The sequence below is a fragment of the Ruditapes philippinarum genome, unplaced genomic scaffold (genome assembly GCF_026571515.1).
Source record: "Ruditapes philippinarum isolate M1 unplaced genomic scaffold, ASM2657151v2 ctg3539_1_1_1_1, whole genome shotgun sequence".
Lineage (NCBI taxonomy): Eukaryota > Metazoa > Mollusca > Bivalvia > Venerida > Veneridae > Ruditapes > Ruditapes philippinarum.
Window position 1 is genome coordinate 1 of NW_026856521.1, and position 53,035 is coordinate 53,035.

Below are 53,035 nucleotides of genomic sequence, written 5' to 3' on the forward strand. Positions count from 1 at the left end.
CCCAAAAATATACTTTGCGTCTACGGCAGCCCATTTCCGGTAAGGCGGCATTGAGTTTGCATTTGTTACAAAGGAAGCAGTTGCCGACCTATACATCTCGTATCTCATCGCAAGTGGTGTGATCAGAGACTCTGTGTGTAGGAATGTTACACAGGTACAAACGTGTTCCATTATTTTCCATTTCCTAGACATACGGGGAGAATGATGACTGACGCCACTGGAATGCAAAAGTATACATGGACATACCGATTGCGAGTTCATCCTTTCAGATATTTCAATCTCTAACATCGTCTTCCTAGCACTTGTCAAGTGGTTCAATGCAATTAAAGGTGTTACGAATTTCATTCTACTTGACAATGCAGCAGACTCGATCCTCTGTGGAAGTAAATAGTCTCAGCACATAAATACAAGTCTCTCACACCCGTGTTTGCAGAAAGGGTCGATGAATGGTCAATATGAAATACGAAAAGTGCATAAAATACGAAAATTAATAGAAAATTTGACCTGATATAAAATATCAAAATTGCTTAATACTGATTATGATAAGGTAAATACAAAATGGAAGGCAATAACATTTACAAACAAGAAAATACACAATAAAACGTACAAACTTCTTAAATTCTCCCAGCAATTGTTATCATAGCAAAATTGAATTTCAAGTACACAATAATTTCAACAATTTATGCCTTTTAAAAATCAAATGTTTAAAGACATTCATTATTTAATGCGAATTTGTGTTTTAATGTTTGTCTTATCTTGCTTACATTTAATACTAGCTACAAAAGTACTTCTTTTAAATTCGGAAAATCAAATGAAGCTGTCATTAACATTTTGGAGCCGACATATTCGGATAATACCTTGGCAATTTAATTGAGTTGGTATTGTGGTCCTTCACCTTGAAACAGGTTCCAAATGTTGACAAGTTCCTGTAAGTCTTTCACCTACTTACGACGGGCGTTTTGACTTATTATTCAATGTTTCTGTTTCTATAATCATTAACAGTAAGAGAAAGCGTGCACTAGTCCGAGTACGCAACAACGTACAATTTTGTTTACACGCGTATTAGCTTTATAAACGAGTATCTATACTCTTTTTGCGGTTTTTGTGCAGACGCTCAGTGTAGATGTCATATGAATCGGTTCATTCGCTTATCTATGAGAAGATATGATTTTTTTATCATTGAAAGAAGACATTGTTCTTAATACTTCATTTTAAGTATACTGTAGTATACTGTAGCCAAAATATTATACTTAAATTTCATGTGATTTGAACTGAAACCAAATGGTTTAGAGTTGCAACGTTTATTTACATAAAGAGACCAAAAAACAGCGCTGTCATGAATATCTATAAACAGTTCGGAAAGTATCCTAAAGAAACATTGAAAAAAGAAACCCCATACACGAATCTAGTGAGTCAAGCAAAGTTGTTTTTTATGAGTGGCAAAGACGATTTCAAACAAGGTGGGTCAATCTTGAAAATGATAAAGGTCGTAAGCGGGAAAAATAATGCTCGTCGGCACTGAGCGGATTAAAAATACATTTATGTTACCGTGTGCAGCCTGACGGAAATTTTCAAAGGAATTTTTTCTTTTAATTTTAAGAGAAGAATGGCAGGCATCTTAAATAAGTTTCAACTTTATATTATATTCATGAACATTTGAACAAGCAAAGTTTTAAGAAATTCTATAATGTATCTTTCATTTTGTTTTAAATGTATGTTTACATGTACCCATGTAATCCTACTTATAATGAAATTCACATGTACTATATAATACATAATTTCATTTGAGACATGATGGAAAGTAAATCAGAAATCTAGATTATATATACTAACTATTATGAACAATACTCTTTGGATATCATTTGTTATGTAGCACTCACTTGATATCATTTCACAAATATTGCTAATTAAGGGTTGAATACCTCTTCAAAGTATTTCTTAAATATAACATACACCGTAATTCACTAGATTCATGTTTTAATATTTCAATTATTTTCAATCGAATAACATTTTGAACTTGTGTTCTTAATCTTTAAGTTTCTATTAGATTAGGTATATAATTAACATAACATTTGATATCATTTCACAAATATTGCTAATTAAGGGTTGAATCCCTCTTCAAAGTATTTCTTAAATATAACATACACCGTAATTCACTATATTCATGTTTTAATATTTCAATTACTTTCAATCGAATAACATTTTGAACTTGTGTCCTTAATCTTTTAGTTTCTATTAGATTAGATATATAATTAACATAACTTAGGTCATGCAGCAAATTATATAATTATGTTGTTTACATTTATTTTTCTGTCCACCATAGTTCTTCTCTAAAACACATTTTCCTGCAATAAAGTAGCCGTGGATTTGTGTTTCAAATCATATTGAATACTGAACACAAAAACGCTTCAAGAGAGGCGGTAAATTGCTTAAATAACCTCTCAGTTTTCCTAAATGCAATATTTATTCTGACACATCTATTCAGCAGAATATCATTTATGACACTTTTTTTTTTGTAAATGTCATACATAATTTAAATGATGTTCCAGTCCTCTGGAGCACCTTCTACATAAGGAAGAACATCGTTAACTTGTCCTTCATATTCTGACAAAAAATTGTTAGATTTGAGCACTTAATTACAAATTCATTAATAATTTTACTTTGGTAAACATAACAATGACGCATTACATATTGTCCGGCAATATTGCCCTTAGACTGATTCATTTTCGGAAGGTTGTTGGTTAGTTTTTGTAATGAGTAACGAATTACTTATTGACTTTAAATGATAGATTTTTTAAATCCATAAAAGTTTACGGTCCGATGGTCTAGTGGTTAGTACAAAGGAATTGTATTCGCGTAGTTCGAATCTTCCACAAACCATTAATAAAATTTCTTAAACAAATTGTTTTATTTTTTCTTTTTTAATTATTTGCAGCATGAGTGAATACATCTTTGTTTAATTTATGGCATCTAAACTTTAAACGTGCGTAGCCATGATAAATATATATAAATATACTTTAATATGTAAAGTCGTATAATGAGTGATTCGTGTGCACGAAGTGTAATGGTCACGTTTCACAAAATATGATAAAAAAATAATAACAAGAAAATATGTAAAATCTTTCATGAAGATGAACATAACACTTTGTCGTTGAGTATTACGCCTTAGTTTTAAGCTACACATATACCGTTGCGCAATCCTTTGGTTGGTTGTTTTTTTGTACTTTCGGTTTCTACATTCATAATAATAAATATAGAAATAATGTAATTTTTTTTCTTTTGTATCTATGAATTCACTTATTTTAGGTATACTTTTACCACATATATTGGAAATAAACTTGTCAACAACTCCCAGCATTAATTATTACTATTTGTTTACATGTTTAGTTTCTTAGCGTAGGTTAGACCGAAATACCGCATCCGTTCTGAGTATTCATACTATTGTGTTCGAGGTTCTGATCCGAAGACTGACGGAAAGGGCCGAAAAGTTGCGATTGTGTAATTGGGCGTAACGTTAAACATGGTCGCTACATTTTGGTATTTAAAACTTCCTGTTTCGATTTTGTAACACGATTTTTATAAGCAGTAGTCACGTGAGTCGGCGATCAGTTGGGTGTATCGTTATTCTGTACAAAGTCGCCATTTACAGCGGTAAGAAGGATTAGAATTTGTTTATTGGACTATTATATGCATAGTTAGTGAGTAAGATTTACTATTATTATGATAGTAATTAGCGAAGGTTTTTGTCGCTTGGCAAGGTCAAAAATTAAAATATCAACCCCTTCTATAGCTAAAACAAAATATATAATTATGGTAAATCATGATAAAAATATCAACGACCGAATTAAAAACATTAGTATGATTCATAATAATCTCATATACAATGTATATACATCAGTTGGATTTTTAGGTTTATTATTACTACAGGTTTTAGGTCCCGCTTTCGTTTTTTATTAGCTCACCTGAGCTAGCTCAGGGTGAGCTTTTTGGATCGTTGAATGTCCGTCGTCCGTCGTCTGTCGTCCGTCGTCCGTACAAACTTCTTCGTTAACACTCTAGCGGTCACATTTTTGCCTCAATCATCATCAAACTTTGTCATGATGCTTATCTAGGTAATAGCTCGGATGAATTCGAACACGGGTCAATTCGAATGAAAAAAAAGGTCACAGGAGCTAAAAATAGAAAAACCTTGTTAACAGTCTAGTGGTCACATTTTTTAATTCAATCATCATCAAACTTGGTCAGGATGTTTGTCTATGTAATTGCTCGGATGAGCTCGAACATAGGTCATCTCAATTATCTTCAGATTCGAACTTGCCATAGAAATCATCAAAACAAACTTTCAGACCAATTTACAGGATATTTGGATCAAAACGGTTGCCACTAGTGATTTTTCTATTTTTAGCTCCTGTGACCTAGTTTTTCATTCGAGATGAACCATGTTCAAATTCATTCGAGCAATTACTTAGACAAGCATCCTGACCAAGTTTGATGACAATTGAGTCAAAAATGTGACCACAAGACTGTTAAGAAGGTTTTTCTATTTTTAGCTCTTGTGACCTAGTTGTTCATCCGAGATTACTCATGTTCGAACTTATTCGAGCAATTACAAAGACAAGCATCCTGATTAAGTTTGATGACAATTGAGTCAAAAATGTGACCACTAGAGTGTTAACAAGGTTTTTCTATTTTAAGCATCCTGACAAAGTTTGATGATGATTAAGGCAAAAATGTGACCGCTAGAGTGTTAACAAGGCTTTTCTTTTTTTAACTCCTGTGACCTAGTTTTTCATTCGAGATGACCCATATTCGAACTCATTCGAGCAATTACTTAGACAAGCATCCTGACCAAGTTTGATGACAATCGAGTCAAAATGTGACCACAAAGGTGTTAAGAAGGTTTTTCTATTTTTAGCTCCTGTGACCTAGTTTTTCATCCGAGATTACCCATGTTCGAAATTAACCGTGCAATTATATAGACAAGCATCCTGATTAAGTTGATAACAATTGAGTCAAAAATGTGACCACTAAAGTGTTAACAAGGTTTTTCTATTTTTAGCTCCCTCCTGTGACCTTGTTTTTCATTCGAGATGATCCATGTTCGAACTCATCTGAGCTATCAACGAGATAACCGTCCTGACCACGTTTGATGATGATTGACTCCAAAATGTGCTCGCTAGAGTGTTAACAAGGTTTTTCTATTTTTTAGCTCCTGTGACCTAGTTTTTCATTCGAGATGACCAATGTTCGAACGCATTCGAGCTATCAACTAGATAAGAATCCTGACAAAGTTTAATGATGATTAAGGCAAACATGTGACCGCAAGAGTGTTAACAAGGCTTTTCTTTACTTAGCTCCTGTGACCTAGTTTTTCATCCGAGATGACCCATGTTCAAACTCGTCCAAGCTATCAACTAGATAAGCATTCTGACAATGTTTGATGGTGATTGAGGCAAAAATGCGACCGCTATAGTGTTAACGAACAAGTGTGGACGGACAACGGAATACAGACGACGGACGACGGACATTCAACAATCCTAAAAACTCACCCTGTGCTAGCTCAGGTGAGCTAAAAAACTATAAAATAAATAAACGATTCAATTAACATGTGATTAAAGTGTTTGATAATTTACTTTAAAACCTTTGCCCCCTACAGCTTTAAGTTCGACATTATCAAAATCATCCGAGTTCAGGTTCCAAACCTTAAACTGAAAACTTGAAGGAAGTAATTGCAAAACTGTCAGCATAATGATATGGTTTTACCTGTTCATTATTTTGTTACAACGAGTTAATGTTTTCCTTACAGCGATACACGAGTTGTAGTGTAAATATCATGTTTCAATTTACAGTTATTTTTAAATGTGTTGCTACCCAAAATTTCTAAACCTGTATTAAAATGTGTACTCGTAAAGTTCAAATAGTTAAGGTTACAAATATTTTATGATCACGCCTGTTTATAGAGACAAAATTTGGGGGCTCGTCAAGTATATTTGTTTAACCTTGAAATGTTTTCTGGCAAAATATTGTTTGCAAAACTTTGATAGATTATTTTCGAATAGTTGGAAGAATATTGTAAAATTGCTGTTGGACGTAACGTTGTGTATTTGATACACTTATGTTGTAGTATTGTTTGATTTTATTAACCTGTCAATTCCATACTGATTATACGGTCAATGCACAGAATATATTAATATTCGCTAAATGTTCGGTAAATTCCGTGAGATTTTAGCAGTAAGATATGATTAAATTCATCTGGTTTCTATGCATAAGTTACACTGACCGTTATAGCGCAATAGGATAAACTACGGGTATATAATTTCTCAATGCCCTACGTGTTGTAAGATCGAGACAGCGTATGTCCAGGCATTTTTTTCTTAATCATAACTATTTTCAAAATTTTTGAAGTTAATGTTTTTTTTTCTGTTTTAATAGGTGTTTGCACTTTTTTGTTAACACTATAATTTATTATATAACATTGTTAAAGAATTAATAATATTCAAAATTCATTTGGGTTAAGATCAATAAATGTCATTTCAGTGCCGTAAAATACAATACAAAACGTGACAATTCAGTGTTTCTTAGTTGTTTCATATCTGTGTAGAAAATTCTGAAAGCGCTTGATCATTTTCATTATAATATACTTAAAAATAAAGTAAAAATAACTCTAAAATTAAGTGACGTCTAAAAAAATTGTCAAGAAGAAGGGATCGAACCTCGGACTTCTCATACATTAGGCAATCACTTAACCGACTTTGCTATTGCGGATGTTACGAGAACCTACATTAAGCTAGTGGGAGTTTTCCAAACATTAGTTATATACTCCATATTAATTCTCGTAAAATAAACGGACAAAACCGAAGTGGGATCGAATATTTAAATGAGTGCTATAATGTATTCATAATTGACAGGTCAATAAAATCAGACTATAATAACAGTTAAACTTTCTACAGAAAGTTAAGTTTAGTGTAGCGAAACGGTGACGTGCAGCGTGTAAACTTTGTTAACAGAAGAATCAATCAAATGTAGCGGCAGGGCATCGGAAGGTAGTTTAAAAGGAGAGATTTACGACTAGGTTATCAATACCTGTTATGTGTATCACGTGATACACATTATCAGAAAAGTCGTACAAACATAATAGAATGTACATTATAAACTCTTACAAAATGATACTCCTAATGCTAAGTTTTGATCTAACAAATATCACAGAGCTTTCTCATTTTGACCATAAGATGTGTCTAAAATATAGATGTTAGAATTTATTTTTAATTAAAAAGGAACTTTTGGAAAAGTGAGCTTTTTATACATTTGTAGCCGTTTACCAAAATAAAAAAAATATCTTTTGGTGTCATTTATCAGTTATGTTTAGAAAATGTTTTTTATTAAAGTTGAATTAATTTTAAGATATGCGTCAGTTAAAAAGAAAGAAAATGAACTTTAATTAAAAAAATCATTTGAGTAAATAATTGCAATTCTAATATGCCATTTGAAATTAATAAATCTTCTGTATCAAAAAATTCAAATCCAGAAATTGTCTATAAGGACTAACTTCTGAATCAAAACCTTAATTAATTTAAATCCAAGTATAACAATAAAAAATTAAATCGAAGAAGATAATTAATCCTCTGAATAAAAAATAAAGTAGAGTTAGGTTATCAACTCTCTAAATAAAAAATAAAAGAATGAATTATTAAACTTTCTAAACAAACGATTTAATACTAAAGTATTTTGGACATATACATGTGATTCAATTTCATCAAAATTTAAAGTTAATTTAAAAGTTAAAATTTTCTTCTGGGTCCAATTATTGATTATCAAGTCATAATATCTTTTTAAAATTTGAATTAAAGCATGATAATCTTCTGGATCAAAATTTCTTAATCAAAGTATAAATAATTCTTTCTCATCAAACATGTGATTTTAAATCCAAGAAATCTAAAATATCCTTTGTAAAAAAGTAAATTTTAACAAACGTTTTAACAAATATCCTCTGAATCAGAATGTTTCATATTGGTACAAAAGGGAATAATTATAAAAGTCAACTCAATTAGAATTGAATTTCTGACTTAATGATTTTATAAATAAGTATTAATGATCAAAATCAAATGCTTTGAAATAATTAAAGGTGAAACAGGTTTCAAAGTTATATTCAATAATCAATGACATATGACGGACATTCGTCTACAAAAAAGGATATTTTTGCTGGGAAAAAATCCTGTACAAGAATAATAAGGCAATTATTATTAGGTATTGTGAGTTTAAGTACTATCTTTTATGGCCAAAATAATTCTTAATGATAACCAAATCGAAATGTATATGAGTTCTTTTATTGACAGTTTGAAATACTCTTTTAAGTCACAAATAATGATATCTTAATAATGGGCATACCCTTCCTAAAGCATTTATGTTTTAACTTTGTATCTGGAATTAAAATTTCATGCATTAACACTGTAAAATTAATTTAAACTGATAAATTTTCATTGACTCCACACTCAAAGTAATTTAAACTATGACTGGTAACAGGTCAGACAAAAAGTTTGTACGACCAGCAACTGTTGCTATGTGTATTTCTTATCAGTGAATCTACTTTTTAGAAAAATCCTTGTCTGTAGATCCCTCCTATATTGCTTATACAGTTAAAGTTTAAGCAGTTTTTGTGGAGACATAGTTGATATAATAGGTTGAGTCAATGTGATAAAAGGTTTATATCAATAGTACAGTTAAAGCTAGTAATCTATTGAAATAGACATCAGAAATTGATAAAATATAACCTGTCCACAATTGATGGTTTTTCATTAAGGTTTTTACCTTGTGGTTGAACAGTAGGAAATCGAGGCTGAAGATCGCCTTGATACCCAAGCTAGCACCGGATTAAAGACAAAATTGCCATAACCCGAAGATTCAAAAGATGACATAGATGCTTCATCAGGGCGTGTTAGAGGACTCTCCATTAGTCCAGGATGAATAGAAGATACATGGGTTATAAGCGTCCTGGGGTTCACTAGTATCACCCCATGAGCAGGCAATAGACTATCAGGAATTTAAAACCGTTTAAACAGATACCAAATAAAAGAAGAAGGTATCAGAACTAAATTTAGAGAGAGAGAAAAAAAAGCCGGAGCAAGGTGAAACTATGAACCAGTTAATGGCTCGCTTAGATAGGTGCTTTAGTAGATGTACGGTGCGGAAACACTATATAAATTTTAATATAATTTAATCTAAGAGCAATTTGTCAAAGTTTGTTAAACAGATCTATCTTTTTCTCAAGTAACGGAAGCCGAATGATCTCTTTGGCTGAACAATACTTAGAGGCTAATGGTGGTACAATTTCAAATAGTAAAAACTCAAATGTTGCCAAATTTTAAATTAATAACCATTAAGTCTAAAGTAATTCATCGAAACCAGTACAAAACAATCACAGATAAAACAGAAGAGTCACTTGCTTCATATGTTATAGAGAGCGATATGTGGCCAGAGATTTTCGGGATCAGACTTAGAAAAGATATGATGCTGCTGCACAGGCATATGGTGAACAATAAACGTATCACTAAAATACTGGATCCCTTGCCACAAACTAGCGTTGTAGATCTGGAGGAAATAGACGTGATTGTAGATCAGATAATAAGAAAGTATCGGGATTATGTATGTCAATTTCTCCAACAAAGTCTTGTGATGGTTGCATGGTGGAAACTCAAATAAACGAATCGTAACTTTGTGCCTGTCATATCTAATAGATGTACCGTTGAATAATGAACGTCTATTAGATCTCAAACGAGAATATGTTGGAAATCAGTTGCGAATTGGCGTTAGTTAGAAAATAATTTGTTAAAGAAGATCAAATGCTTAACAACTGTTTTATGATACCAATAGATGGTCGAGCCAGGCTGGCAAAAAAAGATACTGATACACCTTAATATAAAGGTGAAATGGCTATGATTTTAGAGTCAGCAATTTGTGACTTACTTTTTGGCGATATTCATGGCGTTCGTGATAAACCATATGAGAAATTGTAAGCCGAGAAGAAACACACATAGCTCCTGTTGTAACTAGAGCACAGGCGGGAAAAGCAAAGAAAAAATGGAACCTTAAAATTCAAAAGGTTGAAGATGACGAAATTACGGTAGATGTTCTGGAAGACATTTCGTCAGATTATCATGAAACTTGACTGTTTTTTTGTTGTTTTTTTTGATTTGTAATCTAGGTTAAGTTTGATAATGGTTGTTTTGTGTCATAAATTTAAAGCAATATACCAAATCATACAAAAAAACTTTTACAGACTGCTGTAATATAATACGTTCGAACATTGAGAATACTTGTACCATTACATAAAAAAGGTCATAAATAGCATTTTAAATAACCATTTTATGCCCCAACTTACAGAGTAGGGAGCAAACTGTGAAGAGGTGGCTGTCTATACGTTTTACCCTTTACTCTAAGCCATTATCAATCATACTTAGCATGGATACTGTCCATGGCTAATGTAGGTCCCATCAAGCTCACAGTGCCACTATGTAAAGTTTATTACAAAATATCATCTTAGAAGAAATAAGTCTGTTTGTGAAACTTGAAATAGACATTGACGACGGCCAGCAGATAACCAGTATTGATTCATTAGGTAGAAGGTCACAATGGCACTTTTTGTACAATAATTATTCTCGTTTGATCTATACCTTGAGAAGAGTTAAACTTTTTATGGACATTGCCAATGGCCAGCCCTATTTATTTAACATTGTCAATGGCCATCCCTATAGATTGATTTGACATTTGCAATTGCCCGCCCTTTCGATTTTGAAGTTATATTGACATTGAGTAATATCCTTGTCCAATAAATATAATGAGAAGTAAAATGCACATGTTTGTGAAAAATTGTCGGAACATAACCCAAGCTATCAGGTTATTCATCCTGGTTAAAAAATCTGGAAACAAAGTGATCGCTCAGAAGCATTAATCATGACAAAATTACTTGTGAACATTGCAGACTCAGTTTGATTGAGTCTGTACACGAGGAATATTGAGTAAGTGCAACATCCCTCACGTCCCCTAGCACCGGCTTGAGCGGTACTCAATTCTTAACACTTAATAGTGCTGGCATCAATGATCCTGAATGACCAGAAAAATATATAACAACACTGAAGTGAAGTAAGGGGCAACTTTTTACAGCTGCCACACAGCACTTGACACCTGCTGTTGTGAAGCATAAAAATCTGGAAACAAAGTGATCCCTCGGGTCACAGTGAAAACTCCTACATTTAAACAATAACATTAGGGGCTTAAAACCTATGTTTGTTAAATTTGGCAGTCTTTGGCAAAAAAAATGACCTGAATAGAGAGAAAAGGAAATTAGGCCAATGCGACCGAATCACTTTATTTGGTTGGAAGATAACTTGCATGGTATTCTTCCTTTGGATGGAGTTAGGGGTCAGTTTGGTCAATGTCATCAATACTCAAAATAGATTTTAACATTTTTGCCCATACAGCCTTTATTTATTGACAGGAGTATTTCATATTTGGTAGGAAGATAACTTGCATAATATTCTATAGGTGTCAGTGGGTCAATGTCAAGGGTGCCAAGTATAGATTTCTTACATTTATATATATTTGATAAAGTTGAATATTTATCACTTCACAAGTCATAGCAATGACTTGGCAACTTATATATTTCACAATTACAAAATGCCATGACTCTGTCAAGCTATATAACTTGTGTTTACAATTTTTTGGCAATGTTTCTGTCCATAACTGAGTGAATGGGTAAACATTTTTTGAAATATTGCTACTGACAAGAATCGGAGCCGGGGGCATTTGTGTTTAACAAACACGTTCTTGTTTTTTACATTAAAACCTACGTTTTGTATTTTAGCTAAGCCTAGAGAATATTTTATCCAGCTAGCTATGGAACAGAGAATACTCAAGTTATAAAAGTCAGGTGGTGCTGCTCTGCCTCCAGTTCTTGGGATCTGGTTTAGTGCTATTACCAAACCATTTATAATATAAAATAACATCAAAGCAGGTATTTCTCTTGACAGCAATTTAAAATTATAATGAAAATAAATTTATTTATTTCATAATTATTCGTATTATTATTATTATAAGCTCACCAGAATTGAATGTTCAGGGTGAGCTATTACCCCAAATTTTGTCTGTAGTATCCTTGTTACAGTCAACACTTAAAATTGCTCATGTCATTTCAATTTGTCCCTTTTAGGGGTCAACAGAGCTAAAAATAGAAACACCTTAAAACAGCTTTAACTACTAAATTAAATGATAGATGATCACGGAAATTTGTCTGTAGCATTCTTAGGTAGTCTTTTATCAGATTTTCTCATTTTAATTTTATTGGCGCCTTTTAGGGGTTGCTACTGTAGAGCTAAAAATAGAAAAACAAACTTTAGACATCTTCTACAGAACTAATTGATGGATGATCACCAAACTTTATCAGTAGCATTCTTAGGTAATCTTCCATCCAGTTTGCTCATATTAATTTGATTGGCCCCTTTTTGGGGTCACTAAAGCTAAAAATAGAAATATCTTTAAACGTATCCTTCTACAGAATTAACTGATGGATATCACCAAATTTTGTCTGTAGCATTCTTAGGTAGTCTTTTATCAAGTTTGTTCATATCAATTTGATTGGTCCCTTTTAGGGGCCGCTAAAACAAAAAAAATAGAAAAACCTTTGAAAATCATCTTCTACTGACATAATTGATAGATAATCACCAAACTTTGTCGGTAACATTCTTAGGTAGTCTTTTATCAAGTTTGATCGATATATCAATTTGAATGCCCCCGTTCAGGGGCCGCTAAAGCTAAAAATAGAAATACTTTAAAATGTCTGCTTCTACAGAACTTATTGATGGAAGATTACCAAACTTTGTCTGTAGCATTGTTAGGTAGTCTTTTTCCAAGTTTTCTCAGATTAATTTGATTAGACCCTTTAAGGGGCTGCTGAAGCTAAAAAATAGGAATACCACTACAGAATTAATTGATGGATGATCACCAAATTTTGTCTGTAGCATTCTTAGGAAGTCTTTTTATCAAGTTTGCTCAAATTAATTTGATCGGCCCCCTTTAGGAGCCTATAGAGTTAAAAATAGAAAAAAAAATATTGAATATCATCTTGTACTGAAATAATTGGTTGATGATCATCAAATTTTGTCTGTATCATTCTTATGTAGTTTTATCAAATATGCTCATATTAATTTGATTGGTCCCTTTAATGGGCCTCTAGAGCTAAAAATAGGAAAACGTTTAAACATAATATTGTACTGAAGAAAATGATAGATCATTACCAAATTTTGTCTGTAGCATTGTTATGAAGTCTTTTAAAAAATTTACTTATATTAATTTGATTTGTCCCCTATAGTGGCCGCTAAAAACTAAAATGCCCCAGGCCATGGCATTTCTTCAAATTATAGTTTAAAGATATACTTTGCTCATCCTTGCGTAAATTTTTTTTATGACAGAAATTTATTGAAATCTGTGTTATTTTATCGAATATGTCCAATTTGAATAAAAGAATCAATAAAGTATCTATTAAAAGCTGTGTACCCTATTACAGATCAAGTAAAATTCGCCTTTTCTTAAAAAAGCTGCCAGTTTTTTAATATTCATATTATAACCACCTATAGTGTGCAGCATTTAAAACATACCCTTTCTACTTTGTGTGAAGTTAAAACATTTTTATTTTATATTTACAAAGAGACTGTGTAGCAATTATAAATATATTCAAGCATACGAGTAGTACGATCGTATAACTTTAATGAAAGGGAAGGAAAACAATTTATAATGGAATGTCTTTCATACATGTGAGCATCCAAAAGCTGGGAGTAATGACCTGTTTGCTGAAATTATTCGAGATCATTACCTCTGGCAAGATATATGATATTTATGAAATAACTTAAACACATTATAAGGATATAATGATTAACAACATCTTGTAACGTTAAAAACTTAATGATGATGATTTAAAATTGTAAATGTTTTCAGAAATAAGTAGAACTTCATTGAAAAGATAGTATACAGCTATGTAATACAGTAAATATATATTTTTAACATCTTATTTTTTGTCAGTAAGAATACTTTTACATTGCATAAATCATTACACTATGTGCTTTGTATCTGAACAGTAAACATATCTGCACATTGTTTTTCATTCGACATGCTAAAATAAGACACTGACCCCGAAAATCACTAGCCATACCCTATGGCAAAGTTCAATTGTATGATATAAATATATTTCTGATACTATAATTTAGTGTTATGTCATAAACACAATCTTGTTAAGCAATAAAATAATAAAAAATATTTCAGCTCTTGAATTGCATCATGCAGGGTCATTTGTAGGTGAATGTAGGGCATTTTCCCCAGGAAATTAGGCCTAAAGAAATATTATATTTCTTTCCTGTACCTGACTAACACAAATTAGTTTGTATGCTAAATTTTATATTGAATTTGTTAAAAATTGTTGTAGCTTTTTCAATCTTTGATGAATTGGATTCATACTTGGAGAAAGAACATTTCAATAAATTTTGTTCACTGTTGAACCTGATGTTTCATGTGCATAATTGACTTCTGTATCATTTGAGCTGTTATTGAATTTTGATATCAACTGGCCTATTTTTGACATTTTAGATATCGCTTGACATGTAACTTGACTTATAATTTGGACCAGGGTGTGTAATTTTTTACGTTGAATTGAATTTTGATATCAGCTGACCTACTTTTGATATTGTCGACACCATTTGACCTATTTTCATGTTTTTTGATAGACATACTTTAAATTTGGACTAGGGTGTAATTTATGATGCCAAATTGAATTTTAATATCAGCTGACATATTTTTGATATCGCTTGACCTCCTTTTTCATTTTTGACATACAGACATTGAATTTGTTCCAAGCATGATTTTCTGATGTCGAATGATATTTTGATATGATGTGATCTACTTTTGATATCACAAACCTACGTTTTTGTTTTTTGACATACATACATTGAATTTGGACCAAGGATGTTATTTCTGATGTCGAAACAAATTTTGATATAATCTGATCTACTTTTGAAATGTTTTATATCATTTGACCAACTTTCTTGTGTTTTTTACATACAAACTTGCAATTTGAATTAGGGGTGTAATTGTTGATGCCAAATTGATTTTTGATATCAGATGACCTACCTCTGATACTTTTGATACCACATGACCTGCTTTCTTGTTTTGTGGCGTACAGACTTGAAATATAGAACAGGGGTGTAATTTTTGATTCTGAAATGAATTTTGATGGAAGCTGACCTACTTATGATATTTTTGATATCATTTGACCTACTTTATTGCGTTTTTACGTACATACATGAAATTTGGGTGTAATTTCTGATGCTGAATTGAATGTTAATATCAGTTGGCCTTCTTTTGATATATTTTACAATGTTTGACCTATTGTCATTTTTAGGTACAGTCATGTTACCATATAGAATGTATAAAAAATTTGTAAAATGTAAATTTCAAACATCTATACCTTACATATTTTGCATGTGACATTTTATGTATTCATTCACAAAAGTAATAAAAAGTATGTCCCACCAAAATTAACCATGCTGTAGTGGTCATTTATTCTGCATTATTTTATTCTACATAGTCTCATAGGAACACATTTGCAACATAGATATTTTTAACAAAGCCTTTCCAAAATATTAGGACAAAATATTTCAATTTATATGGTCAACGAAATGTTTGGTCAGATGAGTTCATTTGAAAAATAATTTCTAACACTGAAAAACAGTTGTTTCTGATGAGCGACTTAGGGCCATCGTGGCCCTCTTGTTGTTGTTGTTTATATTATTATTGATGTTGTTGTTGTTGTTATTATTGTTGTTGTTATTATTATTATTATTATTATTATTTACATCTATTAAAGGTGATGAATGTACAAACAGAATACTTCGCGCGGCTTCTGTTTGTCCTTTTACAGTGTGGAATGTTAATCTGTAGAGGCGTCACAGATAGAGAAATGGCTGGTTCTAGGCTAGATGTGATTTTGAAATCGCATGAACAAAAACTAAAGAAGAAACTTTTAAGGTGTCAATATGTTTTATTGTTTCCTAAAAGTGGAACACCAGACATCAAAGATCTTGACCTGTCCCTGTTAACTGTTGTATTATTGGATGTACTGAGTCTTACAAAAATGGACAAACAGTACGTAAGGGTTATAAAGGATACCAGAAACAAACTTTCGCATAATTCTACTGCAACCCTTACGGAAACAGATTATAAAACCATTAAAATCAATCTGGAACATGCTTTGACAAAGTTGGCATTAGGTCTTGATGTAACAAAACAGACTGAATGCTCACAACTGATACAAAAGCTCACAAAGGAACCACTTGATGAAGCAGCAGCTTTGGTGTATGTTAAACAGTTGAGAAATGACGACGAATTGATACAAAATTTTGAAGGCATGTTAGGAAAACAGTCAGAGGACATTGAGCAAGTAATAAAAGCATCTGAGAGTAGAATCCAAGTTTCACTGTCAGGTAAATAAAATCATAATAATGAAGTATTGTAACAGTTTATAATCATTATCAAATGCTTATTTTAAGATACACATAAAAATAACATTTAATTGTAAAGAAGAGTAAAGAACTTCTACTATTATTTCATATTCATTGGCAACTTTTGTAGGAAACATTATAAAAAACAGTAGTACATTTGAAAGGATCCCAAGGAAGATGAATTCTAACAAAACCGTTCAAACGAACAGTATTTTAATCAGTTTTAAACATTATTTGAATTTGATGTCAATAGACATTAAAACTTGTTTCTTATGTTAATCACTATTATACAAGTACATTTATCAAATTAAATGTTCCAAACTGACCTTTTATTTTTTTTAAATATTATTAATTTGTATTATAGATATGGAAGAACGTTTTTCAACAGAGTTGAAGAACATACACACTGGTGAGATATCGTACTTCATTCTTTTGATGTTTAATATTTCCTTTCAATCAAAATAAACTCCACAAAAGGCTTATAGTTTTGTTTAGGATATGTCCTGGAAAAAGAAGTTTACCTTTTCGAACCAGAACACAACTTCAGGAATATTCATGTATTTTTGCTGTTTTTAATGCGTCCGAGGATCACTTTTTCCACATATTTTAACTTCTTAACCCCATCCAAAATATACGTAAAAAAACGAAAACTCTGTAATTACCAAATCTTGTGCCTAGTAACCTTGCCTGGCTCAAAAGGCATATATTAGTTAAATGCGAATCTTTCATTGCTGAATATTTGACCATAATTATTTACCTCACCAGTTATTTAATGAGTTGTTTTCAGGCTCTTCTCTCTTATTAGTATTATCAATTTAATACATATTGAACTAAATTATTCTAGAAAAAAATATTGCTTTTAAAATTTAAGGATGACAGTTGCGTATTGTGTATATTTAAAAAAACATTACTCTGCATTTAATTGATTGAAAATTAAAAAGAAATATTAGAAAATTCCTAATAATTGTAAAAATGTTTACAGGATACATTTCAGAGGATTTTACATCCTGCAAATCTTCTGAGAGCTTTTCTCCTTGCGACAAATGTTTTCAAGATGATATAAGTAAACCCTCTACATTTTATTGTGAAGATTGCTCCATGTTTCTATGTTTAAAATGCAACACAAATATTCACAAAGTCGAACCAGGTCATAGATCTCAAAGAATTGTCAGAGGTAAAACAACACAAATAGATACAAAGGGTAGTGATGTATGTCATGAACATAAAAGAAATCTAGCATATATTTGTGAGTCAGACAATGAACTTTGCTGTGAAAAATGCCTTAAAGATAATCATCAACAATGTGAAACAGTCACTACCATTTCTGATAGTATTTTTGAGCTGAATTTTAATCCGGTTATGGAAATATCTCGGCTTCAAAATGAATCACTTCTCATTACGGAATGGTTGTCGTCTGTTGAGTCAGAAGTGAATAAAGATGTGGATAGTATTGCTTCAAGGTTAGAAGATCTTAAAAATGATTTATTAAAAGCGTTCGATGATGAAAAACGTAAAGTGACAGAGAAGGCTGAATTGGCGAAAAGAAATACAATGAAACAAATATCGACAAAAAGAAAGTCATGTGAAGAGTTTTATGATAAAACAAAAAAAGCAAGGTTACAACTAATCAATATGACAAAATGTGGGACAACACGCCAGAAAGTGATTGCACAATATCAAATGGAGAAATTCAGAAACACATTTAAATCCTTAAAAGATATATCCGTTGTTTCTTTAAAGTTTGGATCTTTTAACATTCCAGATCAAATTCTTCAACAGCCCGCATCCGTACCATCATATCATGTAGATGCTCCAGAAACTAGGCCAGTACGAATGCAACAGATCAGCCAAGCCATAAACAAAGAAAGTGAAAGAACAATTCTATTTACAGGTCTTGATTATTTGCCTGATGGAAGGCTGGTTGCTGTGGATAATAAACACAAGACATTTCTTGTATTGAGTGATGGACTTGTTACGTTAGGAACGTATGCTTTTGAACAGTATCCAATGTGCATTGTTGTAATATCTGAGGATGAAGTGGCTGTAACAATGGGAAATGTGAGAAGGATAATTTTTCTACATGTTAGTCAATCAAACAAGATATCTTTACGTAAAACCTTGGGAGTAAAGTTACCATGTTTCTCAATATGTTTAAAGGATGACAGACATTTTGTTGTTGGAAATTTTAGAACTCTCAAGTCTGCCTGTATTGTTTCTCTGACAGGAGAAGAAAAAGATTTAAAGTTAAAGTTCCCACGCAGGAAATTTGAAGCGGGTTTTACGTTTTGTACATACCTAGCATATAGAAATAAACTTGTTCTTAGTCAAAGTAAAGAGGACTCTGTCACCATATATGATATTGGAACTAATACAAGTGTTATTGTAAAGAATGACAAGATAAAATATCCAAAAGGCGTGGCGGCAGGCCCATTTGATTGTATCTTTGTGTGTTGCATGTATTTAGGAAGCATTGTACAGATTTCTCCTAATGGATTAGTCATAGCGTCTCATACAGTTGGTGTGATAAGGCCTTACAACTTATGTTTTTCAAAAGACAAAGCTACACTTGCAGTTTTTAATTCTGACAAGGGAAATTATAGTATACACGTGTTTAAGGTCGATGTCTTCAGTAATTAAAGTTATATTGCAATAGACAAGTACGAACAAATTTACAAACTTGAAATAAAATTGGAACATTGGAACTTTTGGACCAATTTTGCAGCAGAATATTCATATTGAACTTAGGAATGAAAGTGTGAAAATTGAGTTTGAAAAGGAAGTAGAATATTTTTATTTGCGTTAGAGGTTAGGGAATGTTACTTTAGTGTTTTGAATGCATTATAATGTTAGTTGTATGAAAGGTATTAAACATGCGTTCTCAAATCACTGAGGTAAAAAAAAAAGGGAATATGAAAATGTACGAACAAAAAACATTTGTATTTTCACTGTTGTCTTGAAACTATATGCATATACATGTATAAAATAGTTTTTGCTGTATAGTATTATAATAATGCTTTTATGCTTTTGCTTCTATGCACAGTTTGTACTAAATAAAGAGTTTAATATCATTGCCAACCCATAGTGCGGGTGCATTTAGATTTAACCTTGCCGTCTGTCCGTTCTCTTGTTGAGTCGCACGTAGCTAAAACGTACTTGACCTAAAGTCATGAAACTTTACAGGAATGTTTCTCAGCATGTGAAGTTGTGTAGCTTGGGTTTCGCTTGTGGATTTCTTCTGTTTTGTCAGAGTTATTGCCCTTGACTAAGCCAAAAGTTGCACTTTTGCGTGTCAATTTTTTCTTCTTTTTTTGTGTTTTTGTTTTCTTTCCGTTTTTTGTTTAAGACACACCTTATCTTTTGTCTTTGACATAACTTTTCCTTTTGTATGTTTTGTGGGGGGATGGTTTCGAACATTTTATCCATAAAAGACACATCTTCATCTTATAGATTATGTAAAACTAAGGATTAATTAAGTGTTGTTTCTTTATGTACTAATTCATAAATAAACAATATAAATAACAAAGATAAAAAGTTTATGTACGCTTTCAAAGTATAAGAACAATATCTGGATTTTTTTGTTTGTTATTTTATTTTGGATTCATCATTAAAAATTAAAATCAAACAAACAAAGATACAATGAAATGAAAATATATGTTACTCTTTTCAACTACAATAAAAGAGGTTTAAGCCAAATACCTTAGTATATTTCTATATAACTTGTAAAAAATATTTGTGTGCGTGTGCGTGCGCGTGCGTGCGTGTGTGCGCGCGTGCATTTATATGTGAAATTTTCTAAAATTATAGATAAGGTAAAGAGTGAGAGTGTAAAAGTCATCAATAACTCTATAACAATACATAACTTAAAAAACTTATTAAGTCTACAGTAAACGCGAATCACACTGAAATAGATAAATGCATGGATCAATTTGCATTTTTCCTTTTTAAATGAAAAACAGTTTCCCTTTTCTTTTGTTTTTGGTTTATGTGAATGTTATAAGTGTCTCACTTTCAATTTCAAGATTTTATGTGGCTGTGTACTCACACATGTAATGTTTTTGATATGGAAAACTTAATAGCTGCATTAAATGTTAGAGAGTTAGGAAATAATTGAAAACGGAAACAACTCTTTGATTGGCTTGAATTACAACCTTGTTATGTTTATATGTTACAACAAACCCACTCAACAAATCAATTACGGTCATGGAAAAATAAATGGAAAGATATGGAAAGATATGTCTTTTAAGTGGGAATAAATTAAGTAAAGAAGGTGATGCATTACGTATAATAACAATTGTAATATAAACATTCTGAATAAAATAGAACTAATAATAGGAATATAGAAAGCACTTGAAATAACAATAAATGAAAAAGCTTTTACCATGTTGAATATTTATGCTTGAAGAGTTTATTCTTGAACACGATGGCAAGAACTTTATAACCAATGGCGACATTAATACAGTGATTGATACAAATATTAATCAAAAAATAGAAAACCTCAAACAAGTAGAAAATGTCGAGATAAAATGAAAAACATGATAAAATGATGTAGCTTAAGTGATATTTGCCACATAAAACACCTTGAAAAGAGATATTTTAAATTGCACTCAAATGTGGAACCAGTTAAACCATTAAGTGTCTGACTGTCTGAATCCTTCTCTCAAAAGTCGTGTCTCTTTTTTATTACTGCAAGAATGACTTAAACAAAAACCAATGAAAAATACGGCCCTTAAACAAGAAAGTATTAAGCAATGAAAATGCATTCTATCAATTAAAAAATTATCGATTTGACCTATTAAAATGGTTGATTTAGACTGAGAAACAAACTAGATGTCAAAAACTAGCCGCTTGCTATTTTTTTTCTTTTAAACAAACAAATTAAATCAGATAAAGAAATCTTAAAAATAAATGTTTTGGGAAAAAATTTAAATGATAATAATTTATTTTGCCCATATTTTTGACGTAAACTTCAAAAAATGTTCACACCCCGAAAAATTGCATAAACAGTAGGGCGGGCCCAATTTTTAAATTTTAGATTTTCTAAATTTAAATTTAATTTTAAAAAAACTTTTCCTAACAAAATCAAAAAATAATAATAAGTTTGTGAAAAGTATTTCGAAAGAATCAAATGAGAAAAATACAACATAACATTACTTATATAAAATATTGTAAAAAAAGAAAATTTAAGTGGACATCTGATTCAGCAAAACAATTGGTATTTTAATTTTGTCAGATTACAAAAAAAAATTGAAACATAAATTAAGAACTTAAACTTAAAGAATTTTTAAATTGCTTAAAACAAGGGCAACACAGAAAACTTACTGTGACGGGAAAAGTACAGGTGATAAAATCTTTTGCATTGCCAAAGTTAAAATAACCTTTTCAGTATTAGCAAATCCATCCAATAATTATATGAAGAAATATCTAGGACAGTGTTTCATTTTCTATGGGCAGGAAAGCAAACTAGAAAAAAATGAAACACAAACTTTCAAAAATGAACATAAAAATGGTGGGCTAAAATGATAGACATTACTTGTTATCTTAATGCAGCGAAAGCAAGTCTGGGTAAAAGGTAAATGCAAAGAAAATGAGGTTTCATGGAAACTTTTGTGTAAAACACAAATTATAATAAAGCAATATGGTAATGATTTCACCTTCCAATGTAATCTTTCAAAAAAGAAATCGATAATTAATATCCTCATTATTCGTTCATGAATGATGTTCAGTCGTCTTGCATGAGCATAATAAAAACTAAGATAATGTTAAAGACATGTTATGAAATAATTCTAGCATTAAACTTGACAATAAATGGTTCACTATAAAACATGATATGATATTGGCATACTTTATATAGAACATCTCTATGATTATAGGAAAAAAAGACTTTTTTAAATATGATAATTTTGCAAACATTTATAGAATATAAATTTTTAATAATTTAAAGTAATTTATGCTTATAAAAATATACCAACACTGTCTTGAGAAACTAAAAACAAAACACAACTTGAAGAACAATATACCTTCTCAATAAAATTCAAAAATCCACCAAAACGATAAATACACTTTTATACAATATTCAACTTGAAAATAATGAGAAGGTAAAACATACAAAGGAAGGAAAATGGGAAAATAAAGACACTACAAAGTACTATACAATTACATTAAATAATTGTCAGTATAAGGTATAAATTTCTCTATAGACTTATTGCAACTAACACTTATTTTCAAATACAATATTTGCAATTCGAATTTGTGTCATTTTGGATGCAGTAATTTAGAAACACCATCATCATCTATTTTTGGAGTATAATATTGTACAAAATTTATGGTCAAACTTGCATTCTTAGTGTGTCGTTGAAGTGCTCCTTAGCGTTTGTAATGAGATATTGTAACCTTATCTTAACGTGAATGCATTAAGCTTAGGTAATTATTGACAATGATTATGTTGAAACCCGTATATGCACTTTAGGTTACCGTGCTATTCTATAATTAACAGATATTAACTGATTGTGTGTTAATTTGCAAATAAATCAATCACTACAGATTAATATTCTAGTAAGCCTGAGTGATTAATTACAAACATCTGCATACAATGCTGTAAATACATGTATGCAGAACACATATCATTCAAAATCAAGATCTACTTCATTTCTAACACGTCAAGAAAATAAATAGTTGGACTTAATTAGTTGTGGTGAAATTTGTTTTGCCTCCTAGTTACTACAAGAATTTAAAGACTGTTCCAGTCGGTCGAACAGTCTAGCGTAAAATCTATCGTATGCTCAAATATTTTAAGAATAACAAATTTTGAAAAAGTTGATAAGGTTTTTATTGTTTATTTTAATTTATTACATGATTTATTAAGCGACTTACAGATATTTTAAAGTGAAACATTTATAGTTAACTGTTGTGCAAAATTAAAATAGCATTCTGTTTTGACGGGTTTGTACCTGCTGTTTTGCGCTGCATTGTGATGTACCGTAAACAATACTTCAAATGTCTGTACAGCGTAAATCACTGAACTAAAGATATTGGTGTTCGCATTTATTTTTTAGACCATTCTCTGTCATTCTAGACAGTCTTTATAGCAGAATCAACACAAGATTTTGGTTTTATTTATCAGATTATTCAAACTATATGGCGCCGTTCGCAAATACAAGGGGCAATAAGAAGGGCGATTGTAAATGCTGTGAAATATATAACGCTTCCGTCCTTCTTTGTTTATATAAGGGAAATCTCCGATAGTGTTAGAATATCAATTAAAGCTTGGTCATAAGACATCGCTTTATTACTAGATTAAGAACTTCTGCACATTACCTAAGAATGCAAACTGGAAGATATGCTAGAAATAAAATATTAAGAAATGAACGTAGTTGTCAATGTTGTCCTGTAAGAGACCTGGAAGATGAATTTCATTTTGTTCTCATATGTCCAAGTTATTCAAGTATTTGTAGCATTTATATTAAAAGATACTATTTTGTTATCCAAGTATGAAAACAAAGTTAAAATAGGAATGAGCTATGAAAATTAGCAGTGTCATATAAATAGCTATGACTATTAGAAGTTCAATAAAAAATTATATTCAATGATGATACAAAAATTGGACCTTATCATATTTATTGATATTTTCATCCTCGTTTAACTGAGGCTTAACAACATAATATGACTGAATAGTAACATTATTTTTTTTCTTTTAAATTATTGCTTTGATTGCTTGCACTGAAATGTATTTGTATATAATTATATGATGTATATGATGATGCACTAAGTACAAATCAAAGAAATAAAAGTTTGTTCTCTGTTCTGTTCATCTTGCGGCGTTTTTGTTTGACCAAGATTTGTAAAAATTAGTGTCTCAAAAGTTAACTTTATTACTTAGAATTGCAATGGATAGTTAAACATGTCATCTTTATTAATAAATGCACATATTGTTAACTTCGTACATGTGTAATTTTATAATTTTACAAACAAAGCTACAGCAAGATCAAAACATAAATCCAATTATTATATACTTCTCAAAAAAAGATGACCCAATTTGCCAAATAAAATCACCCTTATATTTCAAAAAATTGGAAAGATTAGGGAAGGGTTTTAATTACTGGTGATTATTTAATTAAAAAATTTAAAGATCTAATATTATATCATCTTTGTGTAGCTCAACATTGTTTTATTATAAATTCCTGTTTGGGAAATTTTAAAAACAACAGAAAATTCTTATTTCATTCCCGCTCCCAGCATTTTTAGGTTTTAAAGATGTTTTTTTTCCCCTTTCAATTTAAGGGTTAAAAATTTACGCTTTGTTAGATAAAACATTGGAAAATTTTAAAAAATTTTACCCTTTATCATTGTGTAAAAAATTGAAAAAGAACGAGAAAACTTTTTATTCCGCTTTCCGGGTTTTTTTTTATTGTTTTTGTCTTTTTGAAACGAGAAAATTCTTTAGATAGTAACATTTTCGTTTATATTTTAACCTTGGTCTGATATTCAAACCTTGTCAATGATTTTAAAGTTGAACTCACTCCTATGAAATGTTTTATTATGCAGAGTTAAAAATTACGAGGGTGTAGTGACTAAAATGTAAGAAGAAATGCAACTTCTATCCAGTAAATGCAAGAGCCATAATACTCGTATATCTAGTAATCAACTTAAGAAAATTTTGGTTTTTTAAAATCTATTTAATGGTTTTAAACGTGATCACAGTTTTAAAATAATCGTATAATTCAGAATATTTATAGAAATTCCCAATCGGATAATTATTCGGTTTGTTTTTCTCACATGAGATTAAATTGCTCTAAAAGAAAGTTTTAATATTTGACCGATATCGATTGTCTGTCTCCTAAATCACATGGTACATTTTAGCAAAAATATTCACTGGAACCACATTCGCAACTTCTCGGCCCTTTCCTGCAAAATAAGGCCAATGAATTATGAATAATAGCCGAGATGTTGTCCTCTATATAAATATATAGGTCACTGAAGCTGAAAACCTAAATTAAAGAAACATTTTTAAAAGATTTTTAAAATTCAGACGCTACAAGTTAAGGTCCAAGATAAGACATTTGGTAAAACGCATTCCCAAATTGTGCTCTTCAAACGTTTATAAATTATGCCCCTTCGAGTACTTATTCAAAAACAAAAGTCAACAAAAACGTTTGACTCTTATTGACAGAAAATACATGACACATATACATTGTACTATAATAAAAATAATAATAATAATAATAATGATAATAGTAAATAGATATTTGGCATAGCTCTATGTGCTCAACAAAAGTTATCTTTATCATGTCGCATTTGATATATAATCATTCAAAGAATTAATACTGAAGTCAAAAAGCCTAAAAGCATACAATTTGAAAATTCTTGCATAGGCCAAGTGAAGCCGTTAAATGGAAAAATGTGCAAAGGATATTGAAGCTATTCTTGGAAAGCGTTGGAACGCTTTTCATTTTGGGGTCATTTTGCGCCATAAAAATGATTATTCTGGAAACTTGGAATGAAGTAATCATTTGACACACATGTTATTTGTCCAGACCTTCATCAAATGGTATACAAATCTCGGAAAATTAATTCTAGTCCCGTCATGTCAAAAAAAAAACATAGTGGACCTCCGTTGACATAGTAGTTTGCATTGTCAAATAGGTACATGTACAAGTTTTATCACCAAATGCTATAAAGATAATGATTGTTTGGTTTTAAACTACATTGTAGTCGAATTATTCTTTCTTAGACTTCCTGGTTTTGGGTGAATTATAAAATCGAACATATTGTATCTTCCTTTCTCAAGTTTGTGAAATTATGAACAAAAATTTTAAGGATAACTGATCCTTTTGGGAATTTATAGGAATCAGATAGGAATCAGATTTTCATCATTTTTGTCCATCCCGCTTGCGGGGAGCTCGACTTAGTCGCCACTTTTGGCGTAAAGTTCGGTGTATGTGCGTCCGTCCGTGCATCCGGATTTGTCCGGTCTATATCTTGTTAATTCTTTGAAGGATTACAAAATGTTCACCATGAAAGGGTGGTGTGTCGCACACAAAACGCAGGTCCGCTGCTCAAAGGTCAAAGTCACACTTAGATGTCAGCGCAAAATCGGCGTCCGGAGCGTAACTTCCACATGCATGGATTTTAATATAACTCGGGACAAATTTTCACCAACGTCAGGTCAAATAACAAAATAAAACTTTATTTGCGAGTCTATATACAATGATGGATTTTCATATAAGTTAAAACAAATGTTCTGCAAGGTGAGGCATGGTGAGTTGAGTTGTAATGCGCAAAATGAAAGTCAAGGTCACATGAGGTCACAGTTCAAATAAAATATCGAAATTTGGTTGTTAGCACTGTATCTTGCTTATGCTTTGAAGCATAATACTTAGAGGTCAGAGGATTTTTGTCAAGCCTGATTGCGCTGAGATCGACATAAATGTCAAAATGGTTGTGCAGTGTACATGCCATAAATTCTTTGTGCATGGAGGAATTTTCAAATAACATAAATTGAGTGTTTAAGGCATAAATGTTCATCATGAGATTCGTGTCATGCGGATGAACCAGGTCACCTAAGATGATGCAATGTCAAGTTTTTGCCTTTGGTATAAAGAGGATGTGTTGCGCACTTCTCACTTATGTATACATCTTTCTCCTTGATCTGGAGCTTTTAGGTTCAGGTATGAATTAAGACAAGCGGGCTCGACAATCTGCCCGTGGGCATGTCTTGTTATTCTTTTCTAGAAAGTATAAAATATTCTTTTATAAACCATGCCCATAAAACAAAATGTAGATTTATGTTTTGTCGTAGTTTCTTATTTGCATTGAAATATCAATCATTTACATTCTTTCTATTTTTTAAACATGCATGCTCTTTGCATATCTATATTACTTGAGAAAAATGTCTAATGAATACCAGTAGGTAGAAGAAAGATGCTGAGTTTCGAACACTAGACCTCTCAATTCGGAAGCGAACGTCTTATCCTTGGATAACGGTCTGTACAGCCGATAAATAAATAGGAAAGCAAGGCTACTTGTACATACTAGAATAACGTAGTGTAGTGTAAGGGGATGTAATCAATAATACATTGGAGCAAAATATGCAGCATTTTATCCTTTTTGTCTTTATATATATCTAACGTGTGTAATACATTTTAGTTTTTATTATTAATGTTTTAATATAAATTGATTTATGAAAAAAAGCACAAAACAAAACAACAATCACGAAAAATAAAATATTGATTAACCAATCATGCTAAAGATCACGTGCCTTTACGTACAAAAAACAAGCATCCATGCTTTAAAAACTAATTGCATTCCAATATCCAGCGAATTATGAAAAATCTTCTTTTCTTCAACCCATTTCTTAATCCTGTTCAATTTTGCGTATAACATCATCGAATAGCATTCGGCCAAACATTCTATAAAGCATTCTTAGAAGGTCAATGAAAACCCATTTAAGAACTTGCACAGGATAAAAATAAACATTTAAACTACGTTCCGATGTACATAATTATAATTTTGGATCTTGAAATAAAGCTTTATCAATAATTTTGCTGTACATTGGCTTGATCCGTCTCGTGCAGATATCGGTATATTAGATGTATATGCAAAAATTACCTCTTGACTGAATATCAAACGATGTTTAAAATGTGTAGCATTATATTTTATAACGATATATTATGATCCGGGTTTTTGAAAAAAAAAATCATACTCATTTAAATAACGTAATTTGGCACTAAATGAAGTAAGTTTGCCATAAATTGTTAAAATGAAATACATGGACGTGCATTTATTTAAGATATTTCTCTGTGTGTAGACACTTGTAGGATTAACAAGACAGTGTCGCGTGCAATAACTACGCTGTCCCATTAGGGCAACCGCGTCAAACACACAACACCAAAGAACAAAACCACGATGGTGAAAGGTCGAAAGTGCAATGGTGATATATATTTTACTATCGTACTTTCGACATTTCATCATCTCACTTTCGACTTTTCACCATCGTAGTTTCGTTATTTCGACTTTTCACCATCTTATATTTATGATTTTTTTGGTTCGAGTTATATGTGTTTTGTGCTAGCCACAACGTGACACCGTAAATAACCTTACCTTTAAAAAGGAAATAAAAATTAAGGATTTTTTATAATTACATGTTAGCTCACCAGATCACAGTGTACTTATGGTAAGCTATATTGTGATTACCCTGTGTCCGTCGTTTACTTAAACAATATCTCCTCCATAGAGTAATAAAAATATACAGGAATGATTCTAAGAGGGTCTTCTAGAAAATGTTTAAATGGTCTGCTGAGCAAGAGAAACGCAATAAGTAATCAACTTAAGATGACAACTCTTCGTGACTTTTATGAAGCTTAAAAATGAAATTTTTTTAGGAAGCCCTTTAAATAAATTTGATTTGTTGAACAAGACGGCCACCAGAGTGAACAAGAGCTGTCGATAGCGTGATTGACTATTACTATTGCTTGGATAATGAACAATTTTCCTAGTTTAAAAAGGACCACCATTCTGTGAAAATCTATGTTAAGAGTAAGGCCCATGGGCCTTGGAAGGTGACTTATTATGCTCTCCAATAAGTTTGTGCAGTTGCAACCCATTCCCTTCAGTAGATTCGGGGTTACAAACCTGCACGCAAAAACTTAACGAATATGATGCCGACGCCTAGGTAAGTACAAAATTTATAGTTCTCCATATTCCTCGAAATGTCGACCTGAAAATGGACATAAACTTTAAAGAAATTTCTATAGATTGTATAAGGAATTATCAATACGTTGTTCTTTTATAAAAATAGTTTCTGTTATTGTTCTGGTCTGCTGTATAAAATGGCCGTCACAGCTGAAATAGAACAAAATCTTTTATAAATGCCATCTCATCCTCAATCCTTGCTAAACGATTTTGATGAAACTTTACAATAATGATAATTAGGAGGTCCTTCACAAAAGTTGCTAAAATCGTGCCTGACTTCTGAACAAGATGGCCGCAAAAGCTCTTATATAAATAGGATTAAGAGACATTTCCTATTCAACCATGCGACAGGTTTTGATGAAACTTTACATGAATGAGAAATGGTCACCAGAGCTAAAAATAGAAATAAGCTTTAAATGCATTCTCTCAGTTGATTGGTAGATGTAGCTGAACGTCTACAGGAATGAATAATTATAAATGAAATAAAATAATGGTCTACATCTCTAATATTTCACATAAAGTGTTCCGTATTTGATATCTACATATGTTTATGAAATATTTTTTCTTGCTTTAAAATCGCCCAGTCGCAGGTTTATCAAAATTATATTAGAAAAATATCGAAAGGGAAAGAGCTCTGATTTTGTTAGGGGAATGTCTTGTCAATGTCAACCATATATTCTACATGCAGTGAGCGATTATAGGTCATCGTAACCCTCTTGTTTCAATGTAATTCTGATTGATTTGTTGACTTGCTTATGACATTCCTAACCAGTTAGATAAGCCTATTCTATTAATAAAGACAATCAATTGTGCAAAGAATTCCTTTACACATTCCACTTATGTAAATTTTGTCAATGTTTATATTATTAAATCGATCACCTGTATTGTAACGAGTGTTCTATACCTGAAAGTTAACATTTCATTTTTGTTTATCTAAACCGGAAAGTAACTCAACAGATGAGGCAATCAGATAAGACAAATTGAATTACAAGAATTTCAACTTGATCACCAATGGTATCATTTTATAACATTACTTTTTGTTTAACTGAAACAAAATTTAATAATTTCATTTGAAGTTCATGTATAACCAGTTTGCGTAAGATTTAGTGAACCTAGCGCACTCATGTCTTTTGATTTTTAGGTTCTTTTTCTCTATATACACAATTAACATTTTTACTGGATCTTTGAGCATGAGCGCAAACGATTTTTTTAAACTGTACAACCACAAAAGTAAGTACCATTTTACGTTTTAGAAGAGACTCTCTAAAAGAAACTTATTACAAAGACATCGTTGGACCTCATTTGTAAAAGAAACATGAACCAATCAAGAAACAAGTTAAAAGTTGTGAAGTTAAATAACATTCTTCACACCTTCGGTGTGAAGGTTTTAATAAGTAATGGTGTTAATATAATATGAAGGTTTTATTGTGTAATTGTGGTATTTTAGTGTGAAAGTTTTTAACAGAATGAAAGTTTAATAGTGTTGTGAAGTGTGAAGGTTTTATAGTGTGAAGGTTATTTGATTTAACGGTATAATGGTTAAACAAAAGCTTTTTTATGGTGAGACGGTTTCATGGTGTAGAGGTTAAAGGATGTGAAGGTTTTAAAGATGTGAAGGTTTTAAGGTGTAAAGATTTTATGGTGTGACGGTTTTATGGGGTTAAGGATACTTATATATCAATTTCTGTTTATAGTCATGAATCTACATTTTTTTAATGTCTTCAATTCATTCAAAAAGTTATTCGATTACATACAATGAGAAGATATCGACATAAAACAGTGCATGTCAGTTATGTAAATAATAATACCCTTAATTAAACGATTATCATGTACAACTTAAATTGTATCTATTTGTCTAAAACAAACAATGATAGGTGACAGTACATTTATGTCGATGATGTCACCAGTACAATGTACTACGAACAAAATACCTTAATCATTTCTGTTTAAAATAAACAATAAACATTCACCATGCACTTATCAAGGAACACTAATCTTTCAACAATTAAGGATGAGTATTGTTAACTGATAATGTTGATAAACTTAAGTCGTAATTTTTATTTGGTGTTGGTTATATTATTAGAAAGCAGGAGGTAGAGCATATCAGAACCAGTGGACAATGTATGATAATAGCTGAAAATCAAATGGTAACATAAGAAATGAAGCCAAAATTCTTGAAGCAAACCAACAGAAGAACTGTTGACAGACAAATAAAACGTCCTAAAGAATGTGACAGACAAACGGTGACTCAAACTGGAAGTGTAGGCTCTCTAATAGAGAAGAAAGAAAATGAAGAATTCGATGAAGATTTTCTCCAAGAACTCGACGCATGTGAAAACAGTCAAAGTGGAACCTTATTGAATCAGGAAAAATGTGGAGGCACATTACAAACCGATTCCAAAAGAACCCATTTGATGACAGCATTTGGAACTGCAACAAACTTGGATCCATTGAATGATAAAAAGTGTAATGAATCACTCGTTGAACATTATTCTGGGCCAGGTAAGGAACTTGAAAGTTCGCACGTCGGAACTGCTCTTCACAACAAGAAGAAAAACAGGAATCGTCGACAACGAAGAGGCAGGCGCAATAAGTCACCCTTTGAAAATAAAGTATCTGAAGAAGATAATGAATGCGATCCGGTTCTAGAGATGACAGGGAGAGGAAAAGTTTGTAACAAGATCGAGAACATCAATCATGCTAAAAAGGCGGCGTTGCCAAAAACAACACAACCAAGGCATGGCATTTTTAATGATTGTACAACACTTAAAGATAATGTTCCAAGAAGACAAGGTGAAACTCTTGATATCGGCAGCGAAACAGAAAATAAAAATTATGAGAGCAAAACCGAATATGTTGATGCTTCATCTAGTGATAGATATGCGAAACAAACTGACCCGGAACCAGTTCGTATTAATCTGTCAAGAATCCCTTCGGCGGAAATCCGAAACCAAATTTTAATGGAAATCTATAAAACGATGGTGCGTTCAAGAAAAGAGGTTCATTCTCTTGACGAGCTCTCTGGTATGTTTCAATCTATCAAAAGTTTTCATATTATATATGATAATATGACAGATATAACGTCTCTGCTGGAAAGAAATGAAGACAAATTTGTCATTACCTACAGTGAAATGGACGAACCTTTGTTTTCTGTCAAAACAGACATGGCAATATGCGCTATTTTCACAAATGACACGTGCCAAAGTCACATGTGTCACGATTTGCATATTTGTAAATACTTTTTACTCAGTAAGTGCTCTATAAAGAACTGCAAGTTCGGCCATAATCTTTCAACAGATCATAACAGAAAGGTGTACAGGCATTATGCTCTTGACGGCGTAGATAAGGAATCCAAATTGCGTTTGCTAAGGTACATTGAAAGTAGAAATATTTCCACGATGCCTTTGATGTGTAAATTTTTCAACAACGAAGGTGGTTGTAAAAAAAACAATAATTGCACACATCTTCACTTATGCAAGAACTATATAAATAATGATTGTAAATTCAATAAAAGGTGTAAAAGATGTCATAACATACTGGCTAAACAACCACTATCTGTGCTAAAAAGGTATGGTTTAAATCCAAATAGTTTCAACATTGACAAACTACTTAGTATATTAAAAGATACTTTGGAAAATGGAGATGTTGTTCTGAAAAGAGACATTCAGCATAACAGAGGTGTAAGAGCAGATCGACACAATAGCTTGAGTAGTATAAATGATGTACACGAATCAAGTACAAGTGATACATCATCAAGCGAGATGTCAGACTCAGATGAAGATGATGAAACTGACAACGATTGGAAGGAACAGACGTTAGAATCGTATGGATTTGTAGAGCAGGACTCATCCTTTGAACAAACTGATGGTGAACGCCAAGGAACTCCTGAGAATGACCTTTCGTTGCTGCACAAAAATGAACACATTGCAGATTGTGGTGAAAGAAGACCTTTTTGTGGGCATTCGACTTCACTTACGGGACAGAAAAAGGATTTACCCACTGGCAATGGTCATCAGGGTGACACAGAACCAATAATGACATTTGAATGTAAGTTATTTAGTAACATATCTCGGAGGTAATCAACTATTTGGTTATATGTGAACATAAAGTGATGTTTGTTATTTTTTATTTGATGTCTTATTTTGGTAATAAATGCATTTATCTATTCAAATCTAATTATAGGCACTACTAGTACGGACCCAAAATGAATTTTGCAATATAAGTAATCAGTTAAACATATTTTCAGCACAAATAGAGAAAAAGCAATTCGTGGTCCGAAAAGTGAATGGACGCTTAGTTATATGGAACAAATTAGGAAACTGGTATAATATGAATGAAGAAGATTCAGCGAGATTATTGCAGCTACATCAAAATTTCATTTCTTTCGCAGAGAAACTTGATGACCATGATGTTTAACAAAAGTTAAGTAGGTCTGCAAATTTGTAACGTATTTTCTTGGGACAACCACATGTTTATATTCTATTATACACGCCGTTTCATATAATTTAAATAATTTAAAAAGTATTCAAAACAGAGAAGAATCCTCATTGGTAAACTTATAAGACGTTTGAATTTAATATGCCTGTGTATGATCGGCTGTTTGCCTTATTGTTTAATAATAATAAATATTAAACAATCGCTACCATTAGCTAGACATCAACGTCTTTTTCATATTCCTGTGCGTTCTGGAGAATATGTTTGAAAAGATTAGTGTATGTCATTAATCAGTATGAGAGTGTATTATTGATTTATTATATTAACTGTCTGTTTTGTAGGTGGTGCAAACGATCACGAATGACGGGACCTGACTTCTTTCAGCCATTACATGATCTAAAATCAGAGAGCAAGTAACTAGCTTCTAAACTATCTTCAAAGCACTTCAAAGTGGCTTCACATAGCAAACTCATTGCAAATGTTTGAACTTATCGTAGTATAAATACAGACGGGAAAGACTTTTTTTAAATCCCATACCGAAGCATACTATATATAATAAGTATTTTGTTTAGATTAGAGATATTATTCCAGTAATATGTGATTCATCTCAGATCATGTGTTTCATAAATAAACTTATAAGTTGTAATTTTAAATCAATGTGGTTATTTGTAGTATGTATGTAGGTGAAGGGAGATAAGATTAAAACTTCCGCATTATTACATAGATACAATAAACACAACCGAAATGCACTTTATCAAATTTACATGTATGTTTAATAACAGTTTCAATATTAAGTTACCTCACGTGATAATAAGAGCTTAGATACGGCATAGAAGAACAAGAAGATGATAATCGGTTTTGCTGAACAAATTATGACCCCCGAGTGCTTCTGTCCAAAGACATTATTCATTCAGAACCGATTGTCACTTTCCAGCCGTTGAACTGTATTTATGTTTTTAAAAACAGGTTTGGGAAATACTTTTTTATACAATTTCAATCATTTGTTATATTTTTTGGAATAAGAAAGGGTTTAAATTGATTGTTTTGCCTCTATGTTGGGGTTTGTTACAGGGTTTTGTACAACTAAAAAGTGGCTAATAATTTTTTTATATTTCCCGGGAAAACATTTGTTTTTTTATTTTCTACATACACCCTTGTTATTTTATGATATTTGTATAAACAAATAAAAACAATTTAGCAGCAAATTTTGTTCCATCTTTATTACTTGATGATTTGATGACGATGATGGTGGTGGTGGTGGTGTTGGTAGCTACACGTATAACTGTAATGATTATTATGATAATAATGGAAATAAAAAAAAAATTATGATATTGTCCAGCAATATTGACCTGGCACTTCATTAACTTTCGTAAGGTCATTTGAATAAACACTGGCCAGTATCTATCGAATATATCGATATATTTGCTAACTTCACTCGTCGGTCAGGTGTGGTGTATTGGTATAGATGTCGGACTACCGATCTGAACGTCTGTGGTTCGAATCTTTTCCAACATCACGTGATTCTTTTTAAATTTACTTGCCAGAATTAATTTGAAATCGTGTTACTACAACTGGTTTTAGAATACCCTTTAAAGGATGTTTTTATACACAACTATATTTTGTTATTTCATTACAGAATCGTTCAACAGAATTCTTTGTGACATTATGCAATCTTATAATTATGCTTTACCTCACACACGCTATAATCATTACTATTTCCTTATACTACGTTTTACTTACTGAAGTAAAACGACAATATTCTTTCACTTTCGATACAATAGAAGCTTCATTTATGAGAAACGAAGCGAATTATACATATATATTGAATCTTTATAAAATGTATATAATCGCTTTTTTATTTCTTCAATTGCTTATTCTTCTCATTTAAATATTAAAACCGAAATGAAATTGATATATTATATCATTTTATATCATTCGATATCAAATCTTATCAGCATTTATCTAAATCACAGTAGTCCTTACGGTATCACTCTAACATTCGTTTGGGTAGTTTATAAACGGACCAGAGACATTTGAATATTTTTTACTAATTAAACACGCAATATTTTTAAGGTTTTCAAACATTTGGTAGTGGGAATGTTGTGTGTGTGTGAGGAAGGGAAGGGGACAGGGACTAAGGGTGGTTTTAGACTATACGGTGGCTAATCTGCATTAGAGATCCTGTATGTTGTAATTGAGGTTGTTACCACATTTAAGTGAAATCTTATATATGTGTATAATTATGCTTCTAAGACAATTTTCAAACATCGAAGAATATATAAAATATGTACTGCAAATGTTTGTTCACATGTTATTTAATCATTAAAATATACATTTTGTATTCATTATATTTAATCATTAAAAATATGCATTCATTCCTTATTGAAAAACTTAGACTTTATAGAAAATAAATTTCTAATTACCTCCCTTTATTTTCATGAAATGTTAAATTCGGTAATATCTTTATAAATAATGCTTTTTGGAACTTACAATTTTGATAAATCTTAATTTGAGCATCATATTTATAATATAAAACCATACAAAATTGTGTTACAGGATCTTTAACTATTGCATCAGACTTACGTTATGCATTTATGATCGTTGCATACGCCCACACCAGAATATGACAAGACTATAGTAATACATAAGTAAAGATTTTTATATTATCATGCCAAACATTCAAAATGAATTATAATCTCTGAAAGAAAGATCAACTGTTAACCAGGCCAAGTTCGAAATACCAAGGATTGGTTTAACAAATATACAATGTCATGTACTCTATATCTGTTTTCAAATATAAATTACTGTTTTCCGAAAATCAAAGAGACATGTATACGTTTTATCAAATATAATGAATAACCTTCAGTTAAGTAGACTTCGAATAATCGATAGACGTTACCTCGGCTGAGATATTGTTCCCATTTTTTGAAAAAAAATCTTTAGCCTTTAGTATTAGCTTACCTTATCTGATATTCGATATCTTAATATCTGAAACGGAATTCCCGATGTAATTTCCCGGGAAACAAGCTAAAAATAATTCCTACTTCATGCAAAGGAGAAAGAATTTACTTTCCGCCATATTTCCCGAATTACTGGTATGTCATATTTTTATTTACTATTACATCTTTTTATTAAAAACAATATTAAATTTCTTCGTTTTCATTAATTTCTAATTTACTCACTGAATTTTAAATACATGCATTTATTTGGTACAAGTGCACTGTATTAGGATGATAATCTTTTCTTACAATAGATTGTTGTAACAAGTCGATTGAAAGGAAAATAATTTATTTAAATCTACTTAAAAATTGTTGTTGTTGTTTTTTATTTATATTCTCCAATATTTATATTTGAATGAATCATATCAATAATTTTAATTTATTAATTGTATGTGATACATATAATGTATATAAAGGGATTTCATGCAAAACGAATACTCATTAAGAAACAATACGAAACCGAAAGTAAATTTAAGTCTGAAATATAAAAAATAATACCAACGTTGTTAGCATCAATACATTTTTTAAATATTTTACAGATGTATTTTGAAAAATAACTAGAAATTAGAAAAGCACAAACGAAATCGACTATATAAAGTGTAATAAAACATTCGCAGAAATTTTGAAAGACAGAAAGGAACTTCAAGGATTATTATAATATAGACAAATACTTACTTCAGGGATTGAAATGGGTTTTAAACGACGTCCGAGTAGTAGACGTGTTGGCACTGAAACGGAAAACGATTACTCGAGAGATCAACGGCGAGGAATCGTAATACCACATAGAAGGGAACGCATGAGGAAGTCATCTTCACCAGACCTTACCCCTGAAATGACCTCTTACACACGTCGTCGAAATCGAAATGATGATCATGATATGTGGGAGGCGTGGTTTATGAGTTCTCGGGATCGTTCCTCTATTGCTGATACATTTGATGAAGTATATTCAGGAGAGATCATCGATTGTATCTAGAGTTCTTCTTTTCCCCGGTCGTATCGCATCCTTTATCCGCAAAGGAACTATAGGACAGTTTTAGAAGATATGGTATTCCGAGGAGAAGCCCGATTCGCATAGCTTTATCCTTGAGACCATGATGTAGACCGTAAGACCAATTATGTAAGGATTGTGAAAGGATTTGATCAAAGAGAGCTTTTACGTAAGAGGAAGAGGTTACTTCAATAAAAAAAAAAAAGAGCTTGGATTTGCTGAGCAAAGAAGAAAACACAAGACAACAGATAAAAGAAACCTGTCATGGACGTCCGGGAAATTTTCTAACAGTGCGAAGACTTCGCGCGTTCCACTTTCGATTTGTAAGTTTTACAACAACGAAGGAACTTGCAAACGAGGCCAATCATGTGACTACTTACACGTATGTAAATACTTTATAAATAATGATTGTAAGTTTGGAAATGGCTGTATGCGGTCACATAATGTCCTAGACGTGCAACCAAGGTCAATCCTCACAAAATACGGAATAGTTCCTGATTATTACGATAGCAGAGACCATTTTGATAGAGGGGAAGCAACACGATTGGTAAAGGAAAAGCTTGACAGTCAGGATGCAAAACCGCAAATCGATATATCAAGGAAAATGTATTCGGAAGAAACTCAAAATGCAAAGGTACGACCATTTTTAACGCATGGAAAATCTATTTTTAACATCGTTTCTGACATTGGGAATACGTCCGACATGGATAGTGGGGACAGTATGGATAACAATAACAAATCTATAATTTCCTCAATATCGAAATCTTTTAACGGAACATCAAAGCATGACACAGATGAACCCCATCAGACATTTACTGAAGAAGATTATATTCCTCTCGAACGTAAACCAGTTGTTGAGTCTAAGACTGCACCTGTCATAAAAAAGAAAAGACTTAAACAGAAAAGGAAATCTAAATTGCAAACACATATTGACATTAAACAAGACTCGACATTGGCTAAGATACAAGACAATGTTAAAGTTCTTGGCCAATTCCAGGCTAAAATCACGGTTGAAAGTAAGTAAATTATTATTAGGTGTACATTCCTATAGTACTATTCTGATTTATAATGAAGAAATTCACACATGCTTTATTTTACAAAGCATAATTATAAACTCTGTTGAATGCTCGAATAACAATTATGCATGATCAAACAGTTTCTCCTAGCTCAGCTATGAAGGATATCAGTATTATTTTATAGCGTGTTGTAAGTGCAGTTTCAAACAAATGTTTATACCCGGTTATCTGTCAAAATTATATATTGAATATCTAATACATACTTTTTGTATCTGATTATATGTATTCATTTATATGCAGCAACCTGTTATGCATGCAAATATTTTATAAACCGTACAATTGCCAATGAAAATTGACTTTACAAAAGTGCAGTACTTTAAAGTTAACTTAAATTACATACAGAGCTGTAATTCAGTTTCAGGCCAGTCCGGGAAGTTTCAAGTACGAAAAGATAATGATCACTGGGAGATTTCTACCATAAGTGGTGAATGGTCAAATTTACCTGAAGATAGTAACAGAGAGATGGAAGATGTGTATTGCAAAGTTATTGAGATCAAGGATAAAGTTGATGGACAGATGAAAGAACAAAAGCTATGTAATATTTCATTTTAATTTTTGATTTAACGAATTTACATGTAAAGTCACAGCTGAAGAGATGAACGATATCCGTCAAAGCCTCTTTCAACTCCAACATTCCTCATCATTAACATACAAGATTATGAGGTTATTGCACATTGTTGTACAATACTGAATTCTATTGAACTCGTACACAGCTGTTAAACCTCGGCGCTAGCCGAGTTTGATATAGGTTTTGAAGCTGTGTACGTATCCAATAGAACCAGTTGTTTTCTCAAACATGTTTAATGACCTCTTTATTTCACACCACTATCTTTGACATGTTGACAGAACTTTGTTATTTCAATTACATTAAGGATTTGAAATAGATTGTTGGTTCTCATAAAATGAAAGCGAGACTATTTGGGGTGTGATATGGAATTGATATGAACCTTTTGGTCTCTGGAAATGTAAACGAGGCTAAATTGATAAGATTTGATCCAATGATGATTTCTATTGGTGCATCACGTGCTGAACACGTGCATTAATTATATCTTATAAGATGTGAAATAAATCATTTTTTATCGTCTTCTTTTTTAGATATAAAAATTTATATATGATAATAACAATGTTTAATTATTTTGAAGGCAAAGACCATTTAAAGATATATGAAAAAATATTAAATATTGCATGTAAACAAACAAGCATATTTTATATCTTTCAGAGATATTGAAGGTAACTGTCTAGATAGAAGAGTTTAACAAAGAAGGAGACACCTACCGGGGTATAATAACTACTTGTACATAAAATGAACTACGAAAAAAAATGACAGTATGATAGCGCATTTTTGTGTGTGATTTTTTAGGGGTGGTGACAGAATTTTGAATCATTTCTACGTTTTATTTTGTAATTGTTAGTTCTGCACATCTTCATTTCGTTTATCATTGGCATAAATATTTTATTCTTTATCTAATAAGAAAAAATGAACATGAAAAGTTTTATCCGACCAAACAACAAGAATATCAAGTATAATAAAGAAATTCAATGGATTGGGTAACTCTAACAATGGTGAATACCTCTTAATTTGCATTGTACAGTGGATATTTGGCACACTTTGCGTTTTAAACCGATTACAGAACAGAAATATTCGTACATACAATTGCAATTAACAAACTAACGGTATATTCTTTTGTTGATACTATATGCTGCAGTGAGATAAATTTATATAGAAAACTAAACGGTATTATATAATACAACAAAAATAATTTATGAACACAAAATAGTTGCATAAATTCGCAAACAATATATATTAAACACATCTTCGCGTTTGTTACTCCGGTTTCATTGAGGAATCATGACGTTTATATTGTTTCTATTATTTGTCAAGTCTTTCTATTAACTATTAATATATGTTTTTATTTAAACAAAGTGACGAGTTGCTAACGATTTAACATTCATCTCAATTCAAGCCACACTTATATGGGAATCTCTTAGAATTCAATATATACTCGTGAAATGTTTAGACTTTGAGGATATGAAGCAGAACATTTTCAAAACAGCTCATACACAATAGTGAATGTTGAATCAAATTCTAAAGAAAAGTGCTTTTGAAAAAGACCGGTTATTGAAGAAAAAAAGAGGACTACAACGGAGATAATAGGACTGGAGAATTTATGTAACATATACCAGAATCCTGGAATAAAGAATGATCTGAGCAAATCGTGTTTGTTTGTTTCTTTCTTTCTTAAATATCCTCGAAATACTATTCCTATATCAATTATTTATATTTTACGTATTGTAATTTACTGTTCAAATGAAAACAAGTTCTTTTATCAGAAAGGCAATGAAAGAAAATATTTCAGGTTTTATAGGCGTTTCCTTTAAAACTTGTTATTTTATCACAAATTCAAAGAACTATCTGACAAGAAGATCAGGGTATTCTGTGTCCAGACATAATTGTTGATTATAATGATCATGATGGCACTTTTGGATCAATATCACGTATATTTGTTATAGAGACTTAATTGTCCCTAGTAACGCCTACACCGGTTTATGTACGGATATATGATGATGTGGATATTATAAGACTCAAAGCCTGTTTTTAATTGAATGAAAACAACAACCTTTTTGAACAGTTCTAAGGAGACCTGTGCCAGATTATAATGTGAAATTGGTATATACTATATAATAAATGTCATATACAGGTTATTCACCGACATTTCAAAAAAGGGTCTTGGCGGCAACAGACTATGTGTCTAAATAAATATACAACGTATATGTGGTATCCGACAAAGTTAAGACCCTTTGACTTTTCGCAAGATAGAGAAGCAAACACTACATAATTATGCGTTGATTATAAATGCTTTTGCAAGTCCTAGGAGTCTTTGCAAGTAAATTCAACTTGATAATAAAACGTTGCAAAATCAACAATTTGAAAGTAGTTTCCATTCATCAATATTAATAATATACTATGCTCATATTTTGGTAAAATACTTTTATTACAGAAATGTACTGAAATCTAGTACATGAAAATACTTTCTGAATATGTCTTTTTTGAATAAGTAAATGTATTTACTATGTTTGGGAAGCTATAATCCCTATTACTTGTCAAATTATTTTGGTCTATTCTTATAAAAACTGAAAGGTTTTGTTTTTTCCATGACACTATGTAATAATACTATGATTACCCGCAGTATTTAGTGCTCGCCAATTTTTAAAAGCCAATCACCGACGAGGATTTTTCAAATTTTCAGGTTTCAAATCTTAATAGAACATATTTTATATAAACTGGACGTTTTATATTATAAAACGCAAGTAGGCGGAGCTAAGTTTCGAAGAGCGCTAAAGTGAAATATACGCATGTGCAGAGATCTTGAAGTTTACTCCTACTAATCAATATTTATGCATCATGTTTTTTTCCGTACACGCACATGTATATCGTCACTACAGCATAGAATTAAAAAAAAGAGGTTCATTGAAATAAAAACAGCAAAATAACAGTAAAAATGATTCATTACTTACGGAACCAGTATCATTTTATAATTTCCAAATAAAAAGTTCACTTATTCCAACAAAGTATGTATGTAATATTTCTTACTTTTTAAGTAAAGATTGCAGCCCGTGCCGTTGCAAAACCGAAAGTGGGGTGTTTTTATTAATTTTACTTTTATTTTTGACAATATACTGCCATTTGTCCAAAGATGATATGTATATGAACATAATAAATATGTATGATGCATATATAATCAAGCTACAGGTTCATTTCAGCCCGAAAAATATGTCAAGGTGACGGGCGAAGCAAGACATGTCGACTTTTTGTAGCTTATTGTAAAGTTGCAGTACATGAAAATCGGGCACATGACAAATCAGCACATAAATAAAACATTCAAGTGTTCCGTGGTATACATCTTTTTTACGTGTCATACCTCCTTTCCTTATTACAATGAATTTTTACTGCATTGTTATCCATCGCTGGTTTGTTTTTAGCAAAGAATGACCTGCACGTATGTTCAAAGTGTGTACCGTTTGAGAATATTTCGCAAAGAGGGTACCGATATGGATATGCACCGTGATATTGTCTGATTTACTTAGACAGAATGCGGGAATAAGCTATGCAAAACACGTGACCCGAAATATGTACCGCTACCTCTTTCAAATATGGTTGTACACATTTAGGCAATCGTGTGACGTCACGCAGTGTGTTTGGCGGAAAAAATTGGCGGAGCACTAAGCCGGTTAGAGTGCATATTGGATGTTCTTCGTAAATAAGAAAGCTACAGTCGCTTCGCAAGCTCCGCTCCTTTTTAGCTTTCTTATTTACGAAGAACACCCAATATGCACTCCAACCTATACATAAAGTTTGAACCGTAACGTATTTTCTCTGTGTTTTTCAAAAGATGTTTATTTTTCATTTCAAAAGAGACTGTAAAGTAATTATAAGTGTTTTTAAATATCAAATTTGAGCATATTATATATTTAAGTATATAGAATAAATACACTAAGGTACATGGTCAATGGACCATTTTAGGCGTATGGCCGTGTCCTTGTGTTTAGCTCTTCTGGAATAAGCTTTGATATTGATATTTTATTGTCATAGCAAAACATCCACCCTTGCTAAGGCTAAAAAAGTCCGGTATTATAACATCTTTATCAATTCATTACGTTGAATTATGCCAATAGTGCTAACTACACATTAAAACTCAGGAATTAATATTTTTTCTTCTGCAAAATGTGCTTAAAAATGTTGTGATCATGGATTAAGAACAAGAAGAAAATAGCGTTGAAATGATTTGTGATACAAGAAGCAAAATGAAAACAAAGTGGTAATTTGAAATACTAAATCACTGTTAGTAATTGCCAAAACGCAAAAAGAAGCAAAGAATGGATTACGTGTATGGTCAAAGAATATCTTCATAAAAATTGGCAATGGTTTATAGTTAGACAACTGATAAGCAATGTATTGAATAAGGAGATGACTGGAAAGTTATATTCATATATATGTAAAGCCGCGACTTATGACTGTCGTCCATAAAACCGAGCATGCATTTTTGTTTGAACCGTTTTTGGGGTTCTTTAATGTGCGTAAAGCACGGTCATTGCAAAACAATTAAAATCCTTCTTAAAATAGCATTATAATATTATAACAATGGTAAAGTTAACAAAAATATTTCATAAGAGCTAGCTGTATACCCTTTATCTATTTTATATACATCATGCTTGTTTAGTAACTAGTACAAGTGTTACTGTTGATAAAGTTAACAAATATTTCATAAGATACAACTTAATACCCTTTATCTATTACATGTATATAAACATAATGTTTGTTTAGTGACCAGTATTATCACCGGTGTTAGCGTGTGCTTTGTGTTGCACCCCGAATCCCAAAATATATGATAAACAAAATCAACAAGGAAATGCGACGTTCAATGAACGCAACCCCCACACGACCAAGCAAGAAAAACCAGTGCCAAGGAGCCCAGGAGGACTCCAAACTAAAACAGGGACAGGCTAATCTCTAAAAGATACATAAGAAATAATAGTAACCGTCAAGAAAATCAAAGGAAACAAATAAATGATTGATTTATTTACCCAATAAGTAAAGGAGACAGAGGAAGGGGATAGAAGACTCAGGAAGGGGGAGGGGGAGTGCATCACACGCAGGAACCTCTACAGTGTAGCTGAGGAAAGAGGGTGCGGAAATGTATCTGATGGACCTCTCTGTCTCTCTCTGTCTGTCTCTCTCTTACTCTTATTTATAATATTCATAGTGACTTAGACAGAATGAGAATAATCAGGTTTATGTTAGATTCTTCTATATATCGGTTTTATAGCCGTAGCTAAGTATATGGAACTTTAGCGTGGCATTTTTGTGCACTACATTATAATGATATACATGTATACAAATTGTATTCGCTCTAAGAATATCAGCTAAAGAAAAATCAATAAGCATGATCGTCATTAGTTTATTTTTGTATCATGCATAATTATATACAAACCTTTTTATTCATGGACCACATACTAGGTTTTTATCAGTGTATACAAGAGCGAATTCAAGTGTTTTTTTTTCTTCTTCGAAAACCGGATTTGACACAAATTCAATATCTTTATATTATCACTTGAACAAACATATGCGATGCAATTGTTTTCTTTTATTTTTTCTGGCTAAACAATGCATACTACTGAAAGACGCTTTAATTTCAGTGTAAAATTTACAGATAATTAACAGGAAAAATTGCGTATTGACACATTTCAAATATATCACGTTTGTATATCATTTAGCCAATGACTTGATTTCATATTTTATTATGCAACGATCATTTTCGGGAAACCAATAAGAAAGGATTAGTTTAAATACCAGAGATCAAAGCTGTAATACGTTTTTGAAAATAAATACTGTCAAGTTCTAAAAATAACGCAAGTATATCATTTAAATTTATCGATATGTAGATAAACCAAGTGTTTACTGAAAACGTTGATAAATCAGTTATTTGGCGATTGGGACGTTAAATCAATTGTATTATACAAGTAAGTGTTTATTTTAAATATCTATAGTAATAATCACATCGAAAGAAAGGTTTAATTATGGTAATATGTTTTTTCTTGTTGTTGTTTTGTTTGTTTTGATAAGATTTTAAGAATATTATTTGTAATAAACTCAGTTCTGATTTATTTTAGATCGATTATTATGAAAGCTGAAGTTTCTTTTGAGCATGCATCAAGTTAGTAATGCTCATGATCACTGGGTATTAGAGGAAGATTATAGCCAAGTTTATCTGCATAAAATATTTCTGACAAATTTATTAATAAAACTTTTGAATTAACAATAAACTAATAAATGATTTTTAAGGAATGACCCCCAGTTGGGCACTATAAGGAATTATAAAACATTGATAACAAATGTCAGTTTTATGCCTTTTATGCCTTAATTGGCACATGTATGAAAAATTTGAACAACATTGAACGTACTATTACCAAAATGAAGGGCTGTTTTAAGCGTATGTGAATTTCCCCTAAGTATAATAATTGATATTGTCATGTACCATACATGTTATAATATTGATCATTATTTAGCAAATACCTATAATAATTACAAATTTAGATTAAGTATTTTTCTTCCCAATAGGGATCTGGGAGATACAAAAATAATATTAAAAGAATCAAACGAAAGAGAAAAATGTCCTTCTAGGGTTTGAACTTTCACTTTCAATGCAGTTGAAAGTAATTGAAGCCTATTCAAATTTTCTTCCACGCGGAGGTTATGCATTAGGAGGGTTACACCTTAATACACTCAATGTCTGTATCATTCTACTTAGAAGACAGTCGTGTTAATTTAAACCATTAACCACATTTGGTATGCGGATGTATATTAAATTTCTGCTCTTTTTTTACCGGAAAATATCAAGTTGTAGTACACTTGGGGTTTAATTCATATACTGCTGCGGATTGTTTGCGTCCGCGCCGAAGCGCGGCGCCCCTTTATGGATGTGAAAGGGCGACAGCAACTTCTCGAGCCTTTTAGTCGGTCATAATAAAAGCCGATCATTCCGATCGGTATGAGGGTGCTTGATTATTATTAATTAAAAATGAAATGTTGCGATATGTACAATGAATAGCGAACTGGAGGATTTCCCAATGCAAACATTTTCAAATGCAATAACCTTTTCCGTCTCTTCGGTTTTTTTATTTATCATTTTGTAGTACACAGTGGGTTATCATGGTATGTTAAAATAGAATGATGATGAGTTGATGACCTAAATATTCCGAAAATCTATTTATAGATGGATGTACTCCTATCGGTAATTCCGGTCTCTCCCGGTCTATTTTGACCGGGATACTAGTGACCGCACGTTTATTGTCCGGTCTCTCCCGGTTTTGGAGTAGATGTTTGATATCGTTACAGAACAGAACAAATATTTTACAGATAAATAAGCTTTTTTCCAAAATGAATGTTTGTCACTTAGTTTGGTTACAATAATTAATAAACATATATCAACTCTCAAATTTATTGATTATTATTATACATAAACATACAATTCGAGAAAAAAACCCAACAACAACAACAATAGCATGTTTCATTTTATCTATATGAGATAAAAACAATTAATATGTACAATAATTGTGAAAAAATGTACATTTTTATGGTTTTAATATGACAATATCAACTTTGAAACATTTTATTTAATTTGTTATTCTTGTTTAGTAAAGATGCCGAGGAATTATTCAAAGTTACAAATTAGATTTTATTAATTATTTAATTGATTGATAATTTAAAAAATGATAAAGAAAAATACAAATGTACATGTACATGGTTTAAGAATAAACAATATTATATATTGAAAGATTAACCATAATTTACTGACTATTTCCAGTTAAGTTTTGACTTATAATCGTCGGTCAATATGACAATTGAATTCTTAAAATTCATTTTACAATTTTAATAAAAAAAAAAATAGAGTAGTAAACGTAAAAAACTCAGTATCAAAATAGCACATAAAAACACAAAAAAAGAGAGGAAAACAATATTCATAAAATCTGTATTTTTGTTATTAAAATAGATATTACAATTATTGTATAATAAACAATAATGCTCAACATGACATGGTAATATAACCAGTGTCATATTTTTACTAAGTGTGAACAGATACCTTAAGAGGGGGTCTTCGCTAATAGCGATTACATAATAAGGGACAATTCCACAAGTGTGGTGTTGATCATGCGTGCAATAACGGCATGCTACCGGAGTCGCCTCTGAGTCGTAATAAATCTATTGTCAAAACAATGTACTGATTACTATTTACTATTTACAAAATCTAAAAAAGATGAATTAATGGTACAAATTACAGAAAAGATCCGAATGCACATATGGATTATAAATGATTGTATACATGTATATCCGTTGCTATTAATAATCACGATCATAAAGAAATAACAAGTGATATTCTAATCTCTAGCATGCCAATCAAAGTTCATAATGAACAAAGTCTTCCGTCCGTTCATTCTGGTAAAAACGTATTAACCATTGAAAAGTTTATAAGAATATCTTGAAATCATATGTCTACTAGTTCATCTTCACTTTCTGCATTTCTTGCTTGGACGCCCTTTGATGCTTTGCATCAATGCTTTTCTTGTAAACTTATTGTTTCTAATATGATTCAAAGGACTGCAGATTACCTAGAATGCATGAAATTGGCCAAAAGCGAGTGGACATGCCTGCTTGAAAGCATTGCTAAACCTACTAACAATATATAATCAGATATAGCTTTATACACTTTAAATGATTGAAATAATTAGGTGTACAATGGTTGGTGTAATTGTATAGGAATATTTATGAGCATCATTTCTTTTATCTAATATTTTATTTGTGATATGGGTATTTATACATGTAATCAAACTTATCAAATCATTCGTTTATTAACAATAGGGAAATTGTTTTTTATCAGTAATAGGGTTACGTTTTTATCAATAAGCGAATCAATGTTCGATATGCATTTTATTTTGTTAATGTATGTAAACATGTATATTTATACTGATTGACTTACAGGTATATTTATGCATTTTCCTATAATTATTTTACAAACAGTGCAGTTCAATCACATAAATAATAGCACCTTTTTTCGGTTGGGTTTTACGTCACATCAACACAATATAGATCATATGGCGACTTTCTGGTTAACTGATGTAGGAAGACCTCTTAAGATCGTTTTCTTCTTTAACTAGTTTATGGTTTACATTCGGATCTTTTCTGTAATTTGTACCATTAATTCATCTTTTTTAGATTTTGTAAATAGTAAATAGTAATCAGTACATTGTTTTGACAATAGATTTATTACCACTCAGAGGCGACTCCGGTAGCATGCCATTATTGCAATACATAATCCAGTTAAAGGAAAAATTAACAAAATCATTTTGATGTATTCCATATTCCATATTATAAATATAGTGCTCATATTCTTAGGATTAAAACTATGATTTGAAGTAATAAGGAACGCTTGTATTAATTTAGGGTGTTGGCAGGAAACGAGAGAATGAATGCTGAAGGAATCAGGAATAACAGTGACGAAACGCCAGAGAGTAAAAACAACACAGAGAAAGTCAGTGGTGACGAATTCCTTGAAGTGAAAACGGGTACTATATATTTAGTTATAAAAAGAATAGACTATAATCTTTTAGAAGAAGGGAACATACATATTAATGGTGATGCCTGGTTTTACTTTATATTCAAAATTGTACAAATTTCATATATGTATTAGTTATTGTTCTGAATTGTGAGATTCAGATCATTTTCGCTTTTTTGTTTTATATCTTATACCTCCACAACCAATTTTTTTTGCAAACAAATAATAATTTTCATACATAAACAGTTTATTTTACATGGAACAAAAACGATTATTACAAAAAAAACAACAAAAAACAATTTCATTTCACTTAACTCTTACATGATTTTTACAGAAATGTTAAGTGATAGAATTTTACGGTACGACAGAGACTTCCTTCTACAGTTTGAACAAGACAAAGGTGTATCTACAATGCCTATAACTCTACCAGTAATACCTGATATATTCCCAAATAAAAGTACTAAGGTAATACTAGATTGAAAATCATAAAGTTTTCAATTTTGAATTCTCAGAATAGATATCTAAGTTGCCTTTGTTGCATAAATATCTTAATCAACAAATAATTGTATATTATAAATGCAAGGTAAATGTATTTATCGAAACAAATCTGAATTGTTTTTAAAATGAAATCAAAATATTTACTTAGAGACATATATATATTTCAATATACCAAACTGATAAAAGAACAGTCAAACAGCCTTTGAAATATGAATCCACTTTTTGTATTGCGCAATATTATATAAAAATATCTATCTTTTTGAAATACGAAACCCTTAGCGCACAAAACATTTTATTGCATTTCGTAAAATACCGATCGTAAGTTATCATGATTTCTACGTATTTTAATTAATAGGTTTTTAGATTCTTTTAAGTTATTATATGAAATTTTGCTTAAAGTGTAAATCGCAAAATTGATTTTTATTCTACAAGAAGTAGGCGTGTCATTTAAAATTCCAACACAAAATTAGAAAACACAGAGCTTTCTTGAATGTCAGCATAATTATTATATATGTGAATGCCAGGTTATTCCTGTTTTAGCATATAAATGTTCATTATGTGTAATACGGGTAAGACGATTTGCCTCAATATTATGTATAGCGTTATGTAACGCATGACTAACGTTGCTCTCTATTTATGTTTTACAGTGGAAAAAATCAAAATTACAAACAAATTTGTTGGTTCTAGCCCGATTTTCATTATGCTTGGACTTAAATTGTTTTGCTCTTTTGTCTTTGATGCTCTTCATATTTGTTTCTATTTCAATTATCCAAGATCATGTGCTTACATGAAAATACCTATACTGTTTTTAAAATTCAGCAGACTAAATATAAGCATTGCAGAGACAAAGAGTCGAGACAGAAAATTATAGAGCATGATATGGAAAGAGAAACGTTTGATGATACAGAAGATACGTCATTTTCGGGACGACATTCGAGCTCGACAGAATCGGAGAATCAGGGACCGGCAGACACATTCGAGTACAACGATACCTGCTATATTGTTGTCGACTTCGATGGAATAAATGATGATTCCATTGAAGATAATAAGACTCCTATAGAAACTCTACCCTCAAATACTGGAGCGTTGTCTGAGTATGAATCGGAGGGAAATGATAAAGATAAGAAAGCAAAAGAACACTATATGACGAGTGACCATAGGAAAGATAGGAAGAGATATTCTGAAACTAATAACGCGAAGCTAGAATCCCATCATAAACGTAGACGGTCATCATCACATGGACATGATGAAAGCGACAGAATTAAATCCTCTTCAAATAGCAGAAGCCATAACTTTAGTTATAGACATAAGAGGAATGCTAGTATCAGAAAACAAAAACGTTTCATAGATAGGCACTATGAGAAGTCACCAGGATATAAAAGTAAGGTTGATTTACATGATGCTTTTCAGAGCATGTCACATTATAGGTGTGAAGTTGTTGGCGAAAAGCGCATCACACAAGGCCAAGGTAGTTATAAAGGAAAGGAAGATGTCAACAATAAGCAATCAGAACACATTCGTCCAATTCTATATGAAAATGGAGTATGTATAAAACCTGAGTCAGATGACGCTAGAAATGAAGTGCAAGATCTACAGTTATCACCAGTGAGTGAGCGGGCTTTGTCACCATACGCTGACTTTACAGGATTCTTTAATAATGAAGAAAAGCATACAAATGGTTTAAAAACTGAAAGAAATTGTCTTAATGAAGTTAAATATCTCCAAAATAAAGAAACTGAGATTGGAAGCACACGAAATGAACAGTGCGAGAACGGAAATAATCTTACTACAGGACAAAACCCACCGACCAATTATGAAAATAATAACTTTTTAAAAAACGCACCTATACCTTACAGTGTAACCCCGTATGGTTACAACAACATTCAACAGGCGTACTGCAGGATGCCGTTTCAAACACAACCTGTCTTCCAATACAGAAATCCAGCTCCTATATACCCAGTTCCAAATGCTTATTGTGTGTCACCCTTTGTTCCGAATATCCAAGATCCAAATAGAAGCAATAGCTACAGCAATTTTAAAGGCAGGGGTCAACAAAATCAAAATAATATTGTGATAAAGGAACCAACATCAGTTCAATGTGGCAAAAACGAGTATTACTGGATATCGCCTGAAACCGTGGATTCACTACCATTAAAAGTAAAGAAGAAGATAGTTTCCACCGTGTACCGAGTAATGGTTGAGGGAGAAGATTTGGAATTTTCTCCTGTTAACATTTTGAGTATGATGAAACAAAGTAGCCCAGTTAAAGTTGGGTTTGCCACGGAGGATACATTGCTTGATCTTTTGAAACGCAATGAAGATAAATTCTTATTTCAGAAACGTACGCATATGATATCGCCTAAAACAAATATCAACCTTTGTCCCACATTCACAAATAACCCTTATAGTAAGCACGAATGTATGGATTTACATATATGTAAATATCACCTCCTTGGATGTTGCACAGTGGAGAAGTGCAAATTCAGTCACAAGCTGAACTCCAATCACAACGTTAAAGTACTTAAATCTTATGACCTTTGGAAAATCGATGAGAGGCATATTAAAAGATTACTGCAGAATCTAAACAATAGAAACATTTCAACTACACCACTTGTGTGCAAGTTTTACAATAATGAAGGAGGTTGTCAAAAGGGAGAATTTTGTATGCATTTACATGTTTGTACACATTTCATCAATGATGATTGTATGTTTCAATCAAAATGCAAAAGATTGCATGATCTTAATAACCAACAGGTGAGGAATGTCCTAGAAAAACATGGGATATTTCCAGAGAAATCAAACTTTGACAAAATTCGAAACCTGATTAAAGCAACATTGGCTGACGGAGGAGTTAAACTGAAAAGGGAGCTTTCAACATACCAAAAATCTAAAGAAGAAAAAGTCATAAATAGTAAAACAATCAACCATTGTTCAACTTTACCAAAGATTCGTTCATCAGGAACATATGAGAATTCAAAATTATCAAAAGACATACGAATCAATAGTAAAAACAAAAATATAGATATGCAAGACACAGGGTCAATCTGCTCGGACAAACTCCCTCAAAAACCAAAAGACACAATACAGTCAAAGGGTTCTGAATTTGAGATGAGTTCATTGCCAGATTTCATATCTTTAGACACTTCGGAAAACGATGTTGTCATGTCAAGTTGCTCTAAAACTAACGTATCAGAATCTTCAATGAAGGGAGTAATAGGTACGTCTGGAGATGATCTAGAGCTAATGGAAAATATGTCGGAAAACGATCAATTTAGAATTACAGACACAAGTTCATCAAATAGAACAAAAATCAAAACATCATCTTCTGGAAAACCAATTTTACCCAAATGGAAATCATTGAATCACAGGACCGAAGATAACACTGTAGTTGATACAAATAAAATAACTGACAAAGATTCTATTGAGAAGGCAATAGATGACATTATTCAAAGTGAGGCTGATTCTGATAAAGAATCAGTAGAAAGCAAACAGAAAAATAACAATTCCAATTTGAATATGAATTCAGACGAGGAAAAAACAGACGAAACAAACAACCTCCAACAACTTGACATTAAAATTATTGAATCTACTAATGGTAATACAGAGTATTGTAAACTGGTCGATAACGAGTTGCAGACCAATCCAATGACTCAATGTAAAGCATCGCTAGATATTAAATTTGAAAGTACGTAAATATTTTTCTCAT

At 31.5% G+C, this 53,035-nt stretch overlaps 4 protein-coding genes across 6 annotated transcripts in view; all 4 read left to right on the forward strand.

Moving 5' to 3' along the window:
• Nucleotides 1-3,509: 3,509 nt before the first annotated feature.
• Nucleotides 3,510-19,313, forward strand: LOC132746871 (uncharacterized). Its single transcript, XM_060736147.1, has 4 exons — nucleotides 3,510-3,698; nucleotides 15,905-16,520; nucleotides 16,903-16,947; nucleotides 17,521-19,313. Exons 2-4 carry the CDS (start codon nucleotides 15,908-15,910, stop codon nucleotides 19,173-19,175), a joined length of 2,313 nt encoding a protein of 770 aa, XP_060592130.1. The 5' UTR covers nucleotides 3,510-3,698; nucleotides 15,905-15,907; the 3' UTR covers nucleotides 19,176-19,313.
• Nucleotides 19,314-30,098: 10,785 nt separating this feature from the next.
• Nucleotides 30,099-33,645, forward strand: LOC132746872 (uncharacterized). The gene is made up of 3 exons (XM_060736148.1): nucleotides 30,099-30,239; nucleotides 31,309-33,272; nucleotides 33,472-33,645. The coding sequence occupies exons 2-3, from the start codon at nucleotides 31,385-31,387 to the stop codon at nucleotides 33,639-33,641; spliced, it is 2,058 nt and encodes a 685-aa protein (XP_060592131.1). The 5' UTR covers nucleotides 30,099-30,239; nucleotides 31,309-31,384; the 3' UTR covers nucleotides 33,642-33,645.
• A 4,207-nt stretch (nucleotides 33,646-37,852) lies between these two features.
• On the forward strand, nucleotides 37,853-40,871 carry LOC132746874 (uncharacterized). Its single transcript, XM_060736149.1, has 3 exons — nucleotides 37,853-38,662; nucleotides 39,078-39,257; nucleotides 39,942-40,871. Coding segments are annotated over exons 1-3 (768 nt in total). The 5' UTR covers nucleotides 37,853-38,076; the 3' UTR covers nucleotides 39,944-40,871.
• Nucleotides 40,872-44,418: 3,547 nt separating this feature from the next.
• The window catches only part of LOC132746876 (uncharacterized), an 11,100-nt gene continuing 2,483 nt past the window's right edge, over nucleotides 44,419-53,035 (forward strand). Inside the window, exons 1-4 of one of the 3 annotated variants that reach the window (XM_060736154.1) lie at nucleotides 44,419-45,241; nucleotides 48,720-48,841; nucleotides 49,166-49,296; nucleotides 50,164-53,014. In XM_060736154.1, coding sequence (XP_060592137.1) covers nucleotides 48,742-48,841; nucleotides 49,166-49,296; nucleotides 50,164-53,014 — 3,082 coding nt within the window. In that variant the 5' untranslated portion in view covers nucleotides 44,419-45,241; nucleotides 48,720-48,741. Of the gene's footprint in view, nucleotides 45,242-48,719; nucleotides 48,842-49,165; nucleotides 49,297-50,148; nucleotides 53,015-53,035 lie in introns of all 3 variants that reach the window. The other 2 variants (XM_060736151.1, XM_060736153.1) reach the window with 2 other exon arrangements.

Excerpts from the sequence above, each read along its gene's own strand:
- LOC132746874 (XM_060736149.1), top strand. The coding sequence starts at position 38,077 with ATGCGGTCACATAATGTCCTAGACGTGCAACCAAGGTCAATCCTCACA. Across the intron at positions 38,663-39,077 it reads GGCTAAAATCACGGTTGAAA|TTTCAGGCCAGTCCGGGAAG; the intron begins GTAAGTAAATTA and ends GCTGTAATTCAG.
- LOC132746871 (XM_060736147.1), top strand. The coding sequence starts at position 15,908 with ATGAATGTACAAACAGAATACTTCGCGCGGCTTCTGTTTGTCCTTTTA. Across the intron at positions 16,521-16,902 it reads AATCCAAGTTTCACTGTCAG|ATATGGAAGAACGTTTTTCA; the intron begins GTAAATAAAATC and ends TTTGTATTATAG. Across the intron at positions 16,948-17,520 it reads GTTGAAGAACATACACACTG|GATACATTTCAGAGGATTTT; the intron begins GTGAGATATCGT and ends AAATGTTTACAG.
- LOC132746872 (XM_060736148.1), top strand. The coding sequence starts at position 31,385 with ATGAAGCCAAAATTCTTGAAGCAAACCAACAGAAGAACTGTTGACAGA. Across the intron at positions 33,273-33,471 it reads ACCAATAATGACATTTGAAT|CACAAATAGAGAAAAAGCAA; the intron begins GTAAGTTATTTA and ends ACATATTTTCAG.